Source organism: Diospyros lotus, chromosome 5 (assembly GCF_014633365.1).
Source record: "Diospyros lotus cultivar Yz01 chromosome 5, ASM1463336v1, whole genome shotgun sequence".
NCBI lineage: Eukaryota > Viridiplantae > Streptophyta > Magnoliopsida > Ericales > Ebenaceae > Diospyros > Diospyros lotus.
In genome coordinates, this window is record NC_068342.1 from 23,497,190 (window position 1) to 23,569,278 (window position 72,089).

Sequence of the window (72,089 nt, forward strand, 5' to 3'; positions counted from 1 at the left end):
ATAATAATGACAAGTTAAACTTGTTTTTCTATAGAAACTTTGATTATGCTAGACAACATGTTTTTTAAATGATGGTGGATTGTTCAAAATCTTTCCCGTAACAAACTTTGTTTGAGGTAGATGGTGCATCATTTGTATATCCTAGCCCTCTTTTATCTCCAAATGATTTTTGATTTCCCAAAATCATTCCCAGCTTCTTCTTTTCTTTAATAGTTTTTCAAATAAGTCTAATAAGTTACTGTTTTTCTTTTCTAATTCTGAAAATCCGATCTTTAAATTTTCACTTTCTTTATCCTTTGGTTCAATGACTTTCTCTAAGTCATCATAGGCAATCTTAAGATCATTGCATTCTTTTTCCTTGATTGTTAAGAAATTTTTTAGAACTTTATTTTTAGCTAGAATCTTGTTATATGTTTCAAATAGTAAATTGTATTCATCTTGCAAAGAATTAAATGAAAGAGAATTACTACTAGATGAACACGAACTTACCTCTTTTTCTTCTTGTGCCATAAGGCAAATGATAGTAGGCTCTTCTTGTTAACTTGAATTAGAGGAGAGAGACTTTTCTTCATTCCATGTGGCTAATGATTTCTTCTTTTTGTTCTTTTTCATCTTTTTGTATTGTGGGCAATCTTCCTTGATATGTCCTTGTTTCTTACACTCAAAACATTTTATTTCATAAGGAGTATCTTTAGAAAACTTCTTGTTGCCATATATTTTTCTCTTAAAGAATTTTCCTTTCCTTATGAGCTTGTTAAAGCGTTTTGTGAGTAAAGTAAGGTCTTCATCTTCATCACTTGTTTCACTTTCATCTTCTTCTTTGGCCTTAAATGCTAAGGATTTCATTTTTAGCTCGTTAGATTCTTTTCTATTTAACTTAATCTCATGAGTTAACAATGAGCCTAACAGATCATCCATTGTAAGTGTAGATGTGTCTCTAGCTTCTTTTATAGCTGTGACTTTAGATTCCTAACTAGATGGTAGGCTTCCTAAGATCTTTTGAACCTTTTCTTCAGTGGTTATTGTTTTTCCCAAACTTGTATGTTTGTTACATTGTCATTAAACCTTGTGAACATTTCTTTAATGGATTCACTAGCATTCATTATGAAATTCTGATATTCACTAGTAAGAATTGCAATTTTAGTGCTTTTCACTTTCTCGATTCCTTCATGTGTTACTTCTAAGCGATCCCAAATTTATTTTACCGTGGTACATGAAATGACTCTATTAAATTTAGCTGGACTTAATGTACAATGTAATATATTGACAACTCTAGCATTTATCTCATTAATATGTTTTTGTTGTTCACTTCAAGTTTCAATAAGTGGTTCCAGTAAAGTAATAGTTCTAGATATGCATGCATATAACTCAGTACTTTGCATTAAGAAATACCTCATTCTTATTTCCAATAGGTGTAGTTCGAGCCATCAAAATAAGGTGGCCTTGAGGTGTTTTGTCCTTCCAACTTGAAGTCAGTGTTAGTTCCAAATGATAGCAAATATATCCCAAGAGGGGGGTGAATTGGGATTTGAATAATTTTTTTGATAAATTAAACACTAGTATATGGCAAAGAACTATGTTTCGAAATATAGGGGAGTATGTTTTGAAATAAACCTTTCTATTAAGTAGGTTTTGAAACCTACTAAATATGTTTTGAAATATATTTTTCTGCTTTGGGGTGTTTTGGAACTTTTAGCTTAGGATTTCAAAGAATTGACTTTGGTAAAAATAATTTCTTAAAAAAGGAGTTTGCCAAATATGCTTGAGATTAAAGATAGGTTTACAAAAACTTATGTTTCAAAGAAAAATTGTTTTAGATTTTTAAAACAATTATTTTGAAAGTTTGAGCGATAAGAAGTAATCAAGCAAACCAATAAATTTGATGCATATGAGATTTATAGTGGTTCAACACCCCGCCTAGTCCACTACTTTCAAGTCTTCCCACTTAAAGGATTTTCAAAGCCAATCACTTTCACTAGTGATCAACAATAAGGGTTTTACCACGATTCACCCTAAAACCTTGTACACAAAGAGTTTTTTGGCTCAACTCAAATCTTACAACAATCAACAAGATAAATAAAATTTATCTTTATAGCTTAATGAATTTATAGAAATGAAATGCCTTATCAATGGCTGTACAAACCTCTTAGCTTGAGGTGAGGATGTTGGTCCCTTGACACACGCAATGGCCACTCAAGAAGGGGAGGTGAATTGAGTGATTAAAACTTATTGAATCGATTCTTTCCTTTTTAAAACTCTTAAGATTTTCTTATACACAAAATACACTTGTTATAAACATATATATTGTTTGGAAATGATAGTAATATAAATATACAAACAACCACAATATAAACACAAGATATATAGTGGTTCGATGTATCCAACACCTACTCCACTCTCTCAAGGTCAAACCGACACTTGAGGTTCCACTAAAACCACCACTAGGTTTCCACACAAGATCACCTAGCAAACTTGTACACCCCGAGGTTTCCCCTTAGCTCACCCTGGAAACTAATACAACACAATAATACACCTAGATTACTTGGGCTCTAGGATGCCACTCACAATCCACAATCTAATACAAATAAATCAATCATATGTCCAACACACTTGGACTACAATGAATATCAATACAAGAACAATATACAAGGAAAAATGAAATTATACAAGTTACCAATAAGAAGAAAACTTCTTCTTTGCCTTGAGGCTCCAATGGATAGATCTTTGAAGCTCCTTGGGCCTTGGATTGCTTTGATTGAGTGCTTGAGAGCTTGGGTGTGCTTTAGGAAGATAGGAAATGGTAGAGCATTAGCCTTCTCCAGATTTCTCCCTTTGATATTTATATTGAGGCTCCCAAAATGACTTGCAACGGCTCCAAAAATCCGACCGTTGGAGTCTGGCAGTCGACTGCTTTAACTGACAGTCGACTCCGCGACACCCATAGTCGACTCTCGCTGCCGACAGTCAACTCTCGCTCAACCCATAGTCGACTTTCTCACAAATAGTCAACTTTCATTGGCCTACAGTCGACTCGGCAGTCAACTGGCCAAAACCCACTCTCATCTACCTCGACTCTGCATAAACAAGGCTCGGCTATATCGACTGATGCACATCCACAGTCAACTGCCATTGACTTACAGTCGACTGTCCCTCACCTGGAGTCGACTCTCAATCTAGATTTCAGAAAAATAAGATTTGCTTTGATAATACAATACATAGCATAAATTCATTACAAGATATTTCCATTTACTTTAATACATAAATGTAAATAACAAAGTACCCCCCATTTAGATTCAATAAAAATATCTAAAAAATCAAAATCCAAATAGATAAGAAAGTAGATTTTTGGTTTTAGAACAAATTTCGATTTTGACAAATTTAGCACTTCCAAAAACATACTTTCCATTACTTGAAAAATTCACTAAAAATCATTTTCACAATAATGAATACTAGCTATGAAAATACTGGGAGTTAGTTTTCCAAAAGGAAAACATTTTCTTATATGTTCCCTTATAGTATGTTAATATTCTACTTAGAATCAAATAGCATTTCTTGGTTCATTTTGATACACAAAATACTATAATACTTAACAAGTATCAAAAATCCATTAGGGGTTTTAAACATACTAAAAATAGTTTTACTAAAATTATATTTTGTTAAATATCAAAATACACAATAGGTTGATTGGAGCAACTTGGCTCAACAGAGGAGAGTTGAAAGATATTATACTTCTAGTTTTCGACTTGCCTCTCCTTTACACACCACAATATATCTTGATCTTCTTTGAAAGCTCAATCAAAATCTCGTGTTCACCACTTGTGTATTGTGTTGCTTATATCTTGAGTGTGTATATTTAAATCCCCTTCTCTTGTCTTCAAGCACCTGCTATTTATAAACGTTTGACTTATTTATAGCTGTTAGAACAAAGATATAAGAGAAGGTTTCAAAACATAGCTTATTAGTTTCCAAACAACACAATTTTACACTATGTTTTTGAAACATACAACACATGTTTCGAAACATCCAACTTGTACAGCTAGACTTGCACTAAGAGACAGCATGAGTAGGAGACAAGGACTTATGGTCACTATGATTTTGTTTTGTTCTCCACTTTCAAATTTGAATTTTGAAATCTCAGAGCATGGAGATTAAATTAAAAAAAAATTGAGAAGCTTTTGGATGTAAAGAAAATGAAAAGAAAAAGCATCTTAGTTTTTTAAATGATCTGCTAACAGAGTTAGAGGTTTCAAAACATTCTATGTAGGTTTTGAAACATATGCTTAAATCTTGTAGATGATTTGAATAAAGCATGCATACTTAGAGAAACATTTTAAACCTATTTAAAAGGAGTTTTGAAACAATAACAGAAACATGGTTTAACAATATTTCGAAACATGGAACATAGGTTTTGAAACATGATGCATGAACTTTAGATTTTTCAAACATTTGAATATTCGCGCCAAAACATTTCATACATGTTTCAAAATATAAAAAGTTGATTTTGAAATATGAGATTAACCTAAAAGATTTTTCATTTTAAGATAGTTTTTTCATCAAATATTTTTTTCTCATATATCAAAAAATATGATACAATAGCATTAGCGGACTAACACTAACATATGTGCAAAGGTATTTAGCTCATCTAGTATTTTACGTACTCTATAATACCCCATGTTGTTGTGAAGATGCCACGTATTTTAAGTGAGTTTAAAATATCAAAAAATATGCTTGAAATGGCAACAAGTGACCAAATCAGTCGTAGGGAGTACCCTAGAGCTTAGATACCTAAGGTTAAAGGTATATTTTTGACGAGCGTCTCGAGACAAGATTTAAGACGCTAAAAGAAATCAAATCAGAAATGATTTTCGGTTAAGCTAAGTTGTGGCCTAAAAAGACCGAATGATGGTAAGAGGCTTCCAAAAAATCATATATATTGAGTAATTTTGAGTTATTAATTTTGGAATTTTAAGTATCTCGATAAATTTGATGTTTGAGGGTGTAATTATAATTAAAGAATTATCCAAACGAAATAAGGATAAAATTAATAGCTTATGTGGTAAAATATTGAAGTTGAGGACTTGAAATAAGGGCTAAAGTGTTATTTGAAAGAAGTTTGGAGTTTTATCTTGGATTTCAAAAGATCAATTCATTCTAGTTTTAGATTTCAAAAGCCACTCAATTATTGCTTTGAGTCTTTGGAGTCTATGGCTAAGATTTTGACAAGTGGCATAATGTGATTGGTTGGAGAAATCTATAAAAAGGCACCATGGGTTGTTCTCAAATCATTCCAAGCAAGCTTGAGAGTTGAAGCACTCTAAGAGGAGGAGCTTGCTCTAGAGAGAGAGTAGGAAGTTCGGAAAGAAGGCGAGAAGGAATCGAAGGAGAAGCCAGGGAGAATGAGCCTCGTCAGAGTTGCGGGTCTTCGCCATAATTTGCCAAAATCAGTCAGAAAAAAAGAGAGGTAAGTCCGATTTTATTTTATAATCCTGTAGAGGGGAAAGAAAGGGTCTCGTAGGTTTAAACGGTGGTTGAATCGGAGTTAAAACGAGGGAGATATGGCCGAAATATGAAAACGATGCAATACTATCCGAAATCTGGAAGCAACGCGTGAGATACACGCGCCGGAAGTCGCTGCGCGTGAAGGTGCGTGAGCCACCTTCTTGGGGCGCGTGAGGGCTCGTGAACAGTCAATTTTCCTTAAAATTTTACAGTTATGCCCCTAATTTAATACTCTTCAACCCTATGTAAAAATATTTGAGTTTAGGTTTACCAAAACATGTAATTTCTGCAGAAACCTAGGCTATTTGCAGTGAAACCGTACCATTTAAGAGATAAACCAATAAGGTGAGACTCGTATACTCCAAATCCTATTTTTTATTCTCTTCTGAGAGACTTATATTGCATGAGACATGTTTCGTGAAGTTCTTATACATAAACGCCTGTTATTCTCTTACGTGAAATCATGTTGCATATATGAAATGTATTTTTCTGAAAAATATATGCTATTGGCTTTTTAATTGTTGCATTTATAAAATTTGTGTGTCCATACTATTGTACCTATTTGTTGTTGGCCGAGGGCAAAAGTCGAATATCCCCTGAGAGACGCTATGCGTGTGCCATCGAGAAAGCTCTCGTGAGAAAGATCGTGAGCCTAAGGAACAACGGATGTGGTGCTTGCATGAGTGCTATGAAGTCGGGCCAAAGTGACATGGTTAGGGACCTCTCGAGAGGCGCTATGCGTGCGCCATTGAGAAAGCTCTCATTGGAGGAGGCTAACATGTTCACGAGGCACTTCGGAGTAGTTCTCGTTGTCTTCTCATACATTTTATACCTGATCATACATCGATATAAACTGTTTTTGGAGTTTCTCACTAGAAGATTCATCTTCTAATTGGACTATGTCCCTGGAATATTCAAACGTTCCAGGTTCGATAAGCGGCTTTAAGGGAAATGAGGTAGCTGAAGAATAAGTTTAATTTGCTGTCTATAGCATGTTTAGAATATTTTCATTTATATGTGAACCTATGTATGTCTTGGATATGTTTAAGACATTCAGTTATATCTTGCGAGAGATGATGTCTATGTAATTCATTTTGTAAACGTCTTAAACAATTTTATGATAAATAAAGCATTATGGTTGTGAACCATATCAGGTTCGATCTAGTTTCCGCATTTGAAATTTTAATGCTTGTCTTAGCTATTCAATAATTGGGTTTGTTAAGCTGAGAAGGTGAAAATTAGGGTTTTTTGGATGTTGTGTGATGTATGATAGCTATTGAGATATGAAAAATTTTATATTCCCGAAATCCTAAGTTATAACACGCTCAAGAAATTTGGGGTGTTACATACTCACCTTCCTAGTTGATTCACTTGAGCATCGAAGCCTAAATTGGAAGATCTATCCCCACCTCCTTTTACAAATATCCATCCCCCAAAAAAGCATAACCACTATGCAAATGAAAAAAGCATGAACATAGTACCACAATCATAGACCCAACGAAAGAACCTGCTTAAGATTGTTTGTAACACCCCACCTCTTCAGGGCGTGTTATTATGCTAGATTTTTTTTTTTTTTTTGCCTCACACATATTTATGTTATCATCTCTATGACATAATAAAAACCCTCAACATAGGTACAAAATTAGCATTCCCATAAAAAAAACTAAGGAAAGGTAAACTTATCCATAAACGAAAGCAGAATCAGAACATTAAGAAATCTTGTAATTGCAACTTATAAATAGGTCCATACAAACCGTATCATAACATTACAATAACCATTAATGAAAAACAAACATAAACTAATTGGATAACCGGTCCTGGCCTTGGCATAGGACCCACCACACAACCCTTTTATCATGCTCAAGCTTCAGCCACCCCTTTGCCTTTCTGACAGCTCGTCTCACCTAGAACGTGGAATATTCTAATGACAAAAGTTCAAACATTAGAAGGTGAATCTTTTAAGAGAGGGTTAAATTAACTTTCATGAATGAATGATGTGTGAACAAGTACCAATAGATGCTTTAGTGTAACTTCCTAAGCAAACCAGCCTGACATGAAACCCTAGGTAGTCATCCTAGCAAGCACATGTGGAACGTGATACTTTTATAGGTTATTCCAACAATACCCTTGAAGAATTATGGCTACACTATTAGAACGACACCCCATCCAATTCGCAAATATCGATATGCCAACAATTTCATGACATGTGGAATATTACAACTATCGATGCAACAGGACATGTACCGATATGACAAAATGTCCTATGTGATTATCATGCATACATAGGAAACACATCACGTATAAGTTTTCGGGGAAAATCACTTGCATTGACCAAAACTCGAAATATCTCGAACCTCGTGCTTAGCCTCAATTTTTGTGCCATGCCTCAATAATCATACTAATTCTCACTTTTGAGCTTCAATGATCCCTAGACATCTTGTTCATTCAAATGCATATCAATATCTATTTTTTCATAATTTTCTCATAATTTCCTCTTATTTCTTCCTATTTTTCATCAAAATAAATATTTCCTTAAGCATTTTTCCAAATTTTTCTCCACCATAATTCATGAAATAATTTTTTAAAAGTATTTAAAAAATTCTAGAAAATACCTATACCCCATGCGCCTACGCATGGCCTGTCTGCATGTGTACTACATGCGCCCAACTTTTCGATCATCTTCAAACTTTTTTCAGTCACTGGTGATAGGGCAATTAATAGAGGCTTTAAGCCAGGCGCATAAAGAGAATCGGAGGGGGTTGCAGCAGAAATTGGAAGCACGGAAGCGGCGTACAGAAGAAAGCATGGACTTGGGTGGAAATTAGCAGATTGGAGGAAGGCTGCACGAGCAAGTGCAGCGGCGCAGGGACCTTCCTCTTTTCCATTCTTCATTCAGTTTTGTTTTTATTTTTTTAATTTCATTATGAACTAATTTTATTTAACTAGGGTTTGAGAAGCTTATTATGAATTCTTGATTTTTATTGATTGGGTTTTTTCATTGTGATTTCAATTATTTATTACTTGTTCTTAATGTGATTGAGTGACGTAACCATGATTTAATTGATTTTCTATTATGATTTGAGACTGAGATGTGATTTTCATAACAGGTTGAAGTAATAAATTTCATAAGATAGATAGTTGATAAGGGATTTGACACTTGAATCATATGAGGGATAATGAATTGGAATTTAACAATGAATTTCAATTTGTTATAACTATTGGGAAATAGGTTGATTGTTAACAAACTGAGATTTAATTAGGTTAGTAAATCCAATTTAGATATTCACCCCATTGAATTGATAAAACCCAATTGATTAAAAATTAAGATGGATTAATAAGTGGATTCGAAACACCCTAGTTATTTTTATCCAAGTTATTTTTAAATTTGTGTTTAATTTCAATTCTCATTAGTTTAATTTATTAAAATTCATCGCTTTTTATAGTCTAAATAATATTAAAGTTAATCCAATTTTGGTACTTAATACAATCCTCGTGGGATCGACACTCTACTCATTCATTGTATTATTTATGCGATTTGTACACTTGTGAATTAGCCTAACAACTAGCAATACTCTGATCACTGATTTGATCCTACCCCCTTAAAGCCCTCATCAAGTCGATCCTATTGGCACCCTTGGATGCCCAAAACAATGGCCAAAAGTTGCCCAAATCTACCAATTTTAGTCCGGCTCCAATGACTCACTCGATTTTTCGATCAAGCTCGAAACCTCATCAAACCTATACGAAAGCTCACGAAATTCTCCAAAAAATACAAGGAACAAAAGCCCCTTAATCTTATCCCTCGAATCAGCCTCTAAAGCTATGAATTTTGAGCTTTAACCCCCTATTTATACCCGAATTTGAGCCAAGACGAGCCATTCATTGTCAAATCTAAGCCTTTAATGCTCTTATACGACCTTAGATCACATTAATTCATCAGGATTTGCCCTGGACACCCCATCCTTGATTTTTCGACGACCTCACGTCACCTCACCATACTGCCTTCAATCACATCTGATCATGACCATTCTCTGTCCCAATCGACACCCCATGTAACGGTCAGGGTCCACATAGCAACGTATTATCCGGTTCAGGTTGCAACTAATCCCTAGTTTTGTCGCTCTGGATTTAATCCCAAAATGCGTGTCACTATGTAGAACACCCTTCGCACTTATATGCCCAGTTCCCCCCGCCCTTTATAGCCGATGTGGGATTTGCCTAAGGTGCCTACACACACCTCCCCTTAGGGACTTAGCGTCATCTCTGAGGTTTGCCCCACCAATGCGCTCAAAGGCTCAAGGGTCAGCTCTGATACTATTCTGTAATGACTGGGGTCCACATAGCAACGTATTGTCCAGTTTAGGTCGCAATCAATCCCCAGTTTTGTCTCTCTAGGATTTAATTCCAAAACGCGAGTCACTATGTAGAACATCGTCCGCACTTATATGCCCAGTTCCCCTCATTTGCATGGTCGATGTGGGATTCGCCTAAGGTGACTACATGTAGCACCCTTTCTCCTAGAGCCACTCGAGACTAGGTGTTACTAGAAATAATACATAAAATGACATGAAACTCACCATAAACTAAAATTTGGAACCATCAATAACTCAACTATTCAAACTAAAAACACCTCAATGTGCTATAACAAACTCTGATCTATGTGAGGGGTCAATATAAACTGAAAACAATTAACACTGACTAAGGTAATCTCTCAAATGAAAATATAAAATTCTCCTAAACTGACAAGACACATAAAATCACCAACACCCAAACATCTTTTGTTCTTGAGCGACTCCTCATACACACTATATTGTCCAACGCTGCTAGGCCCCACATTTGGAACTCCCCTGCTAGGACCTAGAATGGTGAAAAGTATAAGATGAGCTACAAAGCTCATAAAGTAATAATCATGATAGAAAATTGTAGCTGAATCGAAGAAACATCAAAAAAATACTAAATGTCCTTGTAATGAGGGAATATTAATCACTATACGAATGCATTTACAAGATGTCAATGCACATAAACTGTAAAATAAATGCATGTAATGCAACTTTTGCTCATTGGCCCACATAATCTATAATAAATACTTGCTCAGTTTGAAACCTGCAACCATAAAAACTATAAGCACATACTGTGGAAAATATGCCCCTAACCCCCTGGTCGCCACCAGGAAAGCAACACATAATTGATCTGTAACTAAAACTTATGGGATCCCCGCGGACTAGCTTCCTGACGCACGTACTACAATGTAATGCTCATATGCATGCTCGAACATGATGTGTAGTGTTCCATAGAAAGCCATGCTCCATGCTCATACCAAGATGTATGCACATAATATCATACATGCTAAATAATAATGCTAAGCATGCCAAGAGATCATTATCACCATTATTAGAATACAAAGATTCTATGAGTTCTGAGTATGGCATATTAGATTTATCATATTCTAGCATGAGAATTCAATATTTTGAAGTATTAAATAATTTAACTTATATAAAACTTAAAATAGGCTCATTAGAAGGCTCATTCGAATTTAAGAAGAACCATCCGGGTATGAGGAAAGACATCAGGATATGAAGAAAGACATCCAGATATGAAACAGGACATCCGGATGTGTTGAAGGACTCATTCGAATATACTGTCCTTAATAATACAAGTTATTCGGATATGAACTAAAGCATTCGGATATGATTCAGGTCATCTAGATGTCTCACTAAAACATTCGGATGCTACAAGGACCATTCGAATATGATATTTTGTTTTTTTTTTTTTTAAAGAGGCATCTAGATATGAATTAAGATATTCAGATATTAACATCAACCTATCAAGATGTATGAAAAAGTCATCCAGATATCACACACAAACTACACTGGTGTAATACCCGGTATTACATGGTATTAAAAATAAATAAGTTTTGACTATTTTGGCAGGCCTCGGGTGGTCCGGGAAGGCCAAAAGTCAAATTCGAGTAATTTATTAATGAAAATTGCCGAATTGATGACTGGGAGTGCGTCGGGACTTGGATGTCCAGGGAAGAGGGCAAGGGATTGATGAGCATCTCGGGATGAAGATAAATGGCGCTAAAAGCAGTCCATTCAGGAATAATTTTTGAAATAAATTCTGTATAAGCCCGAGTGGGTGCCATTACCGAATAGTCGGAGGGGACCTCCCAGAAGCTGAGGAGACCCTAGGAGTGGTTCGATTTTCTGAGTAAGGCAACCCTTAAGTGTTTTCGAGACGAATTAAGGTTCCGTGCAGGCGCAGGGACGAAATTGGCTTTATCGAATAAAAGTCAATTATTAATTTTGGAGAATTAAGGTTTTGGTGGCTTTGGGGTAATTAATTAAAATCTTGGAGGGTCCAACTGTAATTATAAAATCCCCCAAGTGCAATAATTAATTTCTCAAGTGAAATTATGTGATATATGGAGGGTTTATATGTAATTAGTGTATTATATATATGTATATATATAGGCGAGGAAGCTTCCTTGAAGCTTCGTGGGTGCCTCTGCCATTTAAAATGGCCGATCAGAGAGTGGGAAAGAGAGATTGCGAGAGCGAGAGGATGAGCTCGGGAGAGAGCTTTGCCGAGTGTGTGAGAGCTTGTGCGAGAGAGAGCTCGAGGGAGAGAGAGGAAGAGCTTGGTGGCCGAACTCGACTATGGTAGTAGCAGCCTCACGCTGTTGTTGCTATGGCCGAGAGCCTTCGCGAGGGAGAGAAAACAGAGCTCGAGAGAGAGAGCATTCCTGACAGAGAGGGAGCCGAGGGCACTGCTGGTGGGTTTCCGCAGGGAAGACAACAACGGCTATGGCCGCGGCAATGGAGGTCGATCGAGGCGAGCTTGGCGGCCGATGGTGGCCGCAAGGGGCTGGTGGCTCGTGGGGGAAGCAGCCAAGACCGTGTGATGGCGCGCGAAGGCGCCGTTGGTGGTCGAAGGGAGCAGCAGCGGGGCGACCATGGCAGTCGCGACATCGAGCGTGGCAGCTCGCGGCTGAGGGTGCTGGCAGAGGCGGCCAACAATGGTGCTCGCGATGCAGTTCGAGGCGGTAGGCGGTAGCGGAGCTGCCCATAACAGCGTTCGGCAGAGCCAGTGGCGGTGGCTGGCCACCATGCTCGTAGGGGCACTGTGCGCGCCGATTCGGTGAGGAAGAAGGAGGAACAGGAGCGGTCGCGCGAGGTAGAAGACGATGAATAGTGCCACGCGGGAGAAGAAGCAGGGAAAGAAAGAAAAGAAAAGAAAATCTAGAAAATGAGGCAAAATAGGATAAAATTCCAGAAAAATTGGGGAAAAGTCCTAGAAGTTATTTTGAGGCTCGTAGAGTATACCGGAAGCTCGAGAGTGGGATTTCAGGCATGAGATGGCAGCTCGGGAAGCAACGTTGGCGTGAGTGATTGGCCGATTTTTCCTTCCAATTGAATGGGGTAATTAATTATTTCTTTTGAATTATTTTCTTATGTGAGATATTGTGGAATATTATAATGTGAAGAATTGATTGGATTTAAACCCATGGTTGGGGTTGTTGTAGTTGTTGGCGGGTGGTTCTTGCGGTGATTAATAAACGCGTAGGCCCTAGTGCCGGATGTTAATGGAGTTGGGGTTTTGTGTGTTTGCCTCTAGGTTCGACCGAGAAGCAGTGATCCTAGAAGAGCACGGAGTTCGTGCCGAAGCAGAGATGAGGCTTCGATGCAGGTAAGGGATAGCCCAATGTGGAGGTGGCCTTGCAAGTTGGTAAATATGCTTGATAATGTTTTTATGTTGCATTGGCATGTAGTGGTTATATCTTGTGTGATGCAAGACCTAGTGGACCAATGGCCATATGGAGGACTAGTGTGGTGGGGGCTGATAGGTTGATGCCTCAAACCTTAGTGGGTTGTGAGGATGTGTGGGCCTAGCCTCATTTGCATGCATTGGGCATACATAAACATCTTTATATTCATATTTACATGCATTGAACCCTTACTGAGTCTTTATGACTCATGAGGTTTTACCTCATGTGTAGATAATACAAGTCCAGATGCAAGCAGGGATGGTGCCAGGAGGCTGTTGTGGCAATTAGCTTGTTACCTGAGATGTGTTGTTGTGTAATCTCTTGTAATTTTTATATGTAATCATGTAATCGAATGTAAACGATATTGAGCAATAGATGTATTTAATGGTTGAAATCATCGTAGTGTGATAAATGATTGTGAGATTGTTCGTGGTATATGGCTTAGTTGGAGAAGCTGAGTTTCGGATCGAGTAAAAATCATCGAGGTATGTTCTCATGAATCCCCAATACTCAGCGAAATGTTTATTATGCTAGCTTTATGCCTGGGTCACCTCTGGCTTGCTATGGGGCTAGCTGAAGAGAGGTGAAGCTCACTCGGGTTTTGGGTCTCGGTCCACTAAGTTTTTCCTTGTTTGTGTTGAGACCGATTATTGAGTGGAGCGAAGGGAAGGATGAAGCCTAGTTCCCACCTAGGGCGTTTCCTGTTGAAACATAGTCCAACCCTTCAGTTGTGGTTGATAGGTGAGTAATCTGGTCGATTATTTACCGGTGGCGCTCGTAAGTGGTAGCGGGTCGTTACAGTTGGTATCAGAGCATGGCTAGCTATATGAGTGGGGAAAGCTAGCATGCTTTAGTGTTAAGTGTGGTCGATTAAGTGATTAATGCGAGTAATTGCCGGAGTTTTGGAATAAAGGATGTCTGACATGATTGAGTGTAAGTCGTAATGTCTTAACTGCTGAGTTTGCTGAGTTGGGGTCGAGAACAATTGATTTGAAATTTTGAGATTTCAATGTAAGGTTGGTCCGATAACCTTGAAAGTTGGACATGTGGACCGAGGACCCTAAGGGATTGGGTCAAGTCATTGAGGCCCGCAATGGTATGTTTGGATGTTTCTGTTCTAGGGATGAGAAAAATACCCTAGACTGAGATGATATACCTGTGAGAGGTATACGGGTTAAGCAATGAGGAACCGAAAACCCGAGTGTGGGTGTTGGTATTAAGAAAACTCGAATGTGGCATTCTGGGGATATGAAGTGTTGAGGCTTGTGTGGGGACACGAAGTCGAAGCATGACTAATCCGAGAGGGGATTAGTGGAGCGTCCCTATGCTAGGGATCTGCCGAGCATGTTCGAGGGAATAGAGTTGTCCCTTGGAAGTGGTGCAATAAGGTGTGTGCACTTGAAATAAAATGAGCTAAAGTGGGTGTTAGCTCAAGACTCAAGGAAATGAGTCATCATCGGGTTAGGTGGCAAGCCCTAGGAAGGGGGTAAGGTTAATTACAGTAAGGCTCCATGGGGGGCATGCATGTAAGGCATCTGTATGTCATAGCCAATGACGGCATGAAGTAAGTAGCATCTGGAAAGACTTCGAGGAGAGTCGTGCGTGCTGAAAGCATGCTAGATGTATACGGTACGATGTAATGAGAGGTGACTGTATTGTTATGATGATCCGGGAGGGGATATGCCTAGGGTATGAGTGGACCCTAGCAGGTTTTTGTATGAGATGGAAGTCCTAAGTGAGTCGAGCTGGAATCGAGATTGGGATTAAGGAGTTGGGCATGCGTTGATGTGCGTGTGAGAGCCATTGGGTTAGCAGTCCTAGTTGTGAAGGGTCAAAAGACCGTTCATGTGAGTGATGGATGAGGGATCAATCAAAACTCTCATTAGAACGCTTGGGGTTTGGTGGGACTCCTAAGGTCGGGAGATGAGAGGTGAATAGACCCTCATTATGATGCCTGGGGTCGTGACGACGCTTAAGGTCTCGAGACCCTTGATGGGAGATGCGGAGGTCACCCAATGAAGGGTATGAACGGGTGTGTGTGGTCAGAGGGTGATGAGTGTGTGGCAACAGGACATCCATAGGCTATGCGCATAATGGAAATGCCAACTTCGGATGCCAAGTGGGCACGGGCATGGTGAGTAATGTGAAGGCCCCGAATTTTATATTCCAAGTCATGGGAGCCTGAGAGAGGCTTGCGAGAAAACCAAGCTGGGCGTCGTGACTGAATGCACTATGGGTGTGCAAGGAGAGACGAGAGGTCTCTGTTTACCTGGAGGGTAATGGTAGGTGCTCGATGGTTATGGGTACAGGAGCTTGAGATAGGCTTAGCATGTTGGTTGTGGTTTGAGAGTCTCTTAATTGGTAAGAGATGTAGAGTCCTAAGGAGCGGGGCTCATGGTACGAGCTTGAGGTTATCAAGGCAAGGATAACCAAGTGAGATGGCTTAGGTAAGATGGTGGCAGAACCATCGTAGCTCGGGAGGCTTTAAATAGCTTTGATGCTATAGGTGCAAGGCTCGGTGTGACGGATCTGATGCTATGGACCGTGTGGCAGAGGACTAATGAGTTGGCTCGCATTGAGGGCAAGTGGCCCATGGGCCTGTGCAATTTAGTGAACTGTAGGTGACGGTCAGATGCCGAAGATCTGGAGCAGCGCCTTAAGAGGGTTGGTTAGGTGAAATCGATAGTCTCTTGTAAGAGATAAGACATCTAGAGTAGTCCTAAGGAGGAATCGTGGAATGCGGTAACGTTCTGATGGAGTAGTAGTCGAGTAGGATGCTCGGTAGGGTGATGCTACAGATGCGAAACAAGTCAGTGTTGGACCTGAGCCATGCTGTTGGAAACTGTTGTTGGGCCAGTGTAAGGGAGCAACACGGTAATGATGATTTGGTGTTGACTCTCCGAAGCACAGGGCAACACGATGGGGAACTAGTGTTAGGCCAGTGTATGGGAGTGACACGGTAATGATGACCAGGTGCTGGCTCGCCTAAAGCACAGGGCAACACAGTGATTATGCAGATGGTCAGGGGCTAAAGATTTGTGAAATGCGGTAGGGTGACGAAAGTTGTGGCCAGTCCCACAACTCAACTGCTAGTAATAAGAGCTGTTAGGGTGTTGCACCCAAGTGGGGTTTAAGCCCTTTATCTGGTTAAAGTGGTGTCAAAGTAATTTAGAGTATGTTCAGGTGTGGTAGCATCTTGAGATGTTTGAGAAAGAAACCCGGGGAAAAGAAACGGGTCTAGCATAGGAATAACGCTACAGATGATGCCTACGGTTGACGGGTCTAATGCTAAGGACCACTGGATATTGACGGTTAGTTCACGGGAGGGACTGCAGCCCTCTATGTGGAGTAACCTGTCTACGGTGGAGACGATTAGACGTCGAAGACTTGGGGTATGCTGTAGGTTATGTCTGGTCCAGACCTAAAATTCCGTAAGGGTTGAAAAATCATGGTAGTGCCTTTTGTTGTCTTGGCAGCAAGAAGGTTTGTGAAACGATTGAATGATATCTTGTGGTGTGAAAACAAGATGTGTGGCGATGCTTTTTTGTTAAAGGATGCTAATGCAGTTGCGGTAAATTTGATCGATGTTGATCGGGTAAATTGAGATGAGAGACCCGTGTGACCTTGCGGTGATGCGAGAAGATGGGTTGATTGGTGGAGTCGGTAAATGGCTCCAGAATGTTAAGTAAGTGCCGTGGAGGGCGAGACTTACAAGTTGGAAGCCAACCATGAGAAGGGAATATTGAAGCACGTGAAGGCTTCGAGTAAAGGGATCTCTAATCTGTGAGGTGAGCTGTGGCAGGCTGAACAAGTAAGTAAGGCACGGTTTGAAATCCATGAAGGCTCGTGATTGCACAGTCTAAAGTTAGTCCTGAGGTGTCGATGCGAAAATGAGGAAGTATCCTTATGTAGCACTGGATGGATTTTCGGTTGAAGACACAGGATCAGTTGCAAGGTGGTAGCACCTGATGGCAATGATAGGAGTGTGAGGCTCGAGGACTGTGATATAAAGCCTTGTTGATTGACCGTGTACATAAAGGTTCAGCGGGTCCTGGTGATCAAACCAGGTGGATTTTTTAGAAAGAGATCCAAGTTGATAAAAGATGGTTGGTTAAGGCAAAGTTGTGCCGCTTGAAGGAATACTACTCCGTAGTGGGAGTTATAGATGGTAATGTGGAAAAATAGCTTGGGTAGAACTTGAGATGTTCTCCCAAGAAAAGTTGAGCAGGGGATAACAACATGGGATAAACTTCCTAAGGCACTACAACTCTATCAAGATAGATCACCCGAGGAAAGCCAGCGTGATGGCAAGTGCCTGAGTAGGAAGATGAGTCCTACGACATTGAGTGGAAGTGTGAGTTCCACATGAGTGGCAGGGGTGATTTCCAGTGGGTGGAGTTTAAAATCGAAGTCATAGTTGATGATTGCAAGTGTAGTGCCTGGAGGAAGGTTGTGTTTGTTGAGCCGGGCAATCCGGTTAAAGCTAATCGAGTTGATTAGATGGAAGGTGAAGGCGAATTTAAGATGTCGCTAATGGGTAAAGAGAGCTCGAAGGAAGAGCTTATGGGACGAGATTGGTTCCTAGGAATGGTGTTTAGGTGATGAAATCACCTGATAGCTGTGAGTGATATACTTAGGGTGATGCCTTGGTGTGGGCAATTGATGAGATTTAGCCTCGTGGTTAGAGATTAATGGTTGAAAGGAAATTAGCTAGTGGAGCCGATTGGTGACCAACTGGGGGTAACCGATGGCGATCAAAGACGCCGACCGGTGATAACGGCAGCAGTAATGCAGCAGCTAGCCAGGGTCGTGGGGCATCGTGAGAGTAGTCGGTCAGTGGCATAGGTGGCTCCTGAGTCGCGGTTGCAATTGGATGTGGCGCTAAGCTATGGCAAGAGGTCGTCTTAGCTAATGATGATGGCATTAGAGCCAATGTGGTCGCTCACTGAGGTGTGAGCTGATTGAAGCAAAGGTTATAAGAAGTCTGGGAGAAGCTAGAGTCTCTTAGGGTATTGGCTAGCTGCTATAAGCATAGCAAAGTGATATGAGGAAGGCGGTCTAAGAGTGGGGTCGTGCCGGTTGCGTTGAGCAGTGAGATTCATGGAGCAACGAGCCTTTTGAGATGGCATGGTAGTGTTATCGTCGCTGTCAGGGAAAAGATGTCAGGAAAGTCAAAGGTAGCCATTTTGCATGGTAAGACCTTGAAGCCGAGTGTGAATGGCCATGAAGGCTGGTGCCTGTGAAATTTCAGATGCAACAACCGTGGAGGAAAAAATTCGTTGCTATTTTGGTGTTGTCCTTGCCGAGGAGGACAAAGGAAACCATTATGCATGGTTTAAATCAGGTGTTTATCGCAAATTGAGGATGAACCTGATTTAGGGTTGCTGAAAGTTTCGTGCCTCAAGAGTAAGAGGCCCTGTCGAGGCTCTAGCGAGATTTGAAAAGTCCCAATGAAATTGAAGCTGGGCAAGCAAATTTGGCTAGAAGATCGCTACAAGAGTGGGGGTGTAACCATGTTAGCTTGTTGTGGTGCGGACCAAAGGCACGAGTTATCCTACAGGTGAGATGCAATAAGTGATTGTGCAGATGGTAATAAGCCAATCACTTGTGCCACGCACCGTGGGTAATGGCGAGGGCCGATTAATGGTTCTGCGACCTTAAGTGAAATGGTAGAATCCTTGACTCGCGGTAGGGTTTAATAGCCAAGGTAAGGCCTAGCATGGGGTATGATTGTGAAGGTTGAAATAAGGTGAAGATCTGGAAGGGGTTGCTCAATAAAGAGTCTCCTAGTATGGGTACGAGACCCCTACTAGCGTGTGAAATCGGCTAGTAAGCAAGGCTTAAGTGTCTCTATGTGCTTAATGTGAAGAACTCCCGGTTGGGAGAAGGTTGTGGCCCGAGCATGGTTGAGCTCGAGGTGAGATTGTAATGATGCGTGCATCTCCAAGCTCGAGGTGAACTCGGGCAGTGCACGTATGGATTGAAATGTGTAATTACCTGACATGGTGTTAGGTATATCGATTTTGCGTAATCGTATCGATAAATGAGGGTCAGCTGGTCAAAGTAGAAGACCATGTATGAAATGGTCGAAGTTGGCAGGGTGGGCCAAATGGGTGCTTCCCAAGTAGTGCTAGCGTAGTAAGTTGATCGGTAACGAGAAGTTGCCATGAGGATCGATTCAAGCTATGCATACTTGTGATTAATGGCGGTATGCCATGGTGGCATAGGTGTCAAAGTGTCTTGTGGGCATTAAAAGAAACATCGCGACTGATGATCAGTGCTGAGACGTTGCTGGTTAGACCAGCGTAAAATCGTGGCCATGTGTGATTGGCAGTGGAAAACGTTGTCGTGTGTGATCGGCGTAAAATCGTGGTGGACTGATCAGTAATGCAATGTTAGTGAGAGTTGTTTCAGTTGATGCAAAAAAAAAGGGGAAAAATGGGAAGTGGAATGCAAAGCGATGCTTCGAGGCAGAGAAAATCCATCCGGAGATGGATATCGTTGCAGTAAGCATGACCAGCGACCGGTGGTGCGGTTTGGCGAGAGGCCAAAGCGATAATTGGTTGGCGAATGTCCTCAAGAAACGGATGACCAAATGCCTAGGTGAATCCTTGAGATGGGAATAACCTGAGGAAAAAGGGCTGAGAATTAGTTCGGCTATGAGATTCTCGAGCAGGGGATTCAGAGAGTAGCTTGAGAACGTGATTATCTTGGGCAAGAGATTAAGGCAAAGTGAATTTCGAGGGCGAAATTCTTTAAGAAGGGTGGAATGTAATACCTGGTATTACATGGTATTGAAAATAAATAAGTTTTGACTATTTTGGCAGGGCCTCGGGTGGTCTGGGAAGGCCAAAAGTCAAATTCGAGTAATTTATTAATGAAAATTGTCGAATTGACGACTGGGAGTGCCTCGGGACTTGGATGTCCAGGGAAGAGGGCAAGGGATTGATGAGCATCTCGGGATGAAGATAAATGGCGTTGAAAGCAGTCCATTCGGGAATAATTTTCGAAATAAATTCTATATAAGCCCGAGTGGGTGCCATTACTGAATAGTCGGAGGGGACCTCCCGGAAGTTGAGGAGACCCTAGGGGTGGTTCGGTTTTCTGAGTAAGGCAACCCTTAAGTGTTTTCGAGACGAATTAAGGTTTCGTACAAGCGCAGGGACGAAATTGGCTTTATCGAGTAAAAGTCAATTATTAATTTTGGAGAATTAAGGTTTTGGTGGCTTTGGGGTAATTAATTAAAATCTTAGAGGGTCCAAGTGTAATTATAAAATCCCCTAAGTGCAATAATTAATTTCTCAAGTGAAATTATGTGATATATGGAAGGTTTATATGTAATTAGTGTATTATATATATATATATATGTATATATATAGGCGAGGAAGCTTCCTTGAAGCTTCGTGGGTGCCTCTACCATTTAAAATGGCCGATCAGAGAGTGGGAAAGAGAGATTGCGAGAGCGAGAGGATGAGCTTGGGAGAGAGCTTTGCCGAGTGTGTGAGAGCTTGTGTGAGAGAGAGCTCAAGGGAGAGAGAGGAAGAGCTTGGTGGCCGAACTCGACTATGGCAGTAGCAGCCTCACGCTGCTGTTGCTGTGGCCGAGAGCCTTTGCGAGGGAAAGAAAACAGAGCTCGAGAGAGAGAGCATTCCTGACAGAGAGGGAGCTGAGGGCGCTGCTGGTGGGTTTCCGCAGGGAAGACAACAATGGCTATGGCCGCGGCAATGGAGGTCGATCGAGGCGAGCTTGGCGGCCGATGGTGGCCGCAAGGGGCTGGTAGCTCGTGGAGGAAGCAGCCAAGACCGTGTGATGGCGCGCAGAGGCGTCGTTGGTGGCCGAAGGGAGCAGCAGCGAGGCGGCCATGGCTGTCGCGACATCGAGCATGGCAGCTCGCGGCTGAGGGTGCTGGCAGAGGCGGCCAGCAATGGTGCTCGCGATGCAGTCCTAGGCGGCAGGCGGTAGCGGAGCTACCTATAGCAGTGTTCGGCAGAGCCAGTGGCGGTGGCTGGCCACCATGTTTGCAGGGGCGCTGTGCGCGCCGATTCGGTGAGGAAGAAGGAGGAACAGGAGCGGCCGCGCGAGGTAGAAGACGATGAATAGTGCCATGCAGGAGAAGAAGCAGGGAAAGAAAGAAAAGAAAAGAAAAAGAAAAGAAAAGAAAAGAAAATCTGGAAAATGAGGCAAAATAGGATAAAATTCCAGAAAAATTGGGGAAAAGTCCTGGAAGTTATTTTGAGGCTCGTAAAGCATACCGGAAGCTCGAGAGTGGGATTTCGGGCATGAGATGGCAGCTCAGGAAGCAACGTTGGCGTGGGCGATTGGCCGATTTTTCCTTCCAATTGAATGAGGTCATTAATTATTTCTTTTGAATTATTTGCTTATGTCAGATATTGTGGAATATTATAATGTGATGAATTGATTGGATTTAAACCCATGGTTGGGGTTGTTGTAGTTGTTGGCGGGTGGTTCTTGCGGTGATTAATAAATGTGTAGGCCCTAGTGCCGGATGTTAATGGAGTTGGGGTTTTGTGTGTTTGCCTCTAGGTTCGACCGGGAAGCGGTGATCTTAGAAGAGCTCGGAGTTCGTGCCGAAGCAGAGATGAGGCTTCAATCCAGGTAAGGGATGGCCCCATGTGGAGGTGGCCTTGCAAGTTGGTAAATATGCTTGATAATGTTTTTATGTTGCATTGGCATGTAGTGGTTATATCTTGTGTGATGTAAGACCTAGTGGACTAGTGTGGTGGGGGCTGATAGGTTGATGCCTCAAACCTTAGTGGGTTGTGAGGATGTGTGGGCCTAGCCTCATTTGCATGCTTTGGGCATACATAAACATCTTTATATTCATATTTACATGCATTGCACCCTTACTGAGTCTTTATGACTCATGAGGTTTTACCTCATGTGTAGATAATACAAGTCCAGATGCAAGCAGGGATGGTGCCAGGAGGCTGTTGTGGTAATTAGCTTGTTACCTGAGATGTGTTGTTGTGTAATCTCTTGTAATTTTTATATGTAATCATGTAATCGAATGTAAACGATATTGAGCAATAGATGTATTTAATGGTTGAAATATCATAGTGTGATAAATGATTGTGAGATTGTTCGTGGTATATGGCTTAGTTGGAGAAGCCGAGTTTCGGATCGAGTAAAAATTATCGAGGTATGTTCTCATGAATCCCCAATACTCAGCGAAATGTTTATTATGCTAGCTTTGTGCCTAGGTCACCTCTGGCTTGCTATGGGGCTAGCTGAAGAGAGGTGAAGCTCACTCGGGTTTCGGGTCTCGGTCCGCTGAGTTTTTCCTTGTTTGTGTTGAGACCGATTCTTGAGTGGAGCAAAGGGAAGGATGAAGCCTAGTTCCCACCTAGGGCGTTTCCTGTTGAAACATAGTCCAACCCTTCAGTTGTGGTTGATAGGTGAGTAATCTGGTCGATTATTTACCGGTGGCGCTCGTAAGTGGGAGAGGGTCGTTACAACTAGACGCATCCAAATACGGCTTAAGGCATCCGGATATCACTCACAAAACTTATTGGACTCATTCGGATACGAGTCAAGGCATCTTGATATTACTTAAAATAAACATTGGACACATCCGGATACGATACAAAGCATCTGGATATTACAAGGGTTATCCGGGTACGAATAAGGGCCATACGGATACCACTCACAGAGATCGAACAAGCTATCCGAATATGCGTATAGGTCATCCAGATATAACAAGAGCCATTCGGATACGCATTGTGCCATCCGGATGTCACTTACATAAATCTTTTTCAACCATCCAGATGTGCACTGATCCATCCGGATGCTACTCACAATCTTTGAACAACCTATCTGGATATTGGGAAACTCATCCTAATGTTTGCATATTAATAACATAGATACGAACAATTACAGAGATCATTTTCTGATGCAACTTGTAACAAATCTACATCATTTCGAAAGAAAACTTGGGAAAACAAATCCCAAATGACATGAAACAATCACGGAGATGATTCAAAGATCATATTAGAAGAAATCGCTATAAAGAAACATGCATGACTTTGACAAAAACTCACTGTAAGTATATATATATATACATCTCTATAACTAATATAACTCTAAAAATATGAGAACAAAAACTTAATCAAAAAATCTGTAAGAAAGGTTTACAGGGGAAAGATACTTGGCTTACGATCTTCTTGATCAACTCAACGTTTCAACATAAATCTCCTATGCAAGACACTGTTGCAACTCACAATCTTCCTTCTCCCTCTACAGTGTGTAGTACCCAGTATTACATGGTATTGAAAAATAAATAAATTTTGATTATTTGAAGGGACCTCGGGTGGTCCGGGAAGCCGAAAGTCGGTTTTGAGAAATTAATTAATGAAATTTATCGAGTTGGTGGTAGGGAGTGCCTTGGGACTTGGATGTCCAGGGAAGAGGGCAAGAGATTGGTGAGCGTCTCGAAGTGAGGCTTATGGCGCTAGAAGCAGTCCAAACGGGAATAATTTTTGAAATAAATTATGTATAAACCCGAGTGGGGTGCTAGTACTAAATGGTTACAAGGGACCTCCTGGAAGCTGAGGGGACCCTAGGGGTGGTTCGATTTTCTGAGTAAGGCAACTCTTGAGTGTTTTCGGGTCAAATAAATGTCCCGTGTAGGCGTAGGGACAAAATTGATATCCCAGAGTAAGTGTCGGTTATTAATTTTTGGGAAAATCAAGTCTTGATGTTAATAATTTAAAGCTTGGAGGGACCAAGTGTAATTAATAGATCTCCAAGTGCAATTAGTGAAACCCTTAAGCGATATTATTAAAAAATTAAAGGGTTAAATGTATGAAAATCATATATAGATATTTATATAGTGTGGGCGAGGGAAGCTTCCAGGAAGCCTCATATGTCTCTACCATTTTGAAATGGCCGAGAGGAAGGAACCAGAGAGTGAGGAAGAGAGAGCTCGCGTGAGATAAAGAGAGAGAGCATTGCCGAGAGAAAGGGAGTCGAGCCAAGAGCAGTCGAGAGTGAGAGATAGAGTGTGAGGGAGAGCTTGAAGCCCAACTGGTCATGGCAGTCGCTGCCATGGCCGACGATGATGAGAAGGAACCAAGGCGGTTCTACGTCGTGCAAGGGTGGTCGACCAATGGCTAGCAACAGCTGGAAGCTGCTAGAGGTGGCAGCGAGCGGCGTCAGAGGCTATCTTGGCCGATCGACGATGCTGGTTTCGCTGTGGGCAGGGGAGGTTGGCCATGGCGATTGCAGCGGCTGAGGCGCACGAGGAGGCTGGAAGGAGGCAGGCGGTGGTTGCGGTGACTCGGAGGTGAAGCTCGCGGCCAGAATGGCCGTGCGTAGCAGCGGCTCTGTGCGTTTGGGCCGGTGATGGCTGGAGGCTCGGGAGGTCGCGGTGGTGGCTGTGGTGGAGGCCGCCCTACGCGACTGAGTTGGGGCATTGATGGCGTTGTGAGCAACGGTGTTGGCCGATGGTGGCGACCGAAGAGGCCAGTAACGATGGTGGCCAGCGTGCTGGTGTTGTGCGCGCAAGCTCGGTGAAGAAGAAGAAGGAGGAGGAGCGTGCACAGGAAATGTTGGAGGAAGAAGAACAGTAGAAGAGGAAAGAAAATAAAAGAAAAAGGAAAAGAAAAGAAAATGAAAGAAAATCTAAAAAATTTAGGAAAAACAAGGAAAAATTCTAGAAAAATTGGAGAATAGTCTGGAAATTATTTTGAAACTCGAGAAGCGTGCCAGAGGCTTGAAATCGAAGATTTGGGCATGAGATGTCAATTAAGGAGGCAACGCTGGTGTGGGCGATTGGCCGAGTTTCTTTTCCAGATTGACTAAGGTAAGTTAATTAATTCTTTTCAGAATATTTCCTTTATGTGAGATATTAAACTATGTAGTGTTGATTGGATTGAACCCTCGGGTGGGGTTTATTAGGAGTGTTGTTGGGCGATGTTTGCGATGTGTGGCGAAGTTGAGGGCATTGGTTTAATGCCGAATGTTAATGGAGTTGGGTTTGTGTGTGTTTGCATCTAGGTTCATCTGGGGAGGCGGTGATCCTAGAAGAGCTCAGAGTTTGGGCTGACATTCTTACCCGAGGCAGGAATGAAGCTTCAATCCAGGTAAGGGATGACCCTATGTGGAGGTGGCCTTGCAAGTTGGTAAATGTGTTTGATAATGTTTTTATGTTGCATTTGCATGTAGTGGTTAACACTCGCATGATGCGAGATCTAGTGAACCTGTGGCCATAAGGAGGACTAGTGTTGTGAGGGCTGATAGGTTAATGCCTCAAACCTTGGAGGGTTGTGAGAATGAGTAGGCCTAGCCTCATTTGCATGCATTGGTATACATAAACATGGTCATATTCATATTTACATGCATTGCACCCTTACTGAGTCTTTATGACTCATGAGGTTTTACCTCATGTGTAGATAATACGAGTCTAGATGCAAGCAGGGATGGTGCTGGGAGGCTGTTGTGGTAATTATCATTGTTTCCTGAGATGTGTTGTTGTGTATTTTCATATATGTATTTATGTAATTGAATGTAAGCGATATTGAGCACTAGAGGTGTCTAGTTGTTGTAATCATAATAGTGTGATAGATGATTGTGAGTTTGCGTGATGTATATGTGGCTTTAGTTGTTGAAGCCAAATTTAGACCGAGTAATGATCAACGAGGTATGTTTTCATAAATCCCCAATACTTAGCGAAGTGTTTGTTATACTAACTTTGTGCCCGGGTCACCTTTGGCTTGCTATGAGGCGAACTGAAGAGAGGTGAAGCTCACTCGGGTTTATGGTCTCGGTCCGCTGTGCTTTCTTGTTTGTGTTGGATCGATTCCTGAGTGGAGCGAATGAAAGGGCAAAACCTAGTTCACACCTAGGGCGTTTCCCCTTAAAACATAGTCCAACCCTTCAGTTGTGGTTTGTTGGGTGAGTAATCCGGTTGATTATTTACCGGCGACGCCCATAAGTGGGAGCGGGTCATTACACGGTGTGAGAAAATATACACTCTATGAACATATGTATAAGAAGCAACCCTAGAAGCCCATATCCTTATCTCCTTATATAACTTGAAGAACTTCCAATTCCTATTCACGCACGGATCTACCCATCCATAATATCTCTAATTAAATAATTTCTAATAATATGAAATTATTATTTACATTCTTGCCCTTGATTATTTTTCACATAATCTAACTGCAATTAAATGTTATTCTCCTATTTAAAAAATTGCTAAATTGCCATTTTAAATAAAATATAACCCCTCTAACGGGTCGTTACACCCCATGCCCTGGAGCCTATGTTGGGCCTTACGGCGACCCTCTCTAAAGGTGGTAGGTGGTTGGCGAGCGATCGAAGTGGTGGTCAACGCCTGGCTATGGCTATTTTTAAAAAATTAGACTTTAACCCCTCCAAACTTTAAAATTATACATTTGAGCCATTCCATGCAATCCTTTGAGTTTCTAAAAATTCCACAATGAACCCCTAAATTTTCTCCTTTACATTTTATCCCTTAAGTTTCGTTTTACTACTTTTGGCCAAGTTTCATAAATTACACTTAGGCCCAAATATATGCAAAATCACTTTTTTTTTTATCACGAATTTGTTTGTTTCATCCTGAAACTACTTCAGGGTTATTCCTTATGCAAAACTTGAATCCTCTCGGGGTTTTGTTGACTTTTTAAAAGTCTCTTACGACCATTCGATTTTTTAGCTTGATCATAGTTATACTGAAAATTATCTCTATTCCAATTTCTTTCAGTGCCATAAATCTTGTTTTGAGACACTCGTCAATCCCATTTCCTTTTTTGAAGGTATTTAAGTTTCAAAATATTCTCTGTAATTGATTTAGTCACTCATAACTCCGAGAAATTACACTATAACCATAAAACTTTTAAAAATTCTTTTTTTTGCCCAAGACAAATTATTCCTAAATCTTTTAAAAAATTTTGGGTAATACATTGTTAGCTAGGGAGCTTCTCCCTTTCAATATGCAAAGTAAAAAAATATAAAAAAATAATTGTTGCATCTTAAAAGATAAATTTAATGTACTAAAACCTTACATATTTATAATGCCGTCATATGTTTTACTTTGGGGATTGGGCCCTGGACTGGTCGATCAGAATTAATATTTATGCGAAACTTAAAGTAGTAACCCCTCTTCATGTGGAAAAAAAAAATCTTCATAAACTCAATGTAATAGTACCTAAATAGAGATAAAACTTAATTATGAGGAATATTCTACAAGTCACCTTATGTTAGTTTCATGTCAACTTCTAAAACACGATTTACACGTTAGGCATCACTTTCATACTAAGAACAACAAAGCGTGTCTATGTTTTCACCATAACAGAATCCTATTTCCTTATGAGAAGTCGTGAGAGAAATGTGAAAAAATGGAGAGGATATGATGGCGGAATATCTATATTAATTTCAGTTTTCAAATCCAAGTGAAGCCAAATGCAAGGCCTATTGTTTCGTATCCACAATCATGAACAAGTACGCTAGCTTCTGCGGCATAAAAACTCGTGGCGCCTTCACAGACCGCTTATGTTTTAGAAATAAAAATTCATTAATTACGGGGTTGACCGTAATCGATAAATTTGAAGTAGAATTAATTGCAATTTGACCCGCTAAACCTGTTGGTAATTATTGCCGACGACAAGGCATACCACCCACCAAACATACAAGCCAGGTCCAGTTCTACCTCCCATGATAAACACCTCCCCATATATGTGCGTGCACATGTATGTGTGTGTCGAATCAACCAAGTAGCGTGCCTAACTAAAATATTTCTTTAAACCACAAATTCAGTCAGTCGTCAGACGAAAGCGACACCTTAACATATATATTTTTATATATACATCTAATCGGATATGAACGGACCAAGAAATAAAAAGTGTTAAATCAATGGGCGGTGTTTAAAAGAGGGACGCAATGATTTTTCTTTGTTTATGGATGTCATCGTTCCCAGTAACACCTTGGATAGAAAGGCACGTTTTACGGAAGCCCAATGAGACAGTTGCTTTCGAGGATATAGCAAAATCCTAAACTATGGTCAGAGGGGCGACTCCTAATTCCCCAGCCATACCCATCTCTCTCTTCCTCGAATCTACTTAAACTAGATCGACATGTCTGCTTTAGGATGGATCATGCTTTATTGATCGCAGCTCAGGTATGAATGGCATGGGCTACATGTCTTGTATCATGTTTTGTGGGTTCTGGTTTTTTTGGGTGAAATTTTACAGGATTAAGGCCTATGATTGTTATGGCAGGTAAAATTAATTTGATGGGATTAAGGCTGGCATATGACAAGGAAGACAGAGATGGAATGGGACGCGAGTACAGATACCGGGACATTGTGAAGACATGCATGGGGTGCTTGGTTTCACTGCTGACAAGCATGATGGGGGGATTGATCTTAGCTTGGTGGGAATGGAATTACCATCCCACAAATAGCCAGCTGTGGATGGTGCCTTCGGGTCTCATTCTTCTAGTGACGCCTCTCACCGTCTCCTTCTCGGCCTGCCTTTCCGACTGCTTCAGTCCCAAAGAATCGGCCGCTTCAAGTCTCAAGGAACCTGTCATGTCTTTGGATAACACATGATCCATGTATACATACAAGATCCAGCCTTGATGATTTTCCTTCTTCTTGTAATTTCTCTCGCATCTCCCTCTTGCTCATTTCTATCTGTGATCCATGGATCGTTGTGGCAGCAGGATTTCTATATTGAAACTAAGGGCGTTGACTTTGAGACAAATTAATTAAGCTGGATCTTGAGACAAGCAAGGCAAATAGAAAATTTTTATGCAGATGTTTTTACGTAATGTATATATAGAACATTAGTTTTCCTTTCTTTCAATTTTCCCTTCTGTAGTTAAATAAATCAGCATAATATATACATCCAAAGACAAAAACGAAAACTACGGTGGTGGGATCCTAGCAGTTGGGAAAGCACTGCAGTTGCTGGTGTAGAGAGATTAAATCATATAGTATCCTCAAATATGATCTACTTGTAATAATAGACTTAATAATACATAGCAACCAAGATTAAAGTCTTAATTCTAAATAGCAGAAGAAAGAAAAATAATTAAAACAAGCACGAAGAACACATGAGATTTATAGTCGTTGTTGCTAAAAATACAACAATTAAAATTTATGATGTAGGGTCCACTCGAGCTCGTTGTCGGGTGAAGTTAGGTTGCCGTAAGAGAAATTGCCTCAAGGGAGTTTGCCGCTAGGATGCTCGTATCAAGGATTTTTCCACAAGCTTCTTTGCCACAAGCTCTTTCGCCACAAGGGTTCGCCACTAGCTCTTTAGCCATAAGGATTGGCTACTAGCTCTTTCGCCACAAGGTTTCGCTACTAGCTTTTTCGCCACAAGTCTTGGCCACTAGCCATTTTGCCACAAGGCTACACCACTAGCTCTTTCACCTCAAGGCTTCGCCACTAGCTCTTTTGCCACAAGGCTTCACCGCTAACTTTTTTGCCACAAGGCTTCGCCACTAGCCTTTTCGCCACTAGCTCTTTCGCTGAGAGGTTTTGCCTTCGCTACTAGGTCTCGCCGCAATGTTTTTCCTTTGCCGCTAGGTCTCGCCGCAAGGTTTTGCCTTCTTCGCTAGGTCTCACCGCAAGATTTTTCCTTCGCTGCTAGGTCTTGTCTCAAGGATTTAGTCTTACCGCAAGGTCTTATTATAAGGATTTGGTCCTATTGATGCTCAGAAAATGGGTTAGAAGGCTCGCAGGAATTTTTCCCCTCGAAGACCCTCCCATGCTAAAGTTAGCCTCGGATCTTAATGACTATTCATCAAAATAGTAGAGATGCATTCAAAGTGTCTAAATTTTATCAAAATTAGAAGTCCTTATCATTGTCTTGTAAATGGGAATTTATAGGGCACGATTCTCAAGAATGACTAGTGCTGACACGTGGCGATTGTTGAGTGGGGCTTAGGCTTGGGCGATGAGAGGCTTTTTACCGCCATCCTCTAGCCGGGAGGCAGCATGCTGCCGCCAAGCTGACCCTCGCGACTATCTTGCAAGCGCCCGTGAGGCTAGCACTTGCGACAGGGTGCTAAGAGGCTGCTCACAGCCAGTTGCCGCGAGGCTTGCCCTCGTGGCCAGCCCTTGCCGTGAGGCAGCTCACGACAAGCAGCCGCGAGTCAGCTGACAACAATCCTTTCGTCGCCAAGGTTTTTCATTATTTACTCATTTTTTCTAAAAATTCCTCATTTTTCTCTCATTTTTTTCATAGCACAACAATTTCCCCCCACTCTTCTGTTTTGTCTTTAGACAAAATTGAAGAGTAAAATATCATCCAAAGAATCGGGTCTAGTATCTAAACTCAATCAACGGTTTTAGAATACCTGAAGATCTTACGTCGATCGGGGGCTTAGAAACTAGATTACCTCTAGGCAACCAGGCCCTCGAGAGATAGGTTCTGCTATGGGATTCTTGTTGGGTGTCCAAACTTGCAGGGAAGCCTAAGCGCCAGATTAGCCAAGGAGTTGGGTCTAGCTTGGGAGCATAGCACCAGAGTCAGTCAAGGGATCCCGGTGAGCCTGCGGGCACGGGATTCAGAACATCCGGTAATCCCAAGATGGATCATAGCGCACTGCCTATTATTTCCTCCATGTCTATCTTTCGGGGTTAGTTTACCTCAGGGAATATGGGTTTGGCCAGTGGTCTGGCACGGGATACCTACTAGACATCTGAGTTTGTCGGAAGACCTAGGTGCCAGATCAAAGAAAGAGTTGAGTCTAGCCAAAAAGGCATAGCACCTAACTCAAATGAGGGATCTGGGTGAGTCTGCAAGCATAGGCATTGGATGTTTTGGTGATCCCGGGCCAACTCGTGGTTATAGGCACCAGATTGCAACTGGGTGACTTAACTCCAAAAAGCGGGATCATGGCAGAATTGTCATATGGTTGTGGCCAGCGATTGTCGAACCACTCCAGAATTAGAGATCTATGTATCTCTTCTCTAGTTTGTAGCAAAGTGCACCCTAGGTCATCTCACAAGGAGCCTCACTTTCCTCTACGAACAAGAAGAACCAATATAACCAACAGGTTGTTGGGGGGGGGTTGTTTTGACAGAAAACTAATTATCAAAACAGAAAGACAATGATGTTTGGAATGCAACCGGCTGTGTATTTGTCCCCTATGTGAAATCTTCCTCGTCCACTCTATAAACCTTAGCTTGTTAGATGTTTTAATCTCTGGATATCAAACTTAAAGCATCCCCAACAACGGTCCAAGGATTAGAATGATTGGAATAACAAAATGAGTATAGAAACCTCTTATAAACAAAATGCAACCATCCACTCTCTATTCAACCTATCCGGACCTATGCAAGAACAACCGTTCAAGCACATAATATTCATTTCCGAGATGTTATACCAACCGGCTATAACATTCTGTTCTCTTAAGCATTTAACAGAAAATGAAACCATGCAAATTCACACAAACCTGCCATGAACTCTATGCATTCACAAATCTGCTCAAACTAAACCAAATGGAAATGAACAAGATTAAAACAAACAAACCAGGTTTTTGTAGCTCATCCGGGACTCAGATTCCACATGGATTCAAGATACACAACCGGTTACAAATGCTCTAGCCTATCATTACAGCAAGGAAAACAAAAATGGAACAAAAGATGAAGGAAACAGAAAAATGCTAACAAACAAAAACGGCCAGAATCCTCTCTCTTTTCCACTTCCCTCCTTCCCATGAAATAAGTGCTAAGAGGCCTTAAATACATGGCTAAGAAATGAAGAGCTAGGAAGGCTAGGGTTGGGCCTAGCCCAACAGAAAATAAGTGAGCCCAAAAATAGCAAAATTGAGCAGCCCAAGTCTGCTCCTTGAAAGTTAACCCAAGCTCCTTTAGTTGAGCCACTTCTCTAGTCCATCCAACATTCCCTAAAGCCTGGATCCATAGAAGTAAGATAGAAAATAGTGTAAGGATGATTTGAAGCATAAAAATAGAAACAATGAAATATCAGCAAAAATTACTTCAAATAGCCTAATAAGACTGAGGCGAAATGCCAAAATATAGTATAAATATGCATGCTATCAATTCCCCCATACTTAGACTTTTGCACTCCTGGGCAAAACACTAGACTCTATGACTCAAGAATAAAAATGCGGAAAAACAGAAATCAAATGTAAGGTAAGTCTTCGAGAATTCATCATTCAAAGATCATCTTTCCTCTACTTCCAAGAAAACAAGTGATATGGCAATTCATTCAATAAGACAAATCAAAAGTAGAAGCCTCTCACAGGACAAGTGTATGCTCAAAAATCTCTCAAGAGGTGGTGGTGACTATTTCGCTCAAATTCACCCAATCACAATTCCACTACCATAAGCTTGTTTATCTTCTCAATCTCCACTATCCATGTCACATGCATGCCATAAATCAAAAGGGCTTATTCAGGGTTGTAATGTGGGGAAGAAAGAAATGGAAAGACAATCAATGAAGGAAAACATGCCTTAGGTTGAGAAAACATTTCATGCAACTCCAAGATCAAGAGATAGAATTTCCAAGCATTATGAAAAACATTGCATCTTTATTCGGTTGAGTGTGTTTTACGCTCTGTCTCAACTTTCCTTTTTTTTTTTGGTAGAGATGAGTGCGTTTTACGCTCCTTCTCACCATTCTATCCTTTTCTTGCTTTTCTTTTTCTTTTCTTTTTTTCATGGATGCAAATGGCCTTTGGCCTTATGACTTGCTTGATGAATTCAATCTCTCTCTCTAGAATGCACTTAATATTCCTCTTCTCTTCCTAAGGTTGGAAGGTCCAAAAAGGGTGTATGAGAATGAAGGGTAAAAATGATGGCTCTAAGTGGCAAGCGAAAGGGATTGATTGAATTTTTTTTTTTTTTTTTGAATAACAAAATGGCTAAATGAGGACAAGAAAGAATGCCTTAATCATGTTTGAGTCATGCATGGACAAATATAGCCTCAACCAAGAATCAAAACAAGTTCTAGAGTGGAGATCATGATAGGCGAATGCACACACAAGAAAAACAATAGGCTCAAAATCCTCACGGCTGTAGACTACCCAATCAATCTATCAAATCAAACTCATTGCCAAGTCACTTGAAATCAAGGAAGATAAGATCGAAGTTCTAATCATGCTGGGTTCTTTTAGACTTAATTGCTTAACTTGCATTTCCACGCAAAACAGACTCAACTAAACCCAAGGAAAAAGAAATATGAAAAGATAAAGAAAATGCTGCTAAAATAAGAATGCTGCCTCCCCCCACACTTAGACTTTACATTGCCCTCAATGTAAACATACAATTCCAATTAAGAATAGGACAAGTAAATGCAAAATACTAGGGAGAGAGAAACAGCCTGATGTATCAAATGGAGGTGGCGTTGAGGAGATGCAGCTCCTCCACAATATGCTCCTGAAAGCTCTCGTAGAATGGCTTAAGCCGCTGCCGGTTCACTGTGAATTGCTTTGCATTGGACTCGTCCTTGATTGCAACTGCACCAAAGGGAAAAACATGAACAACTATGAAAGGACCAGTCCAACGAGAACGTAACTTACCGGGCATCAACTTGAGACGGGAATTGTATAGCAGAACTTTCTGGCCAACTTCGAATGTCTTCCTCACAATAAGCTTGTCATGCACAGCCTTGGTCTTCTCCTTGTAGATGCGGGAGTTCTCATATGCGTCCATCCTAATCTCCTCAAGCTCTTGAAGTTGGAGCTTTCTTTGGGACCCCGCTTGACTGTTGTCCATATTGCATTGCTTCACCGCCCAATATGCCTTATGCTCCACTTCCACCGGCAAGTGACACGCTTTTCCAAAAACCAACCTATAGGGGGACATGCCGATGGGGGTTTTGTAGGCAGTGCGGTAGGCCCAAAGTGCATCTTCCAACCTTTTGCTCCAGTCTTTCCCATTGGGCTGGACAGTCTTCTCCAAAATCTGCTTGATCTCCCTATTTGAGACTTCAGCTTGCCCATTAGTTTGTGGATGATAAGGAGTCGCCACTTTGTGTATTACCCCATACTTACGAAGTAGGGTGTCCATCTTTCTATTGCAAAAGTGGGATCCTTGGTTGCTGATGATGGCCCTGGGCATGCCAAACCTGCAAAAGATGTGAGAACGAACAAAATCTGCAACCATAGAAGCATCATCAGTCCTGGTGGCTTTAGCTTCCACCCACTTAGAAACATAATCCACAGCTAACAGAATGTACACATAACCAAATGACACAGGAAATGGACCCATGAAGTCAATGCCCCAAACATCAAAGATTTCACAAAATAATAAGGGTTGTTGAGGCATTTCATTCCTACGTGATATAGTGCCTGTGTGTTGGCAACGTGTGCAATTCTTACAGAACTCATATGAATCCTTAAAGAGTGAAGGCCAATATAATCCAGAATCTAGGACTTTCCTAGCTGTACGTTGGGGACCAAAGTTACCACCACATGCAAGTGTGTGACAAAAATTTAAGACAGATGCAAACTCATGGTTAGGCACACATCTCCTGATGACCTGGTCACTACACATGTGCCACAGATAGGGATCATCCCACACATAATACCGAGCCTGACTCTTAAATTTATTTAGCTGTTCCTTCTTAAAATATGCAGGTAATTCAGAAGCAACTAAATAATTTACTAAATCAGCATACCAAGGCTCAACACCATGAATGTGGTATAATAATTCATCTGGGAAATCATCCCTGATAGGCTGGGAGTCCAGGACTGTGGAATCTGAAGAAGGAAGGACCCTGCTCAAATGATCAGCTACTAGGTTCTCGGCCCCACTCTTATCTTTTATCTCCACATTGAACTCCTGAAGTAGGAGCATCCACCGTATCAACCTGGGCTTAGCATCGGGCTTCTTCAATAGGTATTTCAAGGCTGCATGGTCAGAAAACACGACAACATTAGAACCCAGAAGATAGGAGCGAAATTTATCTAAAGCAAACACAATAGCTAAAAGCTCCTTCTCAGTCGTTGACCGGGGCTGTCGAACACCGATAGATTAGATAAATGGTGATTTGGATTTGCAGCAAGAGTGCAACCCTAAGTCGTCTCCCAACGAACCTTCAACGGATCTGTCAAAACAAGGTTAAACGGGGGGGGAAAGTTTTGATGAAAAACAGAAAACTAAACAAGCAAGAACACAAGAAATCAAGATGCAATCAATTGCAAACCAACCTTCTATCCCAGTTTTCATCGCCTTCTCAATAAACCATTTGTTTAGTTTCAATCCTCAAACCAAAAAAAACCAGAATAATCCTTTAACAACCGCCAAAGATTGGAAAGAAAACCAATAAACAGATTTCAGAAACCTCTTAGTTCGATTTATCAGTTTTGATTCCCCTTATTGTACAGATTTGAGATTGATTGAAATATCATTCAAACAGGTTGTTCTTGTTTCTAGTTAAAGCCTCAACCGAGCACAGAAACCTTAGATTCTCAAACAAAGACAATGCATGCATTCATCCAACCGGCATCAACACATACATAGATTTAAGAGAGAACAGAAACAAGAGAACAACAAAGTTAAAACTAAAAAATGATTTCCATTAAAACCAAAGACTCAAACCGGGAACAAGGATGGTATTGCAACTGATTACAGAACCTTAGCCCTCCATCTTGACAAGAACAATGGGGAGAATGAAAGCTGGCTACTGTTCACGCCCTCCGAAAGAATCCTCCCAAAACCGGCCACTTAAGGTGCTTAAATAGGGCTTAAGGAGGAAACCCTAGGTTACTGCCACTTCACAGCCGATTTCGGATAAGTTAGAGCGCGTTATGGGCTTCGGCCTCTTCATAAGAATTGTAGATCAGGAAGATTAGATTAATTTGGGCTTTTGAATCACTTGATTTGGATATCGGACGCCCAAGATATGGCCCTTTTAAGGAATCAGCATCTGTGCAGCTTTCCTAATTTGACCCAACTTCCTAGTCCCGACTTTGGAGTGCTGTTTGAAGGCCCAAACGAACTCGGATTTGGACAAACCATACCTTTACAGAAATCCCTAGAAGTCCTCTACAATATCTCTGAAGACATCATCTTCATTCTGGAAATTTATCTAGGCCAAAATACTGAAGGAAGTGCAGGAGGTTAAATCTGCTAAAAATGGCCCTCACTTCTCTATCTCCAATTTCCAAGATATCTCATTGCCATCAAGACGTTTCATGCCCCATATCATGCTCCCATAGCCCTAAACCTGGAAAAATAAAGTAAAATAGTGTGAAGCCCAATTTCTATAAAATAAAACCAAGATGAATAAAAAGGACACAACTAATGTGCAAAAAAGACTAAATTTGAGGGCTAAATAATATGAGAATATGTGCTCTATCAGTCGTGGTGTAGTTTGCTTGAGCAGCATCCAAGGTGTGCGAGGCATAGGCAATGACATGTGACTTCTTCTCCACACACTGGGAAAGGACGGCACCCACTACAAAGTTAGAGGCGTCGCACATCAACTCGAAGGGCAACTCCCAGTCGGGTGGCTGTATGATGGGTGGAGAAATCAATCAACTCTTCAGTTCCTCAAATGCCCGCTTGCACTGCCCATCAAAGTGGAAGGTCACTTCTTTCTGGAGAAGGTGGGAAAGTGGAAGTGCAATCTTGCTGAAATCCTTGATGAACCTCCTGTAAAATCCTGCATGGCCAAGGAAAGAACACACCTCCCTCACAGAGGTGGGGTAAGGCAATGAAGCAATAACATCAACCTTAGACCGATCTACTTCTATACCCTTCTTAGACAGAACATGCCCTAAAACAATTCCTTGTTCTACCATGAAATGACATTTTTCAAAATTTAAAACAAGGTTATTTTCAATGCATCTCTCTAGGACTCTACCCAAGCTAACCAAGCAATCATCAAAAGAAGTGCCATAAACTGAAAAATCATCCATGAACACTTCCATGCAGTGCTCTAGAAAATCTGAAAATATACTTACCATGCATCGCTGAAAGGTACCTGGAGCATTACATAGACCGAAAGGCATTCTTCTATAAGCGAATGTGCCAAAGGGGCAGGTGAAGGTGGTCTTCTCTTGATCCTCTGGGGCTATGCAAATCTGAAAGTATCCAGAAAAATCGTCAAGGAAACAATAGTGTGACTTACCAGCCAACCTCTCCAACATCTGATCAATGAATGGCAGGGGAAAATGATCCTTTCTGGTTGCTTGGTTCAGCTTTCTATAATCAATGCAGACTCTCTAGCTGTTCTGCACTCTCATGGGGATAAGCTCATTCTGTTCATTTGGGACCACCGTGATGCCCGTCTTTTTTGGAACAACCTGCACGGGACTCACCCACTTGCTATCAGAAATGGGGTAAATAATACCGGCTGCAAGTAATTTACTTACCTCCTGTTTTACCACATCAAGAATGGTTGGGTTAAGTCTTCTTTGAGGCTGCCTTGCTGGTTTTGCTCCTTCCTCCAATAAGATACGGTGCATGCAAATAGATGGGCTGATTCCAGTTATGTCCGCTAAAGTCCACCCAATTGCTTTCTTATTATTTTTCAGCACATCCAGCAACTTTCTCTCTTGGTCAGGCTGCAAGTTATTTGCAATGATGACTGGAAGCTTCTCATCTTTCTCCAAGAATGCATACTTGAGGTGCTGAGGCAAGGGCTTGCACTGAATGGTGGGTGGCTGCTGCAAAGAGGGGGCTGACCTGTTTTGCTCTAACTCAATGGCAGCAAGGTTAGTAGAAACAATATCCTCTATAGGGAAACCATGAAGATCAGGATGTGCATGCTCATTTTCAACTTCAGAATGATGGTTATCTAGAAATGCAGCAATCTCATAACATGCATCACATGGATCACTCTCATTACTACAATCAGGACAGATGAAGGAATCTGGGAGGTCATGAATAGTGGGGAATGTATCAATCAAATCACAAGACTTAGTGCATGCTTCATCAACCAACAATTGAATCAAGTTAACTTGCAAAATGGAATGATCTTCAGAGGGACATTTCATGGCATCAAGTATGTTAAAATGAATGGTGCTACCAGCAAATTCCATAGAAAGTGTACCCTCATGCACATTGATCATAGTCCTTGCAGTTTTTAAAAATGGTCTACCTAGGATAAGAGGTGCATGCTCATGTGTGTTATCATCTTCCATATTTAAAACATAAAAATCAGCAGGGAAGATGCAATCCTTAACCTTAACCAGGACATCCTCCAAGACTCTAGATGGGTAGGCTGTGCTTCTATTGGCTAGTTGGACAACCACTCCTGTTGGCTTCAAAGGACCACACTGCAATGAAGCATATATAGAGTTAGGCATGACATTAATGGAAGCACCTAAATCTAGTAAGGCATTGCTAAATTGCATGTCTCCTATAGTACAAGGAATGGAAAACGTCCCTGGATCTTTGCACTTCCTTGGCATGGCAGGTTGTATGAGAGCTGAAACATTCCTCCCAAGGTTGACCTTCTCATTCCCCTTAAGCTTCCTCTTGTGAGTACACAAATCTTTGAGAAATTTTGCATACTTGGGGATCTGTCTGATGGCTTCAAGGAGGGGGATGTTGACTTCAACTTTCTGGAATGTTTCCAGAATCTCTTCATCTAATTCGGCCTCTGCTCTTTTCTTGTTTTGTGTTGCTCGATGTGGGAATGGCAGGGGCAGGATGTTGGAAGACTCTCCTTGTTCTTGATAGCTGGAGTTTGGCTGCTTGGCTTCTTGGACTGAGGAGGGTTGCTGCTCTTTGCTACCCTCTACATTCTGCTCCTCTACATTCTGCTCCATGTTTGATGATGGTGGAGGGGTTGGGATGATCACTTTTTTCCCACTTCGAAGCATTATGGCACTAACATTACCCCTTGGATTGGCAACTGGTTGTGAAGGAAGCTGCCCTGAACCTTGACTCCTTAACTCATTGATGTTTGTGGCTAGCTGGCCTATTTGGGTCTCCAAATTTTGAATTGTGGTTTTTGTTTTCTGTTGGAATTGGAGTGTGTTGGCTGCTAGTTGCTTGACAAGGTCATCCAAGCTAGGTTCTGACTTGGGTAATGGTGGTGCTTGCTGCATGGCTTGGTTTTGGCTTGGTGGTGGAGCATGGTTGCTTGAAATTGAAGGATGGAACCTCTGCTGAAATGGTTGATTCTGGTATGGCTGCTGCTGGTGCACATGTTGATTGGAAGGGCCGCCATATCTGAGGTTCGGATGGTCTCTCCAACCTGGATTGTAGGTGGTTGAGTATGGATCATACTTGTGTTGTGGCTGCTGCTGGAAAGGTGGATTGTGCTGCTGGAATGGTCTACCAGGGAAGATGCCAGCAACAGATTCATTATTTTCTTGCAACTGTGGGCATTGGTCTGTTGTATGAGATGGCAAGGAGCAAATGCCACAAAGCTGCTGCTGGGGTTGCTTTCTCTCTAATGCCAACTGCCTGACCATGGAAGCTAATTCCTCAAGCTTGTTTTCCATCCTCTGCTGGTCCATAGTGGCAGCCACATTGACTTCATTGATGGCTTTTGTAGGAGTGTTAATTCTGGTGCCAAACTGCTGGGCATTTTGTGCCATCTTTGATATCAGCTCTTGTGCAACTGCTGGGGTCTTCTCTGCCAAGGCTCCTCCACTTGCAGCATCTACCAAGTACCTGTCCATGGGGATTAGACCTTCATAGAAATATTGAACTAGGAGTTGGTCACTTATCTGATGGTGAGGACAGCTGGAACACAACTTCTTGAATCTCTCCCAGTACTCATGTAGGGTCTCACCACTTATCTGCCTTATACCACAAATTTCCTTCCTTATTGATGCTGTTCTGGAGGCTGGAAAGAATTTTTCCAGGAAGATCCTTTTCAATCCATCCCAGCTGGTAATAGCAGCTGGTGGCAGGTAATACAACCAATCCTTGGCTGATCCATCAAGTGAGAATGGAAAGGCTCTTAGCTTGATTTGCTCTTCATCTACTCCTTGTGGCCGCATGGTTGAGCAAACAACATGAAATTCTTTTAGATGCTTGTGCGGATCCTCTCCTGCAAGACCATGAAACTTGGGCAACAGATGGATCAGTCCAGATTTGAGTTCAAAGTTAGCATCCAACTGTGGGTATTGAATACATAGGGGCTGATAATGCACATCAGGTGCAGCTAGCTCTCTAATGGTTCTACCATCCAAATGACCATGATTACCATTATTTCCATTATTTCCATTATTTCCATTACCATTATTGCCATTGCCATTACCATTACCATTACCATTATTGCCATTACCATTATCTGCCATATTGATGAATTTTGGAATAGGTTCGGATGAAGTATTAGACACACTATTAGGGTCAATCCTATCCCGAGACTTAAGCTCTCTAGCTTGCCTTCTAAGAGTGTTCTCTAATTCAAGATCCAAGTCAAGTAATGTTTTCTTAGATGACCTGGTCATGCACTAGAGATCAACACAAAAACAGCACACAAAATGGCCTATGCATACCAAGAACTCAAAAAGTCAAAAACACACAAACACACAAAAACAAAAACAAGTCAAACAAGAGGCCCTTAGATGATTTTTTTTATGCAATTTTTCACAAAATTTCAACACTAAAACACTGAGGGACCTAAAAACACTAAAAACCACACAAAATTAACCACTAAGAAACACAAAATGGCCCAAAAAGTGGTCTAAACGTTGGAATTTGGCCAAAAAAGGGTCTCCTCACCGCAAAGCGGTGACTCTTTATCCCCACAACCCCATTTCTTTGGACACCAAAAATCAGCTCAATCGGAGCAAGTGGAAAGCTGTGAACAGTAACTGGGAAACTGATTTTTTTCCCTCAAAACCTGCTCCTATTTTGCCTCAGAAACCATTCTATATGCAAGAAAACATCAAGGAAAGCATATGGACTTGAAAGAATATCAAGTAGGGATGAGAAAGAAAGAGGATAGCACCGGCATCTCGAGCTCAATCCTTAAATAATGCTATCTGTCATGGAGGTGGTCAAAATCGCTGCTGAATGGAAGGCTGCTGTGGGTGATTTCCTCTTGGTTGCAGCTGCTGGTGTCTTCTGCCAAACGAAAAGGGACATTAGTGTGAAAGGTAAAGACAACGTTGAATGGAGTGTTAAAAGAGAGAAAATAAAAGGAAAATGAGAGAAAGAAAACGGAATATCCTCTTGTGCAGGTGATCTGCTGTCAGAGGTAGAAAAGTGGGATTTAGCTTTCTAAAAATGGTTATTCTCCTGATCTGCTGCAGGGTTGTCTACTTGCTATGTGAGCTTGCTTTTCAGCGCCTATCAGAGCACATGAAGACCAGAGAAGGACACACACAAGGTGTGATACTGAAAATCAGAGAAGGACTGCATGTGTGTTTTTTTCTTTTTCAGTTGTTGCAGGGTTGCTTTTCCAGAAGATCAGGTCGTGCAGCCCTCTCCAACAGCCACTTCTTGGTTCAAAAATGATTCCAGAAATGAGAAAACATAAAAGGAAAATACACACAAACAAAAAGAAGATCGAAAAGGCAAATAAGGCTTCTCTGTTGCTGCTTGCTATCAGTTTATCTCAAGAACAGAATAGCTTTTCACCAAGAACACCAAACTGATAACCTCATAAACAACTGATAACCTTTTCACCAAGAACACAAAACAGATAAAACACTCAAACAAGAAAACAAAACAAACAGAAAATAGGGTCGGTCCTCTATGTTTTTAGAAGAAAAACTTGGCTCCCCGGCAACGGCGCCAAAATTCTGGCCAGCGATTGTCGAACCACTCCAGAATTAGAGATCTATGTATCTCTTCTCTAGTTTGCAGCAAAGTGCACCCTAGGTCATCTCACAAGGAGCCTCACTTTCCTCTACGAACAAGAAGAACCAATATAACCAACAGGTTTTTTGGGGGGGGGTTGTTTTGACAGAAAACTAATTATCAAAACAGAAAGACAATGATGTTTGGAATGCAACCGGCTGTGTATTTGTCCCCTATGTGAAATCTTCCTCGTCCACTCTATAAACCTTAGCTTGTTAGATGTTTTAATCTCTGGATATCAAACTTAAAGCATCCCCAACAACCGTCTAAGGATTAGAATGATTGGAATAACAAAATGAGTATAGAAACCTCTTATAAACAAAATGCAACCATCCACTCTCTATTCAACCTATCCGGACCTATGCAAGAACAACCGTTCAAGCACATAATATTCATTTCCGAGATGTTATACCAACCAGCTATAACATTCTATTCTCTTAAGCATTTAACAGAAAATGAAACCATGCAAATTCACACAAACCTGCCATGAACTCCATGCATTCACAAATCTGCTCAAACTAAACCAAATGGAAATGAACAAGATTAAAACAAACAAACCAGGTTTTTGTAGCTCATTCGGGACTCAGATTCCACATGGATTCAAGATACACAACCGGTTACAAATGCTCTAGCCTATCATTACAGCAAGGAAAACAAAAATGGAATAAAAGATGAAGGAAACAGAAAAATGCTAACAAACAAAAACGGCCAGAATCCTCTCTCTTTTCCACTTCCCTCCTTCCCATGAAATAAGTGCTAAGAGGCCTTAAATACATGGCTAAGAAATGAAGAGCTAGGAAGGCTAGGGTTGGGCCTAGCCCAACAGAAAATAAGTGAGCCCAAAAATAGCAAAATTGAGCAGCCCAAGTCTGCTCCTTGAAAGTTAGCCCAAGCTCCTTTAGTTGAGCCACTTTTCTAGTCCATCCAACATTCCCTAAAGCCTGGATCCATAGAAGTAAGATAGAAAATAGTGTAAGGATGATTTGAAGCATAAAAATAGAAATAATGAAATATCAGCAAAAATTACTTCAAATGGCCTAATAAGACTGAGGTGAAATGCCAAAATATAGTATAAATATGCATGCTATCAGGTTGCTCCATCTCTCTTCACGCCTTTCTTAAGCCAATCTACCTCAGGGGAACTGGGTTTGGCCAGTGATCCGGTACGGGATACCTACCAGACATCTGAGTTTGCTGGGAGACCTAGGCGCCAGATCAACCAAGGAGTTGGGTCTAGCTAAAAAGGCATAGCACCGAACTCAAATAAGGGATTTGGGTGAGTCTGCGGGTATAGGCATCGGATCTTCTGGTGATCCAGGGCTAGCTCGTGGTCATCGGCACCAGATTGCCACTAGGCGACTTGACCTTCGGGAGCAGGCTCATACTAAAGAAATTGTTGTGATAACTTCACTTCTTTTTCTCCTTCCTAGGCTAGTCTACGTTAGGGAATCTGGGTTTTGCCAGTGATCTGGCGCAAGATTCCTACCGGACATCCAAGTTTGCCGGGAGACCTAGGCGCCAGATCAACCAAGTAGTTAGGTTTAGTAAAAAAGGCGTAGCACCAAACTCAAACGAGGGATCTGGGTGAATTTGTGGGAATAAACATCGGATGTTCTGATGATCCCGGGCTAACTCGTGGTCATCGACACCAGATTACGCTTAGCGACTCGACCTTCGGGAGCAGGCTATGCTTGAACCACCGTACCTGCATCATGTTCTATAACATATACAAATAATCTGGGCCCATGAAAATTTCACGTGGTTCGGCTTATAGTTTTGCCTACTCCACGGGAATACAAGGGGTATATTCTTTTATTTATTGAGAGATTTTATTACAATGGAAAATTAAAGACAATCCCGACCCCCCGCTGGATCAAGTAACACTTTTGGTGACAGGCTTGGCTTTGCGTCTTGTGCTTCATCCCCTTCCCTGGGGTTAACAATTGGTGAAGCCGGAAAGTACCTCTTGAGGTGTATAGTGTTCCAGGTTTTTCCTATCGCCTTGCCTTATAGCGTCTGTAGTATGCACGTGTTGGGGCCTAACATCTTCTAAATTTTGTAGGGTCCTTTGCAATTCGGCCTGGGTTTCCTTTCCTCTTCTATTACCTTCTCCTGCGTCCAAAATTTCCATTTGGACGATAAACTGTTCTACTCAGTCGAATAATTCAGTCACAAAATTTGGCTCAGAGAAGGCTAAGGATCTTTTAAGCGAGGCGTATGTAGTTCCATTTAGCAATGCTGACGTCGCTAATCTGACTGGGAGATCCCTTACTTCCCGTGTCGCAACTCTGAATCGCTCAATATACTGCTTTAGGGATTCACTCGGCTTTTGCTGTAAGCTCATTAGATATATAACACTTTTCTTCTTCGGGAGATAAACGAAGAATGCATTTAGGAATTCTTTCTTCAATTGTTCGAACGATCGTATATATATTATTGGTAGTTTAGTGAACCACTGTTGAACCTGTCCTGCCAGGGAGAGTGGGAAAGCCCTGCACCTAGTGACCTCATTTCATCCATGTAACACGGCCATTGCGACAAAGTGTTCTAAGTGCTTCTCGGGGTCCACCCTTCCTAAGTACATCGAAAATTGTGGCAGTTCGAACCCTAATTGCACTGGTTGCCTTTAGAGTTCCTCAGATAAAGGAAACCCCTCTGGGGGAGTTACCTTTAGCACCATCATTACCCGGTTTAGCTCTAGCACCTCTTCTTTGAGACACTTAATGAAAGATGCTCTGAATGTTTCATGTTCTGTTTCATTTTGGCAAAGAGATGGGTCATAAGGAACTCTTGAGTATGTGTTTTCTACTGTCTCTTTATATATAGGAGCTTTCCTTGCTCTCTTGTCATGTTTCCATCTCGAGTCTGTTATTTCTAGGACTTGGCTATTTAGCCCTGGAGTTTTGATTCTTATCCCCTACCGAGTGGTCCTTGGAGGGCTTTCTTGGGATCTCTGGTGTTTTCCCCTCGTATCAGTTTGTCCAATGTGGGGAATGCGAATATCTAGCATTAGTTCTCGTAATAAAGCAGTGACTCCCTATAGTCTTCTCATATTCTCCTCATTATTCATTATGAGTTCATCATTTTGTTGTTTCAACTCCTCAAAATTCTTTTGCAACAGTTGATAATCTGAGAGTAAGATTGTGGGTGGAGTTATCCCTGAATTCACCACGAGGTTTCGATTTGGAATTGAAGACTACCCAAAGGAGTGTTGTTCTTGACTAGCAGGTGCTGCATGTGGGACTTGTTTCCCTTTCCCTGTCATATGTCTCCTCAATCCAACTACGTGTACTTCTCCCTACTTTGAACGATCCATGTCCCCTAGTCTAGCGATCTGGTTACCTTAGAGCATAGGAAAGTTCTCTAAACACACTTCGTTGTCAGGGTGATCTTTTAAAAATTCTGGTACTGTAGGGTGCACATAACTGGGGCTTCTTGTGGCTCCTGCCTTGGTACGAGCGGTCCTTCGAGTGTGGTTAGGCGGGTTCGCCAAATCGGCTGATTGTGTCCCTCTCGACATCTTGTGTTAAGATCGGCTTTTTGTTGCGTTTCCCACAGACGGCGCCAAATTGTTGTTGCCAAAAACACAACAATCAAAATTTATGATGTGGGGTCCACTCGAGCTCGTTGTCAGGTGAAGTTAGGTTGCTGTAAGAGAAGTTGCCTCAATGGAGTTTGCCACTAGGATGCTTGCCGCAAGGATTTTTCCACAAGCTTCTTTGCCACAAGGTCTTAGCCACTAGCTCTTTTGCAATAAGGCTTCTCCACTAGCCCTTTCTCCACAAGGCTTCACCACTAGCTCTTTTGCCAAAGGCTTCACCACTAGCCCTTTCTCCATAAGGCTTTGCCACTAGCTCTTTTGCCGCAAGGTTTTACCTTCGCTGTTAAGTCTCGCTGCAAGGTTTTGCTTTCACCACTAGGTATCGCCACAAGATTTTGCCTTTGTTGCTAGGTCTTGCCACAAGGTTTTGCCTTCGCTACTAGGTCTTGCTGCAATGATTTAGTTTCATCACAAGGATTTAGTCTCGCCACAAGGTCTTATTATAAGGATTTGGTCCTACTGATGCTTAGAAAATGGATTAGAAGGCTCACGGGAATCTTTCCCCGCGGAGACCCTCCCATGCTAAAGTCAGTCTCGGATCCCAATGACTATTCATTAAAAAAGTAGAGATGCATTCAAAGTGTCTAAATTTTATCAAAATTAGAAGTCCTTATCATTGTGTTGTAGCTGGGTATTTATAGGGCACGATTCTCAAGGATGACTAGTGCTGACATGTGGCGATTGTTGAGTAGGGCTTAGGCTTGGTCGAGGAGAGGCTTTTTGTCGCCATCCTTTATCCGGGAGGCAGCTCGTGGCAAGTAGCCGTGAGGCAGCTAGCAACAAGTAGCCATGAGGTTAACCCTAAAAGGCTATCTTACAAGCAGTCTCGAGGCTGGCACTTGCGGCTCCCTCATGCCATGAGGCTTACCCTCGTAGCAAGCTCGTTGCCGCGAGGCTCGTAGCAGGGTGCCACGAGGGTAGGGTGCCATGAGGCTTCTCGCAGCTAACTTCCTCGAGGCTTGCCCTCGTGGCTAGCCCTTGCCATGAGGCTGGCAACCGCGAATCAGGTGGCGACAATCCTTTGTCGCTAGCTTTTTTCAGTATTCACTCATTTTTTTCTGAAAATTCCTCATTTTTCTCTCCTTCTAGTTTTCATGGCACAAAAATAGTGGTTCATTCTCAATGTGAAAGCTATGTTCACTTTGTCGCCACTATGAGTTTCTTCATTATAACTCAATTGGTGATTACAAGAGAATACACCCTTATATAAGAAAAAATTAGGGCAATGAAAAATATGTGTGAAAATAAAAAATTGTCCTTATTGTAAAAATGCATATAAAATTTGCCCCAAAGGGTTCCACCCCCTACAAGCCCCAGGTGGGGGGGTTTACCACCCCCCTTCCAAGGGGCTCCGCATACTGATTATGCGTAGAGGCAATATGTGCCAAGGTGATAATTAACCTCCACAAACACTGACAATCTCGCACTTGGATACTAATTCATCATCAATTGTCTCCACTTACAGTGAACTCAATCCCTAGCAATGAAGTCCAACTGAAGTTGCACACAACTCTAGTTTCTCATTAGTTAGTCTTCATCAACATGTTAATTGGATTACGACTCCCCTCAATCTTCTCAAGTGCCAAAACTCCATCCTCCAAAGCAAATCTTATGTAGTGATATCGAACCTGTATATGCTTTGTCCTAGCATGATAAATAGGATTCTTTGCCAAATGAATGGCACTTTGACTATCAAAATGCGGTATACTCCGCTCATACTTGTAATATCCCGTTTTTTTGTGAGGTTGCGACGTAATTTAAGTAAGTTTAAAATACCAAAAAATTGGCTTGTAAGGGCAACAAGTGACTGAACCAGCTATAGGAAGCTTAGATACTTAAGGAAAAAGGTATCTCATTGACGAGCGTCTCAAGACGTGATTTATGATGTTGAAAAAAATCAAATCAGAAATGGTTTTCAGTACATCTAAAGTTATACCCTGAAAGACCAAATGATGGTAATGGGCTTCCAAAAAATCCACGGAACCTTAAGGAGGCTCTAATTTTGTGAATAAAACAACTCTTAAGTAGTTTCGGGATGAAACAAAAGGGTTTGCGATCAAAACATATCAACTCCAACCAATGACGCTGTCTCATGTTCAACTCCTCCTGAGAGAATACGTATTTCAAACTCTTATGATCAGTGAATATCTGCACCTTCTCTCCATAAAGATAATGGCGCCAAATCTTCAAAGCAAATACCAGTGTAGCAAGCTCCAAATCATGGGTAGGATAATTCGCGTCATGCTTCTTCAACTGCCTAGAGGCATAAGCATTAACTCGACCATCTTGCATTATAACACAAACCGGACCTTTATATGATGCATCACTATAAACCACAAACAACTCACCACTCCTGGGTATGGCCAACACAGGTGTCGAGGTCAACCATTCTTTCAATTCCAGAAAACAACCCTCATAAGCATCGCTCGAAATAAAGCTAACTCCTTTACGTGTCAGCTTAGTCATAGGGGAAGCCAAACAAGAAAACCCCTCAATGAAGCGTCGATAATATCCAACAAGACCCAGAAAACTCCGAACCTCAATCATAGTAGTAGGTCTTGGCCAATCCAACACGGCTTTAATCTTCTCAGGATCCACCGCTATGCCCTCGCCAGAAACTATGTGACCCAAAAATACTACTTGAGTCTGCCAGAGCTCGCATTTAGAAAGCTTAGCATACAACTGCTCTTCCCTGAGTCTCTGCAAAACTAACCTCAAATGATCCTCATAACTCGACGGGCTAGGTGAATAAACCAGGATGTCATTAATGAAGATGATGACGAAGCTGTCCAAATATTCCCTAAAAACCCAGTTCATCAAGTCCATGAATGTTGCTGGCATATTAGTTAACCCAAATGGCATAATTACAAACTCATACTACCCATATCTTGTGCGAAAAGATATCTTTGAGACATCCTCATCTCTCACACGCACCTGATGGTTCCTCAATCGCAAATCAATCTTGGAAAACACTGAGGCTCCTCGAAGCTGGTCGAACAAATCATCCATACGAGGCAATGGATACTTATTCTTCATCGTCGTCTGGTTAAGTTACCTATAATCAATACATAATCACATGGAACCATCCTTCTTACTCACAAATAGTACTGGTGCTCCCCACGGTGATGTACATGAAAACCCTTATCCAGGAGATCTTGCACCTGCACCTTTAACTCTTTCAATTCATTGGAAACTATATGGTAGGGAGTCTTGGATACAAGCTGAGTGCCTGAAAGCAACTCAATAGTGAAATCAATCTCCCTACGAGGGGGTAAACTAGGTAACTCCTTCGAAAACACATCCAAAAAATCTCAGATAATAGGAATATTTGCCAACTCTTTCTCCTCGCCAGAAGTAACAGCCACGAAGGTAAGGTAGGCCTTACATCCTTGTCGAATTAACTTTCCTACTTACACCACCGAGATTGTAATACCCCGAGAGCCTAGAGAGGTGTAGTATATATCAAGGATAAGTAAGGAAGGAAACAACACTAGCTGGATACCTTTTGGGATGAATGTAGGCAAAGAACTCCGGGGTTAAGCGTGCTTGAGTTAGGGTAGCTCAAGGATGGGTGACCCCCTAGGAAGTTCGCGTAGGCCCATTAGGATAAGTTGTTCCAGTCCTTCCTATCGCTTGATACGGGGTGTTACAAGTGGTATCAGAGCAGACCCCCAAGCCTCTGAGCGAGGTGGTGGGGATAACCTCAGCGAGGATGTTGAGTCCCTAAAGAGGGGTGCGTGTAGGCACCATAGGCGAATCCCACATCGGCCATGCAAATGGGGGAGATCTGAGACCAGTTGTAAGGTCGCATGACGAGGATGCCATGTGCTCAAAGGGAGGAGAATGTAATATCTCGAGAGCCCAAAGAGGGGTAGTATATATCGAGGATAAGTAAGGAATGAAACAACAACAACTAGATACCTTTTGGGCTGAATGTAGGTAAAAAACTCTAGGGTTAAGCGTGCTTGAGCTAGGGTAGCTTAAGGATGGGTGACCCCCTAGAAAGTTCGCGTAGGCCCATCAGGATAAGTTGTTATGGTCCTTCCTATCGCTCGATGCAGGATGTTACAGAGATCATAGGTGTTACCACCATGAGCTTAACTCTTCGATATACCGCAATTAGATGATGCGAATGCTCAAAAGCGATTATCTTTCGCCAGCAATCTACCATGGCATAATGCCGAGATAACCAGTCCATCCCTAATATAAGATCAAAGTCCTGGATGGCTAGCACCATAAGGTCCCTTGGAAAAACCCGATCATGAACCACAATCTCACAGTCTCACACCACTTCATTTCTTAGCAACCTACTACTGCCCAGAGTCATAACAGATAGGTTATATAGCAAAGGACTACAAGTAAAGAGAACTAGATACAAAACACGAGGTGCTATGAAGGAATGCGTACAACCTGTGTCAAATAGAACACGAACATTGGAGCTATATAAGCAAAATATACCTTGCACCGTGTCATTTCCTCCTTCTGCTTTAGCTACTGATAGTGCAAACATCTTGCCCGGAACCTAAGGTCGTGTTGCTGGCGAAAATAGCGATGTGGCTGCTCCTTGAACTTTGGGAATCAACGGTCTTTAGGCTTGCCTTGAGCCTGATCCTCCAATATGGGGTCCACCTCCCTGAACTGGCTGAGTGCACACATTAGACTTGTGACCGAGTTGGCCGCAAAGATAGCAAACAATCCTCTGGCTTGGTGATCGGGGCTGTCGAACACCGATAGATTAGATGAATGATGATTCAGATTTGCAATAGGGTGCAACCCAAAGTCGTCTCCCAACGAACCTCTAACGGATCTGTCAAAACAAGGCTAAACGGGGGGGGGGGGGAAGTTTTAGATGAAAAACAGAAAACAAGATATGCAAGAACACAATGAATCAAGATGCAATCAGTTGCAAATCCCAGTTTTCATCGCCTTCTCATTAAATAATTTGTTTAGTTTTAATCCTCAAATCGAAAATCAGAAAAATCCTTTGACAACCGCCAAAGATTGGAAAGAAAACCAATAAAAAGATTTCAGAAACCTCTTAGTTCAATCTATTAGTTTTGATTCCCTTTTTGCACAGATTCGAGACTGATTGAAATACCATCCAGACAGGTTGTTCTTGCTTCTAGTTAAAGCCTCAACCGAGCACAAAAACTTTGGATTCTCAAACAAAGACAATGCATGCCTTCATCCAACCGGTATCAACACATACACAGATTTAAGAGAGAACAGAAACAAGAGAACAATAAAGTTAAAACTAAAAAATAGATTTCCATTAAAACCAAAGACTCAAACCGGGAACAAGGATGGTATTGCAACTGATTACAGAATCCTTAGCCCTCCATCTTGACAAGAACAATGGGGAGAAGGAAATCCGGCTACTGTTCACGCCCTTCAAAAGAATACTCCTTTAATGGCCTCTTAAGGTGCTTAAGTAGAGCTTAAGGAGGAAACCCTAGGTTACTGCCACTTCACAGCCGATTTTGGATAGGTTAACGTGCGTTCTGGGGTTCGGCGTCTTCATAATAATTGTAGATAAGGAAGATTAAATAAATTTTGGCTTTTGAATCACTTGATTTGAATATCGGACGCCCAAGATATGGCCTTTTAAAGAATCAGCATCTATGCAGCTTTCCTAATTTGACCCAACTTCCTAGCCCCGACTTTGAAGTGCTGTTTGAAGGCCCAAACGAACTCGGATTTGGACAAACCATACCATTCCAGAAAGCCCAAGAAGTCCTGTACAGTATCTCTGAAGACATCATCTTCATTCTGGAATTTTATCTTGGCCAAAATACTGAAGGAAGTGCAGGAGGTTAAATCTGCTAAAATTGCCCTTACTTCTCTATCTCCAATTTCCAAGATATCTCATTGCCATCAAGATGTCTCATGCCCCCATAGCCCTAAACCTGGAAAAATAAAGTAAAATAATGTGAAGCCCAATTCCTATAAAATAAAATGAAATAAAGTCAAGATGAATAAAATGACACAACTAATGTGCAAAAAAGACTAAATATGAGGGCTAAATAATATGAAAATATGTGCTCTATCACTAGGCACTAAATCTGATCTACGCGGATAATCTCTCCCCACATCTCCTGGTTGTCCACAACGGTAACACACATTCCCTTGAGCTACTCTACACTGTCCCTGATGACTCCTACCATAAGTCTTGTACTCTGGAACAACTCTTGATCCCTGGTTGGAACCTACATCCCGGCCTCTCTTTTTACCCTTGTTGCATGTGGTCTTCCCCATAGTTGTTACCCATAGCATCTTGGCCTCTTGCAAATTCTATTCAATAGCGCGGGCTTGCCTCACAATAGTAGGAAAATCCTCAGCTTGAACTCCATCCATAGCATGCCAGACCTCCGCACGTAGACCACTCTCGAACTTGTTGATCTTTCGGGACTCTGGAGTCACCAACTCTAGGACATATCGAGCCAGTGCAACAAACTCGGCCTCATACTGAGCAACAGTCATGCTCCCTTGCTACAGTACTATGAACTCATAAACTCTCTACTTTTGAACCCACTCAGGAATGTAGGTCTTGCGGAACATTGCATTCAACTCGGCCCAAGAAGGCACCCTATCTCCAAACTGCTATTAGGTAGCTCCCACCAGCGCCCTGCGTCACCTTTCAGGAGAAAAGTCCCCAACTACACCTTCTGATCCTCTACGCAACTAATGGACCTCGTATGTTTTTCAATCTCCAGGAGATAATTCTCCGCCTCAGATACATCTACACCCCCTCGGAACTCAGGTGGATGCAAAGACATGAAATTTTTAAGAAGCGCACCCCCAGAGCTTTCCTCAACACTCGGTGCCCCTGAATGACATACTCGACCGTGATCTGGATCATGCTGCCCCTGCCTCAACTGTGCCGCTAACACATCCTCTGCTCGCAAAATGCCCTCCAGGGTATCCTGTACATCTAGAGTCCTCTGTGATCGTGCTCCACTTGCATCACTTGGCACCTCAGGTGGGGGAATATCCTGCCTGTGATCCACACGAGGCAGTCGTCCTCACCCTCAACCACTACGAGTATTCATATTCCTACAAAATCAGCAACATAACTTAGAATAAATAAAACCTCAAATGCTTACTTACCCTTAGAGACAACCTCACTCTACCCGACAACCTAGGTGTACAGGGACATCTCATCCTAAATAACTCCAAACACGCTCTGATACAAAGAGATGTGGGACCCTAGCCCGAATACCCCGGGCAAGCCGAAGAACCCGAGCAAGAGCCCCCACGATGGGTAAAGAAACTGAATAGAAACCACCTTGACCTGCCAGGCATGCTCAATTAGGATCATCCATACTCATACATAAGAAATAACAATTGTTGTTGCCAAAATACAACAATTAAAATTTATGAGGCGGGAATGCTGGAGTCGCGGTAGGATGAGGCGGACAGTTGACAGGTGTCTGCTTGTGGAAATTTACGTTGGGTAGCTCCAGTCTCCGATTATCTAGTTGGGGTCTCAAATAAGCCCTCGGGGGCATTTTCGGTAGCGGATTGACAAATTAGGAGTAACCTTCGGTCTGTTCAGGGCATAACTGCACTCACATAAACAAGTTAGAAAGCACGCAGGGATTCTTCACCAACGTATGCCCTCCGATGCTTAAGTCAATACGTGAAGGAAACTAATGTATTAAATAAAAGAGATGATTAACAAATATTAATGTGTACCCTTCTTTGACAAGAGAGGGTCTAATCATGTCACGAGCACTGGGGTGGGCTTAAGAGGAATCCCCCCGGAGGGTTGAACTGCCTAGGGAGTCCTTCGGGAGAAGGTGGGCCTCACAGCAAGCTATTGGAGCAGATTCTTGGCCTCTAAGGGGCCTAGCCAGACGAAGCTACGAGTTGACAGGATACTTCTAAATGTTATCTATTACTCTAAATTGGATATATCTTCGAGATGAGATCCCAATTATATAAGGTGAGGATAAATTCCTTCGAGAGGAGTCGCAATATGATTAATTAACTCTTCTCCACTTAACTTAATTAATTACTCACATCATATATAATTATTCAATTGCATACACCTTATATAATTATTTAATTATATTCATGTAATATTCATATATTATATAATTCCATTAGGAAATGGCAGGGGCCCATTGGGTAATTACTTGAGTCCATGACATACGTGGGTGTATGTTGGATGTTCATCATGGGTGAATTGCAATGGGAGATTATTGGGGACAAGCCACAAAGGTGGGGCCCCATGGGCACTTGCTTGAGGGAGGTACTGGCTTGCATGCACATTATATGAATATATATATATGCATATTATATGTACATCATAGGCAAAGAGATTTATTACACAGCCCGCGGGACATTATGGCTTGAGGAATTGGAACTTAAATCATGTATATTATTTTATTTGTATATTATAGAAGTATAGCAATTAGATGGTGGCAACATGTGTATTGCTTGTATGTGGAAGGAAATGGTGGCATGGAGCACACGTGGCTAGATGGGAGGAAACTGGGTGGCTGAAGCAACTCAAGGGAAAGATCAGGCGGCCACACGTCTAGCCAGAATCTGCCGGGAAGAAGAAAATAAATGGGAAGGAGAACATTCAGCAAGCGAAGCTTGCTGTTCCGCTTGCTGCGTTGGGATGATATCCGAGCCGAGAAGGAGGAGAGTCCGGGAAGAGGTTGCTATTCCGGGAAGAATTTACAACGCACCACATTTCGGGAAGAATAATCACATCCTTCCGCTTTTTGCTTTGCTGTTTTGTTTTTGGAAAATAATACTTTTTGGTGCTGCGCATCACACTGTTGCAAGGATGAATTGGCTAAAGAAGACTCAGGGTGCCACAAAATGCCGCGAGAAGAATTAGTATGCTGCAAGGATGAGTGTCACGAGGATGAACTGCCGCAAGAAGATTAATTAGCTGCCGCAAGAAACGTGTGTTGCCGCAGGGCACCATTGTGCCGCAAGCATGTGGCCACAAGGAGTCTAGCGGTAGACTGCCGCGAGAGAAGATGCAAGACAAGGATATGTTGTTGCCGCAAGAAGAATTGGGGTGCCGCAAGGATATGCTGTAAGCCACCAACGGACTGCTGCAAGCTCGTAAGAAAATGCCACAAGCCACCAGCAGACTGCCGCAAGGAGGAATACCGCAAGGCATTATTGTGCTGCAAGGAAATGCCGCAAGCTCCCATTGTGCCGCCAGGATATGCCGCAAGCTCCCATTATGCCGCAAGAAAATGCGGGAAGAAGAAGTGTTGCGGCAGGCTGCCGCAAAGAGGAATCCCGCAAGGCACCATTGTGCCGCAAGTATGTTGCGGCAATGAGACAAAATGGAGCTTTGGGACTCGTGCCAAAAAAATCCTTTACTGTTCATTTATTGCGCAATTTATAGGGAATAATGCTACATTTTTCATTGTACCATTTTGCCCTCAAAATAATGAATATTTTCATTATAAGTGTTATTTTTCATTTAATTATGATTTATTCTTCGAAAAAAATATTCTCTCTTGGAATTACTCGTTAAAAATACGTTCGCTTGGATTTAATAATTAGAAACACCACAGGTGGATATTTTTCGAAAAATCTATGGCACAACAACAATGAAAGCATAATACATCCTAGGCATGCATAAAAAGTCAATCGGTCATAGGGTTACATGACTATAGATGCACATATACAAAATCGTTCCAAGCACTCAAAAGCTAAATGTCTATGGAATAACACTACAAGATACACACACCAAAACAGAATCTGCTATGACTTCCCTGTATACCACCTATCGAAATAGCTCAAGAACCGCTTGCCTCGCCCCCATACTTAGCCTTGCCCTTACCTGAAATGAAGAGAAGCAAGAGTGGATCACAAGACTCAACAAACATATAAGAAAATAAAGGCTGACAAGAGTATGCAAACTAAAGAGTAATCCGCACCCCACATGCAATAACCATACATCTCATGATCATGAATCACATGACAGGTATATAAAAATGCCGCATAATAAAATATGCAAATATTGGTCCTTGGGGCCCACATAAGACACACGACACCCAAGTCCCTATCACAAACTCGTCGTTGTCCTGAAAGGTAGTATACAAACCTCATGAGCCGAAGCTCCCTCGGGCCGAAGCTACTGAAACCCAAGAACCCGGTACGCTAATAATGTCCGTAAACCCAGCATGGCATAACCATCCGTAAAATCTAGCATGCCAATCCGCGTCTGTAAACCAGCAAAACACACCCACACGATGCCAATAACCATGCAATACACAAATATAATGCAGTGGCATAATGAGCATAAATGATGATACAAAGCCCCCATAAGCCATGCATCAAGCCCTGCTCGCCCGTATAGGAAACCACATACAATGCAGTGCTCGTGTAGTATAGAAGCATCCTGAGCACAAATGATGATACATAACCCCCATAAGCTATGCATCAAGCCCTGCTTGCCCCGAAAAGAAGACACATATAATGCAATATGCTTGTGGCCAAGCACACAAGTCTCATGGAAACCTCCAAATGCATATCCCATGCCCCAGCAAGCATTAAAATATTAAATATAGTATAAACCCAATAATCTCTAGTGTGGGACCCACAAGTTGAAAACCTACCCCATATGTAGCCTTAACTTCATTCCACAAAGGAATAGGAGAGGAAACTAACTCTCCATTGAAACAAGAACAAGACCCAATTTACTATTCACGGCCAAGTTACTATTCACGACCGGTTACTATTCACATCAAAACTTATCTCGACCGATCATTATTTTAACCGTATAAAGATAAGAATAATTTATCAGCATTTATTGAGGATTAAAAGAAGCAAAATAATAAACAAAATAATAACAATTACTATTCACAACCCATACTATTCATGACCCAGTTACTGTTTATGACCCGGTTATTGTTCATCGGCTCGATTACTGTTCATCATCTTCTCCAGATTTCCAGCAGCAAATTTTCTTCAAATTATTACACAATCTCTTCTATTTCCAAGCTAATGCCCACCCATTTAATCCCCATGCCTCAACAAAGCATAACAGTGAAGGAACTCAAGAATGGAAGCCTCTCTTACACAAAACACATTGGATATTTAGAAGGCAATGAGAAGAAAAAGCTTGTATATTCAATGAAGGAGGAGAATAAGGAACTTACATAAGCGAAGGAAAGAAATGGGAAGCTTGTAAAGGAAAAGAGAAGCTTTCTTGATACACGAAGAAGAGAACCACCTACCAAACTCTTCTCCTTCTTCCTCTATTTTCTTCTTCCTACAGCTCTCGGCCGAACTCACTTCCCAAAGCTCCCTTCTTTCAATAATCACTCTATTATATAGCTAGGAGACAAGGAATAATGGGCGTAGATGCGTGCCCGACCGCATGAAAAAAACTCATCCGACAAGCCACTTGAAAAACGAAGGTTTAGGTGGAGAGAATGACTCTGAAACTTGCTTCTAGAAAAATGCACTTGTTGGATTTAAGAAGATACTCGGATGCTTAGCCTGTATCCGAATTTGAGAGGGTTTAATGAAAAATGGAGGGTCCTGAATAGATTCGACATCCTTTCAAATTTTGGGCATAACTCTCTCTTTCGAGCTCCGATTGAGCTGATTCAAGATGGTATGGAAAAACAAGAGACATATCTACAACTTTAATGTTTTACGTTTTAAGCAATTCTAAGTGGAAACAGAATGCTAGAACTCTGGAACGCAGAATCATAGTCTAAATTTAGCTTCAAAGTGGAAACAAAATGTTGGAATGCAGCGTTTACGAGATTCCAGACAGCTCCGACACATCATAGTAATTTAGCCATAATTCTCTCATATGAGCTCCGATTTGGGTCATTCAAGATGGTATGGAAATATAAAAAACATATCTACAACTTTCATGTTTTGTGTTTTGAGAGATTATTTCTGTATCAGGGTCAAAATCGGGTTGCGATGCAAAAACTGCACACTAGAAATATGGGCAATCCAAATCACACACCCAATTCGAATCACTCTCTCCCAATTCGGATCATACTCACAAAACTCACAAAATTTCATCCAATTTAACCTTGATTCGAATCACTTACTACCCTATTTGAATCATACTCTTAAACACTTGGCTAAAATTTAATTTTGGACTTCTAGCATCCGGATATTCCAAACATATACACAACACTCAATTAATAAACACCAAAAATAATATATTAAACATCAAGGCTAACCAATTCAACTGTAAGACATGGCACAACATTAATTTACTAAATTCGACTCATTACATACGAGATATTACAGGTGGAATCAGAACCGACCCTTGGTGAAGGCAGTCCGATGAGGGCGGGGAGTGGCGCTGGGGCTCGAGGGCCTGTATAAGAAGTAATTTCTGGCAAGCTTCTAGGATGACAGCATTCAAAGGGGAAAAGATCTGGGACCAGTTGTAAGGTTGCATGATGAGGATGTCATGTGCTCAGGGGGGGAGAATGTAATACCACAAGAGTCAGAGAAGGGTAATATATATCGAGGATAAGAAAGGAAGTAACAACATCAGGTAGATACCTTTTGGGCTAAATGTAGAGAAAGAACTCACAGGTTAAGCCTGCTTGAGCTGGGGAAGCTGCCCAAAAGGTATCCAGCTGGTGTTGTTCCTTCCTTACTTATCCTAGAGATACGCTACCATTTTCTAGGCTCTTGGGGTATTACAATGAATCATCTAAGGGTAATCATTTATATCTCATGCGTGAATGCAATGCAAAATGTCATCTTTCTTTTAGTTTGAGTCGATCGCACCCAACTGCTACTCTCCATTTTACAACCTCATTACAAGGCCGAGTAGCGATGCTAGTCCCTAATCTCAAACCCCATGCAATGCATGACTATTAATGTTATCATGTACATGTGCAAAATTTCATCATCAAGACATGAAAATCAAATTTACATTGGAACACCCTCTCTCCTATAACTGCCTGAGAAGAGGTGCTACGGGAAAAATAAACCATAATTGCATCTAAGGGAAAATCCCTAAACTGGAAATAAAAATAAACCCAAACTGATAAACACTATAAAACTAACAACTTCCAGACATCGTTTGTCTTGAACAGCTCCACGTACACACACTACTGGACACTACTGCTAGGCCTTACATTTGGTACTCCCCTGCTAGGACGTGGAATGGTGAAAAGTACAAGGTGAGCTACTAAACTCAGCAAGTAATAAACTGGAAAGAATAACTGGAGCTGAATCGAAAAATATCGATACTGATAAATACTTACTGAACTTGTACTGAGCGATATAATAATTATTGGATTGCATTTACAAGATGTAATGCACATAAACTGTAAACTAAATGCAGGTATGCAACTTTGACACGTAGGACCACATAATTGTAATACATACCTAGCTGATCTCAATCCTGCAAACATAAAAACTATAAGCACATATTGTGGGCAATATGCCCCTAGCCCCCTGGTCGACATCAGGCGAGCATCTCATAATTGAGATATAACTAAACTGATACTAATGGGATCCCCACAGACAAGCCGCCTGGCGCACATAATGCAATGCTCATATAAGTGCTAGCACACGATATGTAGTGCTCCATATAAAGTCATGCTCAATGCTCATACAAATGTGTATGCATAATAATCTCACAAAATAATGCTGACCATGTCATAATGAACTGCTAAACATGGTATATGATTTTTACCAGCTATATTGAGATACAAAGATTTTGAAATTTCTGAGTATAGGCATGGCATATTGGATTTTATCATATCTTGGCATAAAAATTCAATATTTGAATAATTAAATATTTATATTAAATTTAAGACTTGCATCAAGAATTTATTGGAAGCCATTCGGATGCCATATGATACTATTTAGATGATTGAGGAAGTATAGGGAGCAATTCAAATGAAGCAGCAGCCCATTCGAATGAAAAAAATGGACTACAACAAGCTCATTCGAATGACAGAGGTGAAAGTAAGGCAAGATCGCTACAGGGTAAACAGCGTAGTTCAAAAATTTTGAACTTACCCCGATCCCAGCTATTGGATCAACGTCAAAATTAAATCATTCACAAACAAATAAATAAATCTAACCTTTAGATTATCGAGTCGTTCGTGGATTCGAGTCGTCCAAGCGTCCGGCCTCTAACTCGTGATACGCGGCATGCGTCCGTTGGCAATGAGAGCGGAATAGGAGTGCTAGCTCCTTCTCCTTTGCGCAGCTTGTGTATGGACGGTAAAAGAACGCCCTCGTTTCGTATTGATGCCAAAAGAAATGGGGAAGAGTGAACGGCAATGCGTTTTTCAACTCTTAAAAAATGACACCAAAAACCCCTGTTATTTTGGGCAACCTATAAAGGAATATTTATAGAGAAATATCCTAGGGTTTCTAAAACCCTAATGGATTGGGCTACCCCATTAATTCTAATTTAATTAGAATCTTAAGTGGGCTTATTCTAGTCCAACTATAAATATAATTAAATGGCCCAAATCGTTTTATAGGTTTAAATAAAATATTTTGGCCCAAATCTAATTCAAGCCCAAATATAATATTTAATATTTAGCCCAAATCTAATTTGGTCCAAATATAATATTTAATATTTGACCCAAATCTAATTTAGTCCAAATATAATATTTATTTTAATATTTGGCCCAAATCAAATTTAGTCCAAATACTAACTTAAGCCCAAATATATTTTATTTCCTATTTGCCACTCCAACAAATAGAAAATTATTAAATTAGAAACTCCTTCCTAATTTAATCAATTGTCATTTTAGGAAACTCTTTCCATTATGACGACTCCTCGTCATATCGACGTCATTACGTCTATTTGTTCTTTTTTCGTGAGAACCTACGACTGCACAACTTCTTGCCGAAGTGTCTCACTTAACCATACGTCCACTCTCCTGGTTTAAGCCAGTGACCGTGCCTATTGCGTATGACTCATTAGGTTTTCGAATATGTTGGCAATGTGTCGGTACAAACACATAAGACAAGATTGGCCTCTAGCAAGGCATCATGCCTACCTAATTATTCAGAAGGATTCATAATCGCAAATAACCTTTCACGAGCATGGTTACCGTGTAATACGATCCTCTCGTCAATGTATCTTATTTGATCTCAAGTATGGCTATGTGTTGCTTGATAACGATCACATGAGTTTTCTTCGGTCTTCCGGATATCTTCACTTAATAGAAACTGAATCAATAACTCCTTATTAACCTCTTTCACCATGGCCATGGATTTAAAGTGAATATCCACCGAAGGCGGCTTAGATACATCATCCTCTATCAAGGGATAGACGAGTCCCATCTTGGTTTTACACCCATCTCCATAAGTCTCACGATATACCCAACGATCGCCCACATGTAGCCTTTGTCTAGGCCCATCGAAACGATGTCAAAGCATACCGGTCTTCTTATGAGATGACCGTGACAACCTCAGGTCCAAGGATTAGTTACACCCATCTCGTATGAGAATTCTATCAACATATAACCAAAATGCATTCTCGTGGTGAGTCATGTCCAGTGACACGTTCTCCAACATTAGTCACCTATGTACTTGTCTAGGCATCCTCATGTCTATGGGTGTGAGATCCCCATTGCTATCACATAGCAAAAACATAGCACATACAAGTCTTACCGTAATTGTCAATGTCCATTCTTGACATTGCTACGACTTGGGACGTTTAATGATGTCTAGAAACAGTAATGCATCATCTCACATCTTTATAGATTAATCACAGTATACATCATATGAACTTCTATTTAGTTTCATTCGGTTATTACAATAATAACAAGAAACTAATAGAATGACTTCTTGTGAATTTGAACAACTCCTTATTCAAATAATAAACATGGTTACAATTGTCAATGTACAACACGCCCAATCTGATTGAGTCTAGAGCACCTACACTAACAAGAGGCTCATTCGAATGATAGATGATATAACAAAGGCTATTTGGATCTGATCAAGGACTCATTCGAATGACTCACAAATTCATTCGAATGAATTTGACAATTTTCCAACTTTTGAACTGGCAAAAAGCGACTCATTCAAATGCAACAGTACCCTCATTCGAATGGATTAATGGGATACTCACGGGTCATTCGAATGACAGAATTCCCCCACACTTAGCTTTTGCTTTCCCTCAAGCAAGACTACGAGACATGACACAATCACATTAATTCCCCTAATGACACAAAAAATATCACATATCATAATCAAAGACAACCCAAAGAATCAAACACTATAACATGTCATGAACTAAAACACTCAACAAACTCAAACTAAAATAAAAAAGAGATTTTTATTCAAAAAGCAATCAACAAGTATGGTAGACCCTCACACGTCACTCATAATTCACTCAAGTGTTTAAGGGTTGGAAAAATTCACTCAACGTTCAATTCATGCTCAATTACTACCATAAACTTGCTTGTTCATCCAATCTTTGTTGCTGATGTCACATGCCGTACACAAATCCAATGGTCTTTAATAAGGTTGTAATGGGGCTAAGGTAAAGGTAGGATATAAAAGGGAAAAAAGTTAAGACCTAAGAAACTAATAGAGCATTTAGAAACAACTTGGGTTAATTAGGCATGAAGGACCCAACACCTCAACCAATAATCAAACACTCTTTATTTCTTTCTTCCTTATTCATTTCTTTAAGAAATATCATATATTATGTCCTTGCACCTTTTTTTTTTCTTCTTTATTTCCTTTTTTTTCTCTTTTTTTTTTAACATATATTTTTTTCTCTAAGCATTACTTGGGTTTTGACACGAATGTCGACATTTGTGATGAAGACACCCGGTTATTTCCCTAAATAATTGCTTAGGGTGCATATGCATACTCATATTTCGAACCATCGTTTAACATGAAGGATGATGCAGGAGCATACTGTCAACCTCCAATTACTACTAAGTAGCTCAAAACATAGGAGTAGATAAATATCAAAAACTCTTTTTTTTTTTTTTTTGCTACAAGGACATAATATTGTAAGCATTCCCCAAATACATTTCACTTCATCAATAATACAGCCATAACAAATCAACAATAACATCTCCATACTCATTCAATTCACCATCATTTTCAAAACCCATCGAATAATTTCAAATGCTCTACTAGTCCAAAGGTGGGTAAACAAAATAAGAATAACAAATGAAAATGGTTTACGGCTTATTAAGAAGGGTTGTTGAACAAAGAAAATGACAATAAGCTCAAAATAGGTATACTAAAGTCAATTTTGTAAGGTTGGTTTTTTAAGTCAAGTGGTTATAAATCCTATATGTCATTTTCATCTTTATGCATGCACATGAATCTGCAACTTTGACTAGTATTAAAAGTAAGTTTTATAGCAATCTTACATGAATGACCATCACTCCAAAATAAAACACAAGATTTCCATGTATGTTTCAATCTCAAAGGCTCCCCCAATAATAGTTTTTTGGTCTACCAACACAAGTTAATACTCTTCAAAATCAAACTCGAGTCAATTCTAGCCTAAGTATGCAAGTATTTTGTTCAATCATGTTAAAACATTCTCACCTCAAGTCAATCTAAGTTTATAACATGTGAATCCATTAATATCATTGGGAAAACATCCTAGACATCCTAAAAAATAATAATAACAATAATAATAAAAAAAAATTATCATGTTCAAAATGCACTCTCTAAACTCTCTAAATGCAATCACTCCCCCACACTTAAAACTTACATTGTCCCCAATGTAAGGCTAAATGCAAGAAAATGGCATAGAAAAAAAATAATGCATATGAAAAGAAAAAGAAAAGGGATAGAGAAAGCAAATTTGATCATCTTGGGTTGCCTCCCAAGCAGCGCCTTTGTTTAACGTCTTTAGCTCGACATTGCCACTTCTCAATCAGTTTAAGTTGGATCTCTCCATTGCACTTCTTCCGTAGTTTGCTCCTGAAAACCTTCATGGAATGGCTTAAGCCTATGCCCATTGACCTTTAACACCTTATTAGTTCCTAGGCTTCGTACCTCAACTGCACCATAAGAAAATACGTTAGTAACTTCAAAAGGACCAATCCAATGAGAATGTAACTTACCAGGCATTAATTTGAGTCTTAAATTGTAAAGTAAAACTTTTTGTCCAAACACAAATTGCTTTCTAGCAACTATTTTGTCTTGAAATGCCTTTGTGTTGTCCTTTTTCTTGTCCTTAGTCTTTACCTTTGTCTTGCCCTCATGTCTCAACTCAAAAGTCTCCTCTGCAAAAACATTAACCATGTCAATAGAAAATGCATATTGAACATCATTATGGTAGCTTATGTTATCAAATATATTAAATTTCACAATCTCCCTATCGAACTCCATGGTAAGGGTACCATCATGAACATCAATCTTTGTCCTTGCTGTTTTTAGAAATGATCTCCCTAATAAGATTGGTGCTAGATTAGATGAGTCATCTTCTTCCATGTTAAGCACATAAAAATCAACAGGAAAAACCAATTCATTAACTTGCACTAAAACATCCTCAAGAACTCCCTCAGGATACATATTAGATCTATTAGCAAGTTGAATAATCACACCTGTTTCTTTCAATGGATCAATATTCAAAGATGAATAAACAAAAAGAGGCATGACATTTATTGAAGCTCCTAGATCTAACATTGCTTTCTCAATCCTGACATTACCTACTTTGCAAGGGATAGTGAACATACCTGGGTCCTTGCATTTGGGAGCTAATTTCTTTTGAAGGATGGCTGAAACATTCTCTCCCATACTTACCTTCTCATTACCTTTCAACTTCCTCTTGTTGGTGCACAATTCCTTGAGAAATTTTGCGTACCTTGGGACTTGCTTAATGGCATCCAATAAAGGAATGTTCACTTCTACCTTACGAAAAATCTCCAAGATATCATTTTCTTGATCTTCCTTTTAGATTTAGATAACCTGCTAGGAAAAGGAAGAGGATTAGGTTTATCAGAATTATGCACAATTGTTTGAGAAATTACCTTAGAAGAGATTGTTGCCTCATTTTTTGCCTCCTCTTTTTGAGTCTTCTTGGCTAAATCTGTAGGATTCTGAACAGGAATGTTAATTTCTTTTCCACTTCGCAACGTAATGGAACTTACATTTTCTCGAGGATTTACAATTGTTTGGGAAGGCAATTTCCCAGAACCTTGAGCTTCAAGCCTGCTCATTGATGTTGCTAGTTGACTAATTTGATTCTCCAATTGCTTGATGCTTGTTGTTGTCTCCTGTTGAAATTGTTGTGTGTTAGTTGCAAGTGATTTAACAATTTCTTCTAAAGACATACCTAAACTTGAGGAAGGTTGTTGTGGTGGAATATGTGGTGTAGGCTGGTAATGTTGGAATTGTGGCCTTGCTCCATAACTGAAATTGGGATGATCCCTCCACCCTGGGTTGTAGGTATTTGAATAAGGATCGTACTTCCTTTGTGGTGGGCCTGGGAATCCTCCAACTGCATTGGCATGCTCTAAAGAATCTCCTTGAAGTGTAGGACACATATCCGTTGGATGACCAGTAGCAGCACAAATTCCACAAGCTTTGACTTGTTGCAAATTTCCTACAGCCAATTATTGAACAAGAGAAGTTAGATTGGATATTTGATTTTCAAGGGAAGATATACTTACCTCATTCACCCTTCTCAAAGGGTGTCTTGTCTAAATCCAAACTGTTGTGAGTTAGTAGCCATGATGGAAATCAAATCTTTAGTGGCACTAGGAGTTTTATTCACTATAGCATTTCCACTAGCCGCATCCATCATTTTCCTCTCCATAGGTAGTAACCCTTCATAGAAATATTGAATGAGAAGTTGTTTAGAAATTCCATGTTGAGGACAGCTAGCACACAATTGTTCAAATCTTTCCCAATACTCGTGAAGAGTTTCTATATCTTTCTGCCTTATTCCACATATCTCTCTTCTGATGCTAGTAGCTCGTGAAGCAGGGAAAAATTTATCAAGAAACAATCTGACCATCCTTGTCCATGTAGTTACAGAACCTGGAGGTAAGTAAAACAACCAATCCTTTGCTGCATCAGCCAGTGAGAATGGAAAAGCATGCAATTTAATTTATTCTTCACTCACTCCTTGTGGTTTTAGGCTTGAACACACCACGAGGAATTCTTTCAAATGCTTATGAGGATCCTCACCTGCAAGACCACGAAAAGTAGGCAACAAATGTATGAGTCCTGATTTTAACTCAAAAGCAGCATCTAAATTAGGGTACTCAATACATAAAGACTGTTGGTTCAAATCAAGAGCAGCCAACTCCTTTAAGGTCTTGTTATTAATGGCCATGACTTCCTCTTCTTCTGAATCGCTAGATGGACTGGAAAGAGTGTTCAAAGCTATATTGATGCCTGATGCTATTCCCGAAGCCTGTTCTGTTGAAACTTCCTTAGCTTTTCTTCTCAACCTATGGATAGTTCTATCAATTTCCAAGTCAAAATTCAATTCACCTTGATGAGACAATCAGGTCATAAACCTAAAAACACATAAGACAAATAAACAAACAAACAAAAAAATCACTAAAAAAAATAAATAAAAATAAAAAGAATAAATCTACTTGACACCAATCCCCGACAACAGTGCCAAAAATTTGATAGGTGTTGAATCCAACAAATAATAAATTCTTTCTCTTAAAAATATGAATTGTGATAGTGATGAGCAAGGTTGTATCCACAAGGATTGGTTAGATCTATTCTTTTGAAAAAATTAGAATAAAAGAAGAAATGGTTGGGGGGTTTGTATTTTAAAATTTAAACAATTAAAAATAGAATATTGTTCTAAATTAATAAGGCAAATCAAAATGTAAAAAGATTAAAGTAATTAATAGAAACATTTCCGGTAGAAGGGATTGATCCACCAATGGTTATAACACTGATCATTGATGCCAAAGTCACTAATTTTCCTTGAATACTTGACCTTAGAAAGAACAACAAGCTCTATTCATTCAATGTTTCCCATACTTATTAATTAATTAAAACAAGCTTTTCAATTAACCCTTACCTTCAAACAACCCTAGAACAAGCTCTCTAGAATTTAATTCAATGGCAGCATTAAACTTTGTGGAAACAAGACCAAATTTGAACAATAAACACACAAGCTTGGTTTATTTAATTCAACACATGTACTCACTAGGAATTGAAGGAAAACTTATCCATAATCATCAACCCTAGTTGCTACTTATGCAAGAAAGACCAAACAATTACGGATTTGGTATTCAAGTTAGCAATAGATCATGCATCAAGAATTGAATAGCGGCCGTCTATGCAATCAAAACACACAATCATAAACATTAAAATCAGAAGATACATGAATATTCAAGAGAAAATCAGATTGCAAATAAACTCAAAAAGATCTCACAATGTTCTTCACCATGGCTTCAAAATATCCTTCTACCGAAAAACTAAAGTTTAGCCACACATAATGAGAGAAAGAACACAAAAAGAAGAAAAAAATATGAAAAGGATGCTTCTTCCCCCTCTTGGATGTGCTTCTCTGCCTCTTTTGCTTCCTGGACGTCCCCCCTCTCGAGCTTGGATCAAGACTTTAAATATCCCCCAACAAAGAATCCAAATCAGCCAAGGAATTAGGGCTCCTAGACTCCCGTAACTTAAAAGCCCGTTTTGGGTTGGATAACGAGCGTTTTGGGCTTCGTCCCCTTCTTAATAATTGTATTTCAGAATGTTTATATGAATTTAGGCTTTTTAATCACTCGATTTGGACATCAAAAGTTCAAGTTATGGCCTTTTAAAGATTCCATGCTTGTGCAGAATTCTAATCCAATTAGGATTTGGCCCAGCTTTTCGGCCCTAACTTGAAACAATATTTGGAGGCCCAAACGAACTCGGATTTGGACAAATAATACCATTCTGGAAATCCCAAGAAGTCCTCTACAAAATCTATGAAGACATTATTCATGTTATTGAACTCTAACATGTTCAAAAATCTATAAGAAGCCCAAAAGGTCAAAATATTAAAAAGCTAAAATTTTGTAAGTAAAAGCCCAATTTATTCTAACCTATCTAAAATTGCCTTAACCATAAAAATAAGTATAAATCAACACAATAAGGCATAAAGCTCACCCAAGAGACCATATGTAAGGGAAATAAATATATGTAATTATGCACTCATCAAGAGACTCATTCGAATGCTAGACTATACAAAGCAACAACTTATTCCAATCTTCAAGGACTCATTCGAATTACAAGAAAACTCATTCGAATGACAGTCTCAAAACTTCAAAAACACATACGAATGATACGATAACACATGACTCATTCGAATGACAAATGACTCATTCGAATGACTGATACATTACAAGGGAAAAAACTTACGTTAACATTGAGAATTCATTCGAATGCCTCAAAACTCATTCGAATGACACAAGACTCCTTCGAATGACTGGAATCTCATCAGACATAAAACTCACGATAACAGAGACGATATCTTGAATCAAAGATTAACATTACTACACCATTCCAAAAGAAATCTTGGGAGAACAATCCCAATTGATATAGAATAATATCAAGATGGATAAGTCTTGGTATTCTGAGATCACTGCTAACATGATTCGAAGATCATACTTAAAAGATTCACTATAAAGAATCACACATATCTTCCTCATGCACTCATTGTTCTACGCATATATATATATATACACTGGAACTGATATAAATATGAGAACTCAATGAAGAGCTGGAATAAACTGAGAACGAACTAACTTGAATCTGTAATGAAAGGAATTACAGATAGGATACTTGCCTTATGCTAACTCTGATCAAATCGAACGATTGCAATGGAAGATCTAGACACTGCAATGCTTCTCAAACTCTCTGTTCTTCACAAACTTCTCTTTCCGCGGCATGAGAAAATTGTGACTTATGAAACTATATATATATACCGATCTGAGAAGCCCTAACACCATAACTCATTCTCCTATTATAACCAAGAGACTTCACAAACCCAAAACCTTCTCACACTCGGATACCTCAATCCCTTAAGAATAATAACTCTAATTAATTAATTAAATTCTAATCACAAATTACTAAATAACTCTCATGTCCTTGCATTTAATTTTCCATAATAAATAAATATAATTAAATGTTATTTAAATGCTATTTCCTCAATCAAAATCTCTAAACGGCCATATTAAATAACTAATTGGCTAAATCTCTGAAACAAAACTTAAATAAGAAATTAAGTAATTTCTAAATAAATTCTAGACCCTCTAATGGGTCGTCACAATTTCTCCCCTCCTTAAAAGAATTTGGTCCTCCAAATTCGTAATTGGTTACTCGAACAATGAGGGGTAAAGACGCCTCATCTCTTCTTCGAACTCCCACGTTGCCTCTTTTGACGAGTGTCGCTGCCATTATAGTTTTATGAGAGTAATTGATCGGTTCCTCAAAATATTTTCTTTTCGCTCTAGAATACTGGTAGGTATCACTTCATAAGACACATCTTTTATAACTTCAAGAGTTTAAAAAAAATCAATTATGTGCTGAGGATCTGGCACATACTTCCTCAACATCGAAACATGAAACATGTTATGAACATGGGACAACTGAGGTGGCAAAGCTAACTCATATGCTAAAGTCCCTATTGTCTCAAAATTTCAAACGAACCAATGTAACGGGGACTAAGCTTCCCTGTTACGCCAAATCAGCGAACTCCTTTAATAGGCATGACCCTCAACCAAGCATGGTCACCTACCTCAAACTTGAGGTCTCGTCGTCGCTTATCTGCATAGCTCTTCTGTCTGTCTTGGGTTATTTTCATTCCAGCTTTGATAATTCGAATCTTTTCTGACGTCTGCTTAACAATTTCTGGACCTAACAAAGCCCTATCTCCAATCTCTTCCCAACATATCGGTGATCGACATGGTCGCCCATACAAAGCCTCAAAGGGACATTTCAATACTTGATTGGAAACTATTATTGTAGGCAAATTCTACCAAAGGTAGATGCTCATCCCAACTACCTTGGAAATCTAGAACATAATCTCTCAACATTTCCTCGAGAGTCTTGATAGTCCTTTCTGACTAATCGTCTATCTGCGGATGAAAACTAAACTTCAACTGAGATCTTAATGCATCATGCAAAACTCCCCAAAAATGAGAAGTAAAATGGGGATCTCGATCTGATACAATACTGGCTGGGACACCGTGTAACTTCAAGATCTCCTTAATATAAATTTTGGCAAATCTATTTAATGGATAAGTCTTCTTAATAGATAGAAAATGGGATGATTTAGTACAATCAACAATCACCCATATAGCATCATAGCCTCTAGTCATCCTAGGTAAACCCATCACAAAAATCCATAGCAACATTATCCCATTTTCACTCTGGAATAAGTAATGGAACTAATAAATCTACGAGTTTTTGATGTTCTGCTTTAACTTGCTAGCATACTGAACATTGTGAAACATATCTACTGACATCTTTCTTCATACCAATCCACCAATACTGTCGCTTTAGGTCGTGGTTCATCTTCGCAACACCTGGATGAATAATGTAACAACTTTTGTGTGCTTCATTCAAAATCTCTTACTTAAGATTTCCATCATCGGGTATACAAATACGTTCTTCAAATAAGAGTATACCATCACTCCATAGAGTATATCTCAAAAGAGAAAATTTCTCAATATCTGCTAAAATCTGTGCCAACTTTTCATCTTCTGATTGCTGGTTCTTGAGTAAATCAAATAACTCAGGTTGCACCCTCATTCTAACGCAACTCATCATTATACTATCCTCCGGGCCTGAAATAGATAGATCACTCAATTTCTCCAATAACTTCAATTCTTGAATCATCATTGTAGCCATAGAAGCATTTCGCTGACTCAAAGCTTCGGCTACTACATTAGCCTTTCCTGGATGATATAGAATCTCACAGTCGAAGTCTTTAAATAACTCAACCCAACGTCTTTGCCTCATGTTCAATTCTTTCTGGGATAAGAGATAATGTAGGCTCTTGTGATCTGTATAAATTTCAACTTTCTCACCATATAGATAGTATCGCCATATCTTCAATGCGAATACTACCGCTGCCAACTCCAAATCATGAGTAGGGTAGTTCACTTCGCGTTTCTTCAATTTTATGGATGCATAAGCATTAACTCGACCCTCTTGCATCAATACACAACCCAAACCTGAACGGGATGCATCGCTGTAAATGGAGTATTTCTCTCCACTTCTTGGAATGGCTAAAACTGGTGCAGTAGTCAACTTCATCTTTAACTCTTGGAAAGCACGTTCACACGTGTCATTCCATTCAAACTTCTCTCATTTTCTTGTTAGCTTAGTCATAGGGGAAGATAAACGAGCAAACCCCTCAATGAATCGTCTATAATATCTTGTAAGACCTAGAAAACTATGTATCTCTGTCACTGTCATAGGTCTTGGCCAATCCATAACTGCTTTGGTCTTGTTTGGATCCACTGAAATACCATCTCTAGACACCACATGACCTAGAAATCCAATTTGAGTGAGCCAAAACTCACACTTGCTAAACTTGGCGTATAGTTACTCCTCTTTAAGCCTCCGCAATACTAGAGTAAGATGCTCTGTATGCTCCTCCACATTAGGTGAGTAAGCTAGAATATTGTCGATGAAGACAATAATGAATCGATCTAGGTACTCACACAGAAATCGATTCATTAAATCCATGAAAACAGATGGGGCATTCGTCAACCCAAATGGAATCACCACAAATTCATAGTGTCCATAGCGAGTCCTGAAAGTGGTCTTCTGAATATCCTCATCTCTAACTCGCACTTGATGGTAGCCCAATCTCAAATCTATCTTTGAGAACACCTTAGCTCCTCGCAATTGATCTAACAAGTCATCCACTCGAGGTAAGGGATACTTATTCTTCACTGTCACCTGGTTCAATTGGCGATAGTCAATACATAGTCTCAAAGATCCATCTTTCTTCTTCACGAACAATACTGGTGCACCCCATGGGGATGAACTGGGTCGGATAAAACCCTTTTGTATTAATTCTTCTAGTTGGGCCTTCAATTCCTTTAACTTATTAGGTGTCATTCGATATGGAGCCTTAGAGATAGGCTGTGTACCAGGTAATAACTTAGTAGTAAACTCCGATCCTCTCCGAGGAGGTAATCCTGGTAGCTCATCAGGGAAAACTTCTTGGAAATCTCGTACTACTAGTACCTTAGATAACTTCCTCTTGCTTCCCTCGTTAGTGGTTACAAAGGCTAGATAAGCCTCGCATCCATCACGCATTAGCTTCTCAACTTTCATCACTGAAATCATAGGAATCGTAGCCATAGATTTAACTCCTCTATAATTAAGAACTGGCTGTTGAGGTAGACCAAAGTCAATAATCTTCCGTCGACAATCAACTGTTGCAAATGCCGTGACAATCAATCCATGCCAAGGATCAAATCAAAATTCTTAATATTAAGAATATCTAAGTCTCCAAATAGTTTCTTATCATGTACCTCGATCTTGCAATTCTCAAACATTTCTATTGATAGTGTATGCTTGCTGAA

The 72,089-nt window shown here is 40.7% G+C and overlaps 1 long non-coding RNA gene across 1 annotated transcript; it reads left to right on the forward strand.

Annotated features, from left to right (window-relative positions):
- Positions 1 to 13,129: 13,129 nt before the first annotated feature.
- Positions 13,130 to 29,294, forward strand: LOC127801660 (uncharacterized). Its single transcript, XR_008023113.1, has 4 exons — positions 13,130 to 13,752; positions 22,428 to 25,368; positions 25,678 to 28,424; positions 28,525 to 29,294. It is a non-coding gene; the product is annotated as an uncharacterized LOC127801660 (long non-coding RNA).
- The last annotated feature ends 42,795 nt before the right edge of the window (positions 29,295 to 72,089 follow it).